Genomic DNA, 72089 nt, shown 5'->3' on the forward strand with positions numbered 1-72089 from the left:
ATTGTTTAAGTGATTTTGACGTCTGTCATTCCTCAGACAACATGTGCTCTGCATTTCAACAAAGACAACATTCTACACAGACTTTAAGACACCTGTGTGGTTCACATGTCTACATGCAATGGAACTTGTTTTTGTTCTCTTGCATGTTTCAGTCAGCCATTCCAATCAGACACATCCGTGTTTTTGTGTTTACTGTTATGATCCTCAAACATAGCTCGTCCCCAGAAGGCCCAACATAATCAAGTAGACAACCAAGTCACAATAATCAGTCTATTTATTCAACAAGGAAACATTTAGTAACCCAAAAGGCTTGGTGAGCCGGCAAGAAAGAAACAAAAGGAAGGGAAGACACCCACACCAACCCACAAAGGGTGGTAGGACCTGGGCTCTCCCCTCTAACCTAGGACCACGCAAGCTACAACTCAAAACAAAGCCGCAAAAAAACAAGGGCTACCAGGCTCACTAAACGATCCATAAAGTGAAGAGACAAAGCTGACACATTTTAGATCAGATAGCCAAAACTCAAGTTGCAGCTCAAGCTGGCAGCAGGAGAAGTCAGACAGAGGCCACGTCACATTGCTTCCTTTTTATAGGCCCAGCCCTCCATCAAATTAGGGCCACCTGGGAGGAAGCACAAGCAAAGGTAATCAGAAACTCTGGTCATACATCTCCCATCTAGCAAGGGGGGAGCATGTAACATTTACAATAATCAATCAAGGCTCCAGTTTCGCTCTCACCTGTCTGATGTTATCAGTTGGCATCCTGATCAACTGTTGGCAGTTTAGGTAAATAACGAATCGACAAATATCAAGTTTAGATTTTAAAGTTTGATGTGTCTATTGTACCAGATGGGTACAAAGTTATACATTCCATTTTTATAATATCATAATGTTGATACACCACATTTAATTGGGATAACATCCTTTGTAGTTCTTTTTTTATCATACCATAAACATTCACTGAGACCTACACCTAGCAACCAATTTGTCTCTGTGGCCAACTGCAGTACTGCAACAACAACAAAAAACTTCACCTGTAGCCCAGAAGGATTCAGCCCACCTGAGAATACCTCAATGCAAACAAAATACTGCTGGTGAGTAAGAGGGAATTATAGATCTAATGCTAGGTATTCTGTGAGGAAGGTTAGCTGTAACATTTAATCTTGTCTAGATACCTTTTAGGTAAATTGTTGTTAAACTGTTGAAAATGAGTGTTAACAGGCAGTTCCGCCCAAGTCAGCTGTGACCAACAGGATTGATTGCAGGGCGAAGCTAAGCCTGCATGACGTCTAGAACATACGGGCTACTCTCTACAGCATCAGGACAGCTGAACGAAGACTGTCGAACAAAGACTTACGGAGTCTCTCTGCAGGAGTCTATGGAGGAAGTCAAAGTAACTTAAAGTCCACGCGGATATTAGCCATGAATTCTACCTAATCCCAGTCGGGACAGCAAACCGGAGAAGATTTCCCCAGAGACACATTGCTCGAGGCTGTAATGCAGCCAATCTCTGCTATCCAACTTTCTCCACCGGTACTGAACTTGAAGTACTAGGCGAGCTATGGAACTGCCACTCTGCAGTCAAGTAGGAAGACACCATTTCAGCCTATGCCTCCCTGCAGACTGTCCACTTCCTGGCCCTTATGTGGTCCTACCAGGTCCTTTCCCTGGAAAACCTACCCAGATCTTCTTTTGAATTGTGTGCCTCAAGGCTCAGTATTAGGACTGCTTCTGTTTTCACTATACACTAGATCACTAGGCTCTTCAATCACATCACATGGATTCTCTTACCACTGTTATGCTGATGACACCCAACTGTTCCTCTCTTTTCCCCCATCCTCCTCTAACACCCACATTGTGACGCACATCTCGTAATGTTTGGCAGACATCTCTGGTAGGACAGCTGCACATCACTTCAAACTCAACCCTGGTTAAACTGAACTCCTCTTCATCCCGGGGAAATACTGCCCTTGCATGGACCTGGTCAGACCACACGCCCGAGCGAGAGCACTTCGCTCTTCTACATCAACTGGCTGACTGGTACCCTCATCACTAAGAACCCCGCCCCCCTGGTATTGTTAGCCCTTCGATCATAGCACTTAAACACTTTAAGTATATTTGATAAATAGCAGTTGTGATCCTCAAATGAGAGCTTGACAATTGTTTCTATATTTCTTTTCACTCTATCTACACTAAAATGTTGTGGTCTCTCTCTTGTCACATATGTACTTATTGTAAGTCGTTTTGGACTCAACCATCTGCCAAATTCCCTAAATGTAAATGTAAATGTAATGAACCATGCAATCAAGAATCCAATCACAAAGGGAAAAATCCTTCTAGGTATACAGTACGTGCTGGGTGACCTAGTTTGATTGGAAAAAATGGGCTACATCTTGGAACACAGTTAAAGCTTTTTTAAAGTGCACTGATTTGTTTTATTCCAGAGTGACTTTGAGATATTCACTAGTATCTGCTGGTCTTTGTTATACTTCCAGAAAACAGATACTACTTTACACACAGGAACACTAACAACTTGTGCTAATCATTGGCTCTGACATCTCATTTTCCATCTGCCAGGTTCCTCAGAGAACCAAAAACACATCAGATAGCAAGGAGACCTATCCAGAATGTTTTATTTTTCATTTTATGTGCATGCATTATTCATTTTTATACCATCCAACAGAAACAGCTATCGACACATGACTGAAAAATCATGAGAATATAGTGTTTAGTGGAGTGTTAAGCAAAATAATGAGAGATTCAGCTGACAGTTTGAAGACAGTGAAGTTGGTCCTTGTTTCTAGTGTCTCAAAAGTTACTCTGCTCAGGCCTCAGGAGCTGTATACAATCACATGAGATCACATTGTTGTATTTTTGAAATGTAGTGACTAGCACCCAAGGATAATTATTGCAAACACAGTCGACCATCCACCTCCTGTAACTTTCCACGGACCCTGTGGACAGCTCAGTGAAAGACGGGAGGAGAAGTGAAGGAGAACAAAAGAAGAGGCAGCAGAGCAACTTTCCGAATCAATGAAAAAGTGTGAGCCACTCAAGACGGTAATGAGTTAAAAAGACTTTAATTAATCACGGTTGTTGAATCAAAACAATAGTAAAAACATGTCTATGCGTTTCAGCCATCAAGGCCTTCAACAGGGCAGTAGAAAAATAGCTACATTTACAGGCTAGCAGTCACATGATCAATGAAGACAGGTGAGCAGTAACATGACTGGCCTAGATAACCACCTGTGAGACTACACAGGAAGGTGAGTTGTCACATGATCAATATGAGCAGGTTGGTTGTCACATAATTAGGAAGTTAAAATCAAAAGACTAAGCATGTTAAGCAGAAAAATATCATAAACATTGAGCAAGATAATGAAAAAATATACAGATACAAAATTGACCAGTTAGGACTGTTGTTACTGTTACTGTTGTTTGCTCCTGTAACGTTGCTTTGTGGGACATTGTCATGTCTCACTCTGTGTTTATTTTGTAGTATTTACCTTTCCTGTCGTTTCAGATCCCCTACAGCAATTGTCTGCATCCTCCTCTGTGTGAAAGTTTGTGGATTCGCCCTCCACTGTGATTGTCTTCCCCCGCCCTGATAACGTTCACCTGTTCCCTGTGTGTGTGTATATGTAGTCCCTGTGTTTCCCCTATTCATTGCCAGTTCGCCTTCTGTCTCTGTACTTAGCATCCCAACCTCATCTCTGCCTAACCCCTGCAGATTTGATAGCCTTCGCTGATTGACCTCCTGTGTACCATACCTGATTGAAGTAAAATACTTTTACTTTACCTAAAATCTGTCAAGACGTGCTTGTGAGTCCATACAATTGTCGTCGCCTAGTTGTGATAGATATTTGTCTTTATCACACTGTGATCAGATCGACACATCCCTGCTCTGTGAAGCCGGCTTATTCAGGCAGAGATTTGATTCGCCTCCACTGCGGCTCTTATACTTCCTCCCGCGCTGCATCAGAGCCGCAGCAAAATTTCACTTATAGCTGCATCTCAAACTTTCACACAGAGGAGGATGTGGAGAACTGGCGCAGGATCCCTGCACTCAAAGGGCTTTGTGAATGGGGCTAGTGATTTTAATAATAGGAGACGTCTCAAGATCTGTATTTTTTAACAGAAATTGACATAACCAATGAAGTGCCTTGATGTATTTTTTGTTCATATTTCTTTTTGAATTTTAATTTTGTTTGACCCTTTTACCCTGTTCTTTCCTTTTTTATTGTCTCTGTGTGAATGTTTTATGTCTTAGATTTTATGAGTCTTTTTGCCCTAGGATAAATGTGAAACTGTAATTAATTGTTGCCTCACAGATTGTAAATTTTGGTAAGCCTTTCTTTTACAGTCCTCTAATGACCAAGTATTTACCCGTAACAAAGTGTTACCAAGTAATTACCAATGGTAATAAGAAAGTAAATACAGTGAAACTATGGCCAAAATACTGGGCATTTACATGGTAACTATATGTTGAATTATGGTGTGTCATTAGGTAATTAGTGCTGGTAATAAGCAGGTAGCTACAGTCCTAGCTATTTACCCAGTAAATATATGGTAACAAAAATGTGTTACTAGGTATTGTATTTACTTTCTTATCACCATTGGTAATTAGCTAGTAACAGTTTTGTGTTACCATGAAGTTACCAGGTAAATACCTGGTAATTAAGGGACTGTAAAAGAAAGGCTTACCAGAAAAAATTCTTGAGCATTTCTCTTAATCTTGATTACATCTCCACAATTCAATTTCACACACACATTTTATACATTGAATCAGCAGGACATTTTGTGCTGGTTGCAGGCTTGTAATCATGGAAGCAAACAGACTTACATGTATGGCTGTATGCAGTAGGCGATATGAGGGGAGATGCCGTCCCCCTTGTTTGCAAAATTACCAATAAGAGTAAACTTTTAGGTTATAAACGTTACAGAAACAGCATGTTATGCTCATTTAAACAGGAAGACAGATGTTTACAAGTTATAATGTGAATTTGCTTCAGTCACTACTTTATGACTTCAAACTGAAATATTTTATCACATAAGAAAGTGGCTTCCAGCTAGACTGAGCCAGCAATGTTTGCTAAGAAACTGCCAGAAGCTGACTCAGCCAACTGCCCAGTTACACTGACTTAACATAAGCAAATATACTGTACAGTAACTTTAAAGGATACAACATGTAAATACAAATTCTAAAATAATTCAGATGAATTATAAGCAAAGGGATACTGTCTTATAGAAGAGAATATTGCTTCTCCAGGACCCAATAAAACATTACAGAACATCAGAAGGTGCACAATGACACCAGCTGAACCAGCCGATTGAAGCCAGCGTTTTTCACCAGAGGGCATCCTTGTTCCTTTGACCTGGAGGAGACTGTTGTTTTTCCTGTTTCTCCTCTGAAATATCATCCCTCCTTTTATAAATACTCAGCCGGTCTATCACTCAGACACTCAGACATCCTTCAGTGAGGGAACCAGTCAACCAGTCCACCATGGCCATCAACATCCCAGGAGTGATAGCAATGGTGGTTTTCTACCTCCTGGTCCTTGGGACCGGCATCTGGGCTTCTGTTAAGTCCAAAAGGGAACAGAAGAAAAGTGCAGCCACTGGAGTGGAGATGACCCTGCTGGGAAACCGGAACATAAACTGGGTGGTGGGGATGTTCACAATGACAGGTGAGGAGAGCACAGCTGGCAAAACTAGGATGGAAACTGTATGATTGTGTTTCTACAACTCTCAGAATATCATTGAAGCCCTTTAAATTGTAGGTGTTGCAAAATAACACAAACAGTTTCCAGTTCACAATAAGATGTTTGTTTTCTTACACAGAAAGGCTATTAGAGTAGCAAATAAGTGAGCAAAATATACACTGTGTAAAAAGTACACACTATGAATTAACTGAAAACAGAATAAAAACAAAATACACTGAGATACTGCACAGGGCCATGTGCCTGGAGAGACTCTGTATGACAGAGGTGAAGGTTGTCATGTACAGTGAGGGGGGGGTGAGCAGACCCACACATTCTTTTCACACTTCATTGTGAGTCTTTTTCAGCACTTCCATTAATTTCTCAGAAAATAATGCATGGATGGGTATTTCAAACATTAGTTGTATTTTGATGGCTGCGATCTACGACTGTAGTTTTTTTTTCTTTCTGTAGCATATCTGTTAACTTTATTTTAAAAAACAACAAAAATGAGAAATACAAATCAAATAAAGATAGCATAAAATAGACTAAATAAACTAAATAAGATATTTAATGTATGTGTGATACTTCCATTGGACATTATTTCTATGCAAAATGAATCTTTTGCTTTCCATAGAATGGTTATGTTTTTTAAAACGCAGAATCACATCATGAAAGGTAACCTGTTGTGATATGATGTGCTGAGGACAGCCCTCCTGCATCACTATGTCCCCTGATCCACAGCAGTTCCAGCCTACTCTTAGCAAATAAAACCAAAAGGACTGATTGGTGGACATTTGAACTTAATAAGCATTGTGTCATGGAAAACCGAGAGGAGGAGTTTACTTCATTTGAAGTCAATTCCTTGCTACACTTGGAAAACAGTGCTGTCTCCTTGTCTTTTCACTTTATTAGTGATGATGAATTACCACCCTTCCTTTTGTCCTCTCTACAAACAGCTGCTCTTTGTCCTCTAAATTTATTTGCTGTGTTTTCATCCATCTTGTAGCTACGTGGGTCGGAGGAGGAGCCATTGTTGGAACAGTTGAGATGGTGTACACGCCCTCCATGGGACTAACATGGGCAATCTTGATGTATCTGGCATACAGCTCGTCTTTTTTTATTGGTAAGAGTTTAAACTTACATTTGAAAAGATGCTGTATTTCTGTCTGTATAATTGTATAATTACACAAATATAGACTAACTTACTTAAACCTGAAAGTCATATTTTAGGCAGCAGTAAAGTTGACTTACACAAAAGAGATATGACCCAAACGCAGACAGAGTAGGCAGCAGGATGACTTCAGGGATTTATTGATGACATAGATTACATGCAGGTACAAGTCGGCAAACAGGCAGTTTGTTTGCAAAAGTCAACGAAAAAACGTATACTGATACAAATACTGTCAGCTAAAAACACATCATATCCCCTCCACATGGGTGCTGCCATTGTTGTGTGACATCAAGATTTACATGTTGGACTGTTAGTGTGAGTGATGTTCTATTGTTCTTTTTCTAGAAAAAGGTTGAAATGTTTTCCTGAACGCAGCATTATAATGTCATGAATGTGAACCAGCACCAGTGATCATGGAAAAAAATGATGCAACTGAAAAAAAAATGTATACCAACTAAAATATTTTGTGTACAGACTGGTTAAAATTAACATGTCAATGTAATGGCAAGTGTAAACAGTAAAAACAAAGATTTTGTGAATCTGTCATGCTAGAGCACAGAAGGTGGACCCTAATGTATGAGAGCAGGCAGGAAGTGCATTGTATGAAGTTTGTCTGCATAACGACAGTACAAGGAACCAGCAAACATTAAGGAACATCAGAGAAACAGGAACAGCAAGACAACGTAAACTAAGCAGAATCATGGAAACAAGGCAGCAGCTAGATCACAGAAACTAAGCAAATGACTCGACAATGACTGAACAAAAGACTGGACTCAAATACAAACTAAATTAACGATGCAAGGAGGTGCAGGTAGAGTGAGGTGGAGTAACAGGGGAGAACATCACACATTTACACTACACTCAATACTGTTGACTATCCATGTACTAAATTGAATTAAATTAAAAGGCTGACAAGAAATGGATACAAAACATTTCCTCACCCTATTTTAATTCCTATTTGTACTGTGGTCTGTCCTTTCTCAAATCAAGTTGGCTCGGTGTTCGCCAAGCCAATGAGAGAAGCAAACTATGTGACGATGCTGGACCCTTTCCATATCAAGTATGGAAAAGTGCTGGCAGCTGGACTGAGCCTGGCTTCAATTATTCTGGATGTGCTCTGGGTGCCAACAACATTAATTGGTTTAGGTACAGTATATATGTATATACTTTAAATACGTACATTCAGACATGTAGAATTGTAACTGTGTTCTTACATTCATATAATCTGTTAGGTAAAATAAATTTATACATGGATGTAAATTCCCACCTGTATACCTGTGTAGAGATGACCCACTCATATTGATTTGAAGCTGTAATAGTCACTCAGATACTGGTTATAAAATCTCACTGTTAGAATGTGTTTGACAGGAGGAGTTATGAGCGTGGTCCTGGATTTGTCCTTTGCTGTGTGCATCTGGATCTCTGCTGCTGTCGCCATCACCTACACACTGCTGGGAGGTCTCTACTCTGTGGCCTACACAGATGTTATACAGCTGGTCCTCATATTCATCAGCCTGGTTGGTTTGCTATATATGCTTTATATATGCTGTTTTCATTAGGGGTTTTCACACTGCTATCCTAATCCCTGCAAACTCAGGACTAACCTACTCTACAGCAGGGCCAGCAAGCCTCCAGCTAGAGTCACGGTCAGCCTACTATGGAATGAGCCAACATTGTTCGACTGTGAAAGCCTTCTTATGCCAGTTTTGCTGATGAGTTGACTATTGATTGTAGGTGGAGACGGTTGCAGTCACTACTTGGCGTGGCCACAGGTGTCAATGGAAAAACCTCAATAGTCTGGGCCTAACAGCTCCTTGAGCTTGGGGCTAAAAATTGTTGAAAAATTTTAGATTCAGCGTGATGAATCAGATCTCTTAAATACAGCATGGAGAGAATACCTGAAGTGTCCTCTCCTGTCTTCCAAATTCTTTGGACTTAAATACAACAGAGTAGGGTGATTTACTTTTACGACAGTTCTTCCCAAAACAATGACCCCCTGATTTTTGTGTTGATCATGCCTTTCCCAGGACAGTGACCCTTAGATGTTTTATTGGACTGTCAATGTCATCCTATCTACCTCCCTGTAAAGAACCAGGCAAAGACAATTGCCCCTTATATGACTTTCTGACCTCCACATCTTAGGTGAAGGGGAATCTCCCCTCCTCTCACATGCTGATATGTTCTCTACCATACATTGATAACAATATTCAAAACTATTTGATTTCCCACAAAAGGTTTCTAAGAATGCTCTATCACTGGGCTTAGTACAGTGTGAAAATCTTGATAAAATGTCAGGCCTTTTGATTTAAGAAAACATTTACAAGCAATGTATGAAAAACTCGGAAGGACCCTTGAAAATATGTGTTAATCATTTACATTTGTATAATTGTCTCTGCAGTGGCTCTGCGTTCCCTTTGTTTTGATGAATCCTTCTGTCTCGGATATCAGCCAGACGCTGATGAACAACACCTTACACTCTCCCTGGATTGGTAAACCAGAGCTGAAAAAGACCTGGATCATGATTGATGATTTCTTATTCTTTGTAAGTAAACAGCAAATATTACTGTGAACAAACTGCAACTGTACTCACTGTTACTAACAGTAAAAAAACTGCTTTTGGCCAGAGGATAATACCAAAAACAGCATAACTGTAAGTGTCCAAGAGGAATAACTATCATTTGACTGATTTATGGAGATGCCACACTGGTAATTATTAACCATCTAACTGTTTTACTTTGAAGGCACTGGGATCTGTGGGATTTCAGTGCTCCCACCAGAGGATCTTGTCAGCTGCTTCCACAGCCACAGCAAAGCGCTCATGCTTTCTTGCTGCTTTCATGTATCTTGTACTTATGATACCTCCGGTACTGCTTGGGGCTGCCACCGCGTCTACAGGTATTAAAAGCTTTTACATACTGATACAAACTATCAAAGCTAATGTCATTGTTCTGATTATTGTAACTGTAAACTGTGTTATTATTTGAGAATTCTTTTATCTGAATTTGTTGATGATGTTTTCTATTCTGTCTGTTTCCATTTTGTTATTCTGAACTCATTTTTGGCATCTTGAAAGCTTTTATGGAACTATTTGTTCTGTTTGGTTTTTAAATGTTTTCAAAACAAAAATCTATCCATTTATTAATCAATAATATAAGAAACACAAATGATTTATGATTTACTTTAACAGTCTTGAAAGACTGTCCAACCCCATGGTTGTCAACTTTATGTAGCCAGCTTTTCCCCAGCTTAACTGCACTTGAAAATCGCCTTAAATTAAGATAAAGTGGAAAAGTGAGGCCAGATGCCAAGATACATGGAAGTCTGGGCCCTAATGTTGCTGGTGGAAACCCACAGATGGCTGGACTCTGGGAGAGAAGGCAGCAAAGGCCAGTTTCCAGCTCCTGGTCAAGCCATTTGGTTCTGGCCATTGGTATGGGGAAGGTAGGCGGAATAGAGTCTGACCTTGGCTCCAAGCAGAGAACAAAATACCGTCCAAAACACTTACACAAATGGGGGTCCAAGATCAGACACTGTATCACTTGCAAAACCATGCAGGCAAAACCAATGAGACAACCTCACCTACACAGTTTCTGTGGTGGGCAGCTTGGATAGAGGGATGAAATTAGCCATTTTGGAGAATTAGTTTTACCATTAAATGGAGGTAGACCTCTGCTGAAGTCCAGAGGGACTGACCAGGGACGATACAGAGTCCCAGAGGAGGACATCAGGAGGCTTTGTTCTGGTCAAATACTGAGCAACAAGCTTTATACTCCCCCAAATCCTTTTTCATAAACCAAAACCAGTTTTACTCTCTTTTGATGAAGATAGTCTGCTGGACTCAAGGATGAGAAGAGAAGCAGAAAGTGTGGGTCTAACGGATGACCTGGGATTGAGAGGACTCTGTACGATTCTCTTTTTAACAACCCAACTCCAACAATGCAGAAAAGAGGTCGATTGTAGGTTGGAGACTTGCAAAATGAGTCATAGTCAAACAGATGAGACAGGATGTCAGGTTTAGTGTTTTTAGAAGAGTAATGTTGAATAAAATGGAGCCCACCTGGCCTGTCTGGTGTTGAGTGGCTTGGCTGCAAATGCACTTTAAGTTCTTGTGGTCGATCCAAACAAGCTAAGGATACTTGCTCCCTCAAACCAGTTCAGATTCCCCTCTGTAGGGGAAAGTTTCCAAGATATGAAGGCACAGGGATTGAGTTTCTCATCCTTAGTGGAGTTATGAGAGAGCATTTCCCCAACGCCAACATCCGAGGCAACCACCACCACAAACTGAAGGCTTGGGTTAAACTTCCTAAAGAACTTTCTATAGAATGACGCAAACGTGAGAAAACATGGCACGAGCTTTTGACTGGTAGGCGTAGGCCAGCGAGCTACAATGCTAACATTAGCGTGGTCCATCTGAATGTTTTTGGATGACAAGACAAAACACAGGAATGAAACTGAGGCAACATGAAACTCAAACTCTGCTTTCATGGAGAGCTGGTGGTCAGTCAGGTGCTGCAGACCCTGGTGAACATGCTGTATGTGAGTCTCTTCACCAGGGGAAAAGATGAGGATATCATACAGCTAGACTAAGACAAACTTGTTCAGCAGGTCCAGAGGAATATCATTGCAGATAGACACTTGAGACATTTGGGTGGTGTGAATAGCAGGTCAGCCCTCTCTGATTTGTCTGTCTGATCACACAGAGCTCACCTCTTGGTATATACAGTAGACTAGGACAGATAATGTGACAATTTTTCAGTCTTTCCTTTTTTTGTGTCCATGCTCCAGACTGGAACCTGACTACCTATGGTTCACCTTCTCCATTTGAACGTGGGGAAGCAGCTCTAGTTCTGCCCATCGCCCTGCAACACCTCACACCATCTGTCATCTCCATTATCGGTATTGGATGTGTGGCCGCCGCTGTGATGTCATCAGCTGACTCTGCTTTGCTTTCTGCAGCTTCTGTCTTCAGCTCCAACATCTACAAGAACATCCTGAGGCCTCAGGTGAGAACAATCAATATTTATATTTCAAGTTGCTTCATCACAACCAAAATAAACTGACTAAAGCACTGTTTGCTATTGTGAAGGTGTCACATTTATTTTAAAATGGAAGCAATGGAATGCAGAATAGAATGAATGAAATAAAGTAGCATGATGGAAAACAAGCTAAGAAAGCAGGGATAGAGGTATCTGAAAGCAGGACAGTCTCATTCATGTATTGTTTACCTGTTTTTCTCCCTCTTCTTTTTCCTCTTCAGGCATCAGACAGAGAGATTCAGTGGGTGATCCGTGCGTCTGTGTTGGTAGTGGGCTTGGTTGGTACATCACTCACCAGCCTGAAAACCAGCATCCTTTTGTTCTGGTTTGTGGCTGCTGAAGTGGCCTACATCGTAATTTTCCCTCAACTCCTCTGCATCCTGTTCTTCAACATCTCCAATGGTTACGGGGCTATTATGGGCTCTCTGGTGGGAATACCATTAAGACTGCTCAGTGGAGACCCATCACTAAGGTTAGCACCAGTCATACACTTCCCAGGATGCACTCTTGAGGACGATGTTCATGTTCAGTACTCTCCAGTTAAGACCATCTCCATGCTGTCTGCCATTGCTGCCATCTTGTTGTTCTCCTATCTGGCTTCTGTGCTCTTCAACAAAGGCATGCTTCCTGAGAAGTGGGATGTGTTCAAAGTGAAAGTCCAGCACTCACCACAACCTCTGACACCAATAGGTGACACCACAGAACATGATGAGAATGAGAAATTGAACAGAAACAACTCTCAGAATGAGGCATCAGAGCCAATGATTAGCACAAGTTGTTGATGTTCCTTCGTGTACAGTAGTATCTGTTCTCTGAGAGTATAATGTAGACCAGGAGATAATAGTAAGTATCTCAAAGTCATTCTGGAGAAACATGAAAAACATAAATGTACTATAATAAATTAATACTGTGTTCAAAGATGTTGCTTATGCACTCCAATAAAAGTGAGTCACCCATCAAATACTCTATCCCTGAATGAATTTTGTCTTTGTGGTTGGTGTTTTCAAGGTTTTTCTTGACAACAGAGACAAACTGGTTGCAAGGTGTGATAAAGGTCTTGGTCAATTATGATTTTATCAAATATCAAATGAAAAAAATAATTGTATCCTAATTCAGTGTGGTGTGTCTCAACATGATGTTGTAATAATGGTATGATATGATAAAAATGACAAAATAGACACATCAAATTCAAGGAAGTATCTTGAATTAAGTTTTTGTATTTGTGTTTTCCTTTACAGTCTGACAGAGATGGTGGTCATTGTAATCAGAATTTCCAACTTACAACAGATATGAGACTGATTCATTCAATAAGATTCATTTTCCTGATGATCAATCAATAAATTATTAATTTATCAGTGGATGTGGCGCCCCTTCTGAAGAGCGCTTAATATTATCTTATATACCATAAATTCTGGACTATTGAGCGCACCTGAATAAGCCGAACCAACTAATTTTAAAAAGAAAAAAAAATTTGCACATATATAGGCCGCACTTGTCTATAAGCCGCAGGTCGTGTCTTTGCTTTGAGTTAGTTCATCACACTGCCGTTTCCAACGTCTCTCACCATCGATTCCTTGATGCCAAGCTTACGTGCAGCAGCTCTATTTCCTTCTTCGACAGCCAGATCGATTGCCTTTAACTCAATAGCTGCATCATATGCATTCCTTCGTGTGTTTTCCATGATGAGGGTGTATGCATGATGCACAAAATGACTGTTCAAAACACAGTCAAACTAGCGTCTTCCTCGGTGCATTATCTCTTCCACCTGTCTGTCTCGCTCTTGCGCCCTAGAGCGCCCCCTGGAGGCCGTTAGCCAGTAAAAATCAATAGATTAGCCGCATCATATTATAGGCTGCAGGGTGGAAAAAAAGTAGCGGCTTATAGTCCGGAAATTACGGTATGTGGTGAGAATGCTTCACTTGCTGCCTTTCCCTTTTGTCTGATCTTTCACTGGGCTGTCCACGATGTAAGTGGAAAGTTACAGAGGGGTGGATAGTCGACTCTGTTTTCAATAATTGTCCTTGGGTGCTAGTCACTCCATTTCACAGATATAACAATGTGAACTCATGTATACACAGAGTGACTCTTGGAGCAGCAGACACTCAAGGACCAACCATCTTCAAACAGCTTTTTCTCTCATTGTTTTTCGTCTTGCTACACAAAGTTTTCTTCATCGTTTTACAGGCATGTGGTTGCAGCTGTTACGGTTGCATGGTATATAAAAAATTAACAAGTTGTGCATTTCATTTCCAAACAAAAAAGTCTGGATAGGACCCCTCACTCTATCAATATACTTCTGGTTCTCTGTGCAACCCGACAGATGAAAAATTTGGTGGTCAACAAAGTGTGCAGAGTCTTCATTAAATAAGTGCACTTAATTTGTGATAAGACTGGAGTTAGAAATTGGTACAAGTCCCAGTCCTAGCTCATCGATGTTAGGATATTGTGAACATTTGAGTAAAAAGAAAAACACAATTTTAGTGATAAAAGATAAAACAAGATCTCTTGACTTCAGGTGAGTGTTTCTGTTGGCTGTGGGATTAAATGTTTCCTCACTTCCTGTATCCTGTTTGTAAAGAAGGTCAGTTTAGGTTTAGTTTTGTGGTAATGTAACTTTCACTCCGTGGTTGTTTGTCTTAACAGGATAGCATTTGGGGTGATTATTTAGGAGTTCAACAGCAGCATATCACTGGTCTGACATCAATGGGTAATTTGTAGTCTTAGGTGTCCATCTAGTGGCAAAAAATATCATGTTCATCAGGGCTGCAGGAGTCTCAACAGAGATGCCATGGGGGCTGACTTTGGATATTCATCGTGTCTTCAGTGGACCTAAATTTACCTCATTGATTAAAGTTTTTGGATATGCAATAATTTACCACATCTGTTACACAGAATATTAGACAGTGTCTTACTTCGACAGCATAACATTTTTTTTGCTGTTTTGCCCTCAAAGAGGAGCAATCTGGACCTGAATGTTGACAAAATAAAGAAGATCATTGTCGACTTCAGCAAGAAGCAGCCCAGTCACACTCCCTTGTACATAGAGGGCGCTGCTGTGGAGATCGTCCAGAGAACCAAGTTCCTGTGGGTGCACGTCACCACTGACCTCACCTGGTCCCGGTTCTGTGGTATGAGAACTGTAATGTCTCAGACCAGAAAGCCCTGCAGAAAGTGGTGAAGGTTGCCGCAAGGATCCCCCCACAGTGAATGACAAAAAGCAATAAATCAAATAATTATATTTAAACAGCCCAAAATCATGATCACATTGCCTCAATGGGTTTTACAATCTGTACAATGGATGACATCCTCTCTCTTTAGACCCCCTATTCGAGTGAGGAAAAACTTGCCACGTTGATGGAAAAAAAGACCCTTTTAACAGGGTATAAAAAAAATGATGGAAGAAACCTTCGGATGAGCCACAGAGAAGAGATCCCTCTTCCAGGATGGACAGACATGCAACAGATGTCACATGTACAGAAGCGAACAAAAAAATCATAGGTTACATGTTGCATTGACAGAATATCTGATACAAATCAGAATATTTGTAAAGTGCGATGCAGAAGGTGACTGAGCAGCACGAGGCGTGGCCCAGTGGTGCCCGAGCCACACGACTTCCTGTCCACCCTGGTGACCTGGAAGAGGGCAGGAAACACAGGATAACTAGTAACAGACAGAGAGATCTGAGTGAATAGGCGTCAAAATGTACAGAAATACAGATATATGGAGATAGTGAAGCAGAGGAGAGCAATGATTCAGTGGAGCCAAGGGTTTGAGGATCCAGATCCAATAGTAGCAGGAGCCAGGAGAGGTAGATGGTCCCAGGGGCCAGTGTTCCATCAGAAGAGAGCATGAATGAAAAGAGAGGAGGAGGAGGAGGAGAAAGCTATCAAGGGTGCGATCTCAATGGGGATTTTTTCAAAAGTGTTTAGTGCTGAGACTGAGAATCCACAGAAGGATGTTTTATAAAAAACTTTGACAAGGATGCCTAAGATGATGAGTTAATTTTTATTCTAATCTCATTAGTTTTATTGCAAAAGAAAGCTGAGAAATCATTTGCATTAAAGGGTGCACAGCTCATGGACTGTGGTTTTGAGAATGTTTAGCTGCGGTGTTTAAGAGAAATCTAGGGTTGTGTTTATCATTGTTGTTTATTGGCGGGGGAAATAAGCTGTTCTAGCAGTATTAAGAGCACACTTGTAATTACAGTGGTGGAAAAAAGTTTGCGGACACCGAACGCATTTGTGAAATATTGGATTAAGAATCACTTTTAGGTCTTCAAGTGCAATTTCTTTCAGTACAGTCACAACTAAAATACTAAACAAATCCTAAAAAAGCCATTGGAAACTTAAAATTGATTGGTTCCATAAAAATACATAAGAAATTTTGAGTATTGGGTAATTTTGGTACCAGTGATCCACTAATGAAAGTCATGCTTTTTATTAAAAGACACAATTTTTTTTGCCGTGCATAGTGTCTATATAAAGCCAGCACATTTGAAAGTTCTCCAGAGACAAAAATGGCTAAGACAAGGAACCTAACGCAGGAAACACGCCTGAAGATTCAGATTCTCAGCTAGGAAGGGTACAGCTGCCGCCAGATAGCCAGGAGTGCAGATGCAGTCCTTCAGCAGTTGGATACACTCTGCAAAAATACAGACAAACCAACAGCTTGGAAGACAGACCAAGATCTGGGCGTCTAAGGGTTTCTTCAGCAAGAAATGACCGCATCCTGAATCGCATGTGCAGGGAAAACCGCCGAATGACATCACAGGAACTTAAGCAGCAGTGGTCGAACCAAACCGGTGTCCAGTGTTCCACCCGCACTGTACGTGGCCGACTTTTAGATCATGGCTTAAGGTCCTACAAGGCTGTCAAGAAGGCCCCTGATCAATGAGAGACAAAGGTTAGCCCGGCGTCGTTGGGCCCAAGCACACAAGAACTGGACAGCCAGGAATTGGAAGAAGATTCTGTGCTCAGATGAGTCCAGTTTCCAGCTTTATCTTCCTCCTGCTAATGTGAGGGAACGCAGAAGGCCAGGCGAAGCATTATCTCAAGCATGTACAGTACCTACTGTCAAGCATGGTGGGGGCAGTATCATGGTTTGGGGATGCATGAGTGCTGCTGGTGTTGGTCATCTCACTGTCTGTGATGACACACTGAACTCTGCCAAGTATTGTGCCATTCTCGAAACCCACATGCTCCCATCTGCACGCGCACTGTTCCGTCGAGGTCAAAACTGGATATTTCAACAAGATAATGCCCCTTGCCACACATCCAGGACCAGTAGAACTTGGCTGCAGGAGCACAGTATCCAGGTCTTAGACTGGCCAGCTCAATCCCTGGACATGAGCCCCATTGAAAATCTGTGGCGGATTATCAAAAGGTCCGTTTCAAAGCGTAAATCAAAGAGTTTAGATGAATTAAAAGCACTAATTCAAGAAGAATGGGACAAGATTACCCCTCAACAGTGTGAAAGGCTCATGGGGAACATGTCAGCCAGGATTAGAGCTCTACTGCGTGCTAATGGCAGGGCTACTAAATATTAATTTGATAATGTGATGTTTTATTTATTTTTTGTTCAGTTTTGAACACATTCTCTGTTATTTGACTTTGATACCGACAATGTTGAGGAACTGACATATTAAAACTGTCAAGAATTTAGTTTTGTTAGTTTTTCTTGTAAATAAACAGTAAAAATATAATTTGTATTTGTTTGTGTGTCTAATGCAGCTGCACCTTTTGAAACACAAAAAAGATTTTTCCACAAATATTTCATGATAATATTTGAGATTGTGTAAAATTTTAAGGGTGTCCGAAAAACTTTTTCCACCACTGTAAGTACACTATAATGCCATGCACGATAAAACAAATCCAATTTAGATTTTTGCCATGCACGTTCCATTTTCCTGCAGGCCTGCTTGAGATCTCATGTCTCATCAAGCTGAATAAAGCTAGACATATCATTAAGTCCCAAAAAAGCGTTACTTAGAGGGTCAGAGGGCTTATTTAAGTGGATATTGGCATCCCCAATTAAGAGGATCTTAACAAGTCACAAGATATGCAATAAATTCACTGAATTCCTTTAGTAATAGGAAGTAAGGCCCTGGAGGTCTGTAGATTACCACCAGGTGAAAGCCAGTTCCCTGGACAAAGCCATTACTGTCAGACCTGGGCTAGAAAGAGGACTCGGATGCAGAGCAAGTATAGATTCACAGGTTTTTATTCTGGAAATCCCAGCGTCAAAAAGGGGTGACAAAGAAATAGGCTGTGAAACAAGATAACCTGATAATTTTCTATCTAAGGAAGGAAACAAACCACACAAAAGAAAAACACACCAACGGCGGGAACTCCAAGACTGGAGAAAACAAAATCACTCTCTACGAGGCAAAATAAAAGACTGCAATAAACTACACTGATAAATACTAGGTAAAAAAAGTACAACAGAAAATCACTCAAAAATGAGGATGGCACAAGGCTATGAAACAAACTACTCTAGCATACTAAGCTATACAATTTAAACAGATCAAAATCACTCTTAACAGAGGAAACAAAAGGCTACAAAAACTGCGAGACTAAACTACGCTTGAAAAAGTTAACAAACAAAATTCACTCTTCTTGAGGCTATGAATAAACAGAAAAAAACCAACATGAATTCAAATACTTAGACTGTGGCAAGGACGAAGGGCTTGGGTGCACGGCAGAACGAAACACTTAGGCACAAGACAAGGGGAGACGCAGACTTAAATACACAGAAGGGTAATGGGGAACAGGTGGAAACAATCAGGGATCAGGCTGACGTCAGACCAGGGACACATGAGGAAGGGCAAGTGACCTGAAACGAGAGGGTAGTTAGAATTTTCAAAATAAAACAGGAAGTACACAAGACAAAACACCTAAGACGAGACAACTTCACCGCTGTGTGACAATTACTACTTGATGAAGATGGTTTTCAGGCATTTTTCACATAAGCCAATCGTGTCCAGTTTATGCTCAGTAATCAAATCATTAATCAGTAAGGCTTTGGTTGATAGTGATCTAATATTAATAAAGCCAAATTTGAGGGTTTTAAGCTCATTGGAGCAGTTTCCAGTGACAGGCCATTCAGTGGAGCCCATGGTAGATCATGTAGGAATTGTAACAAGGTAGCTTTTAGTAGTGGTATGTTTTGGCTGCACATGCATGTAGGGATGCCGCTTTGGTATTTTATTATGTAAGACTGTGTGCTTGCTGAGACATTTCCCCACTGTCAGACATGGAGATCAAAATTAAATGATTGTGATTTACACATTTAGAGGATGATTCAATGAGAGAGTGGTGAGGGAAGGTGTCAGTCTCAATGCTATAAACTTAGCTATCAGTCTGGTACTCTGCACTACGTCCCTGACAAACCATATTAGCTAAGCTAGTAGATTCCATATCAGCACTGACTGTGTCACCAGCAGGCTCTCTAGTCACCTGCGACCTGCCGAGTGCTACATCCCTTGTGTCAAACATGCATTCTACATTCTATATTGATAGACAAACAGCAGCGCTGACTCCAGTAGGATGAAGGCCGTCTGCTCTCAGGGGGTTGGGGCGACCCCAGAAAGAGGGCCAGTTATGCTTGAACCTGTATCCCTGTGAGGTGTCTGCACAGCTACACATTCAGAGCTAAGCTTTAATAGTGATAGTTGTTTTCCCTTACTGTGAGGTAAGAGAGAAGACCGATGTGATGTTTACATATCAAGGGGCCCCGGAGTCATTAAACAGCTCTCTGTGTGTGTGCGTTAAAGTTTAGCTGGAGGACAGGCCCATATGGAGCAATAAAGCTGAATCTATCTCCCATAATAGTTGTTCAGAGCTGACTTAAGAAATACATTTCCATATAAGCATGAAGAGACAATCCAGTCCATTTTAGGCTGTAACTTCCAAGAAGTGACCTCGGCGGAAGTTAGATAATGTACAGGAGGAGGCAGACTAACTTCTCTTTCTATTATTGGATAGATGGACCCTCAATCCACCAAAGTGACTAATTGGAAGAAGTGGGACAATGCGAGGAATTAGACTTTAAAAAAGGCCCGCACAAGTGGAGAAGGGGGGTGGCACATTGTAGATTTTCCTAGATCGAAGGCGATAGGATTTTTCTAATAGGGCAGATGGCAGAACCAATGCCCGCGCCTGATCGGATGCGGGCATTGAGATTTGTTTTCGATAAAGATTGTTCTATCATTCCACTCAGCCTTTCCTACGCAGAATTCTTTTATCAACATACTACACGCCAACATCTTTGACGAAGAGAGCCCAGAAACTACACCTGCTCCCTACAGTGACGCACCAGCCAGCGGTTAATAGCTGTAAGCCTACCATACGCCTCATTATTACCCCTGTTGTGGGCTGCTGTAGCTCCCCACAGCTGCATGTCGAGGTGTCCTTGTGTAAGATACTGAACCCCAAATTGGTCCTAATAAGCAGTTAGTGCCTTGCACGGCAGCCTCTGTCATCAGTGTATGAATGTGCGTGTTAATGGGTGAATGAATGTGGCAAGTCTTGTAAAGCCCTTTGTGCGGTCAGTAGACTGGAAAAGGGCTATAGAAATGTAAGACCATTTGCCATGTGTGAGTGCATATAATCTTCGTGTTCCCTAGTCTTTGTCAGTTCGGGTTTGGACCGAATTGCAAGACACACCGGGAAGAGTTAGTAATGAGTTTTATTTCACGAGACCAGCAGACTGGAAACACATGAGATACGCAGCTGAACGAGCAGATATTCTGGAGCAGACCCGGTGACCAGGGAAGGAGTAACACTCAGAGTCTTAGGGGAGATGAAACCCACTGGAGTTAAAGCTGGAGACTCCTTTAGCTCAGCCGAGGCGGAAACAGATAATCAGGAAACAGACGAGATTTGTGGTCTGAAACAGAGGGCAAAGATCTTTACCAGGCAAAGAATGATCTGGCAATGATAGGATAGGATTTTTCTAATAGAGCAGAGGGCAGAACTTTGTCATAAATTTGAGAAACTCGGGTAGCGGCCGCGCCTGATCGGATGCAGGAATTTGAGATCTGTTTCAATAAAGATTGCTCTATCATTCCACCCAGCCTTGCCTCCGCAGAATTCTTTTATCAACATATTACAAGCCGACACCTTTGAGGACGAGAGCCCAGAGACGACACATGTTTTTGTCTGTATTTGAGGATTATGTAATGGTGAAGCACATCTCAAATAAGAATTGATAACAGACATGTAATTTTATGTAAAGTATAATGGTTAACATCAGACACCCACATGTGATAAAGCACTTTTTCTTTTCTTACATGCTCAAGTCTCTAGTTTCACTCTGAGCTGTCTGATGTTGTTAATTGCCATTCCAATCAACTGTCAGCTGTTTTGATATTGTCAACATTGACAGAATGTCACAATGTCTAATATTGTCATTTTTATAATATCATACCATTAATACAACATGATGTTGAGACACACCACACTGTATTGGCATAAAATTATTTTTTATTTTATCTTTAATATAAATCACAATTGACCAAGACCTTTATCAAAAGAAAATTCTGAAAACCCAATGTGCAATGAACCCTGCAACTGAGACGCGAATCACAAAGACAAAATTCATTCAGGGATACAGTATGTGATGATTGACTCACTTTTATTGGAGTGAATAAGCAACATCTTGGTATACAGTATTAACTTATCACATTGATGTTTTTCGGAATTCTCCAGAATGACTTTGAGATATTTACTGTTATCTAGTGGTCTATATTACACCTCGAGAAAACAGATACTGCTGTACACGCAGGAACATCAACAACTTGTGCTAATCATTGGCTCTGATGCCTCATTCTGAGAGTTGTTTCTGTTCAATTTCTCATTCTCATCGTGTTCTGTGGTGTCACCTATTGGTGTCAGAGGTTGTGGTGAGTGCTGGACTTTCACTTTGAACACATCCCACTTCTCAGGAAGCATGCCTTTGTTGAAGAGCACAGAAGCCAGATAGGAGAACAACAAGATGGCAGCAATGGCAGACAGCATGGAGATGGTCTTAACTGGAGAGTACTGAACATAAACATCGTCCTCAAGAGTGCATCCTGGGAAGTGTATGACTGGTGCTAATCCTAGTGATGGGTCTCCACTGAGCAGTCTTAATGGTATTCCCACAAGACAGCCCATAATAGCCCCGTAACCATTGGAGATGTTGAAGAACAGGACGCAGAGAAGTTGAGGGAAAATTACGATGTAGGCCACTTCAGCAGCCACAAACCAGAACAAAAGGATGCTGGTTTTGAGGCTGGTGAGTGATGTACCAACCAAGCCCACTACCAACACAGACGCACGGATCACCCACTGAATCTCTCTGTCTGATGCCTGAAGAGGAAAAAGAAGAGGGAGAAGAACAGATAAACAATAAATGAATGAGACTGTCCTGCTTTCAGATACCTCTATCCCTGCTTTCTTAGCTTGTTTTCCATCATGCTATTGTATTTCATTCATTCTATTCTGCATTCCATTGCTTCCTTTTTAAAATAAATGTGTCACCTAAACAACAGCAAACAGTGGTTTAGTCAGGATATTTTTGCTGTGATGAAGCAAATTCAAGATCAAATAGTGATTGTTCTCACCTGAGGCCTCAGGATGTTCTTGTAGATGTTAGAGCTGAAGACAGAAGCTGCAGAAAGCAAAGCAGAGTCAGCTGATGACATCACAGCGGCGGCCACACATCCAATACCGATAATGGAGATGACAGATGGTGCGAGGTGTTGCAGGGCGATGGGCAGAACTAGAGCTGCTTCCCCGCGTTCAAATGGAGATGGTGAACCATAGTTAGTCAGGTTCCAGTCTGGAGCATGGACACAAAAGAAGGAAAGACTGAAAAATTGTCACATTATCTGTCCTAGTCTACTGTATATACCAAGAGGTGAGCGCTGTGTGATCAGACAGACATATCAGAGTGGGCTGACCTGCTATTCACACCACCCAAATGCCTTAAGTGTCTATCTGCAATGATATTCCTCTGGACATGCTGAACAAGTTTGTCTTAGTCTAGCTGCATGATATCCTCATCTTCTCCCTGAATGAAGAGACTCACATACAGCATGTTCACCAGGGTCTGCAGCACCCTCCTTGACCACCAGATATTCATGAAAGCAGAGTTTAAGTTTCATGTTTCCTCAGTTTCATTCCTGTGTTTTGTCTTGTCATCCAACAACATTCAGATGGACCATGCTAATGTTAGCACTGTAGCTCGCTGGCCTATGCCTACCAGTCAAAAGCTAGTGCCATGTTTTCTCACGTTTGCATCATTCTATAGAAAGTTCTTTAGGAAGTTCAACCTCAACACCCAAGCCTGCAGTTTGTGGTGGTGGTGGTTGCCTCAGATGTTGGCGTTGGGGAAATGCTCCCTCATAACTCCACTGAGGATGGGAAACTCAATCCCTGTGCCTTCATATCTTGGAAACTTTCCCCTACAGAGAGGAATCTGAGCTGGTTTGAGGGAGCAAGTATCCTTAGCTTGTTTTGGTAAATCATAAGAACTTGAAGTACACCTGCAGCCAAGCCACTCAACACCAGGCAGGCCAGGTGGGCTCCATTTTATTCAACTTTACTCTTCTAAAAAAACTAAACCTGACATCGTGTCTCATCTTTTTGACTATGACTCCTTTGCCAAGACTCAAACCTACAATAGACCTCCTTCCTGCATTGTTGGAGTTGGGTTGTTAAAAAGAGTCATACAGAGTCCTCTCAATCCCAGGTCATCCGTTAGGCTCACACCATCTGCTTTACTTCTCATCCTTGAGTTCAGCAGACTGTCTTCATCATAAGACAGCACAACTAGTGTTGGTATATGAAAAGGGAGGCAGAGGAGTATGCACCTGCTTGCTCAGTATTTGACCAGAACAAAGCCTCCTGACGTCCTCATCTGGGACTCCTATACTCACTCATGATGTTGCATTGTCGCTGGTCAGTCCCTCTGGACTTCAGCAGAGGTCTAGTTCCCTGTAATGGTAACACTGTTGTTGACATATTCCCAAAAAATGGTTCCTTTTATCCCTCTATCCAAGCTGCCACCACAGAAATGGTGTAGGTGAGGTTGTCCCATGTGTTTTGGCTGTATGGTTTTGCAGGTGATGTGGTATCTGATCTTGAACCCCATTTATGTCAATGTTTTGGACGGTACTTTGCTCTCTGCTTACAGCCAGGGTCAGACTCTATTTCGCCTACCCTCCCCATACCAATGCCCAGGACCAAACGGCAACATTGAGGACCCAGACTACCATGTATCTAGGCATCTGGCCTCACCTTTCCACTTTTATGTGTTCACATTCAAGTTCAAGTGCAGTTAAGCTGAGGGAAAGGTGGCTTAAATTAAGTTGACAACCTTGTGGTTGGACAATCTTTCATGGCTTTTAAGGTAAATCATAAATCATTCGTGTTTTTACATTTTTGATTGGTAAATTGGTAGATTCTTGTTTTGGAAACAATGAAAAAAACACAAATAGCTTCATAAGAGCTTTCAAGATGCAAAAAATAAGTTACAGAAACAGAAAGAATAGAAAACATTAAGGACAAATTCTGATTAAACCACACAGTTTACAATATTATTGTATAGTTCACAATAATCAGAATATAGACATTAGCTTTGACAGTTTCCGTCATTATGTAAAAGCTTTTTATACCTGTAGACGCAGTGGCAGCCCCAAGCAGTATGGGAGGTATCATAAGTACAAGATAGATGAAAGCAGCAAGAAAGCATGAACGCTTTGCTGTGGCTGAGGAAGCAGCTGACAAGATCCTTTGGTGGATGCACTGATATCCCAGAGACCCCAGTGCCTTCAAAGTAAAACAGTCAGATGGTTAATAATTACCAGTGTGGCATCTCCATAAATCAGTCAAATAATAGTTATTTCTCTTGGACACTTACAGTCATGCTGTTTTTGGTATCATGCTCTGGCCACAAGCTGTTTTGTATCTTTAGTTACAATGATATAGTTAAAGTTTGTTCACAGTAATATTTTCTTGTTTACTTACAAAGAATAAGAACTCATCAATCATGATCCAGGTCTTTTTCAGCTCTGGTTTACCAATCCAGGGAGCGTGTAAGGTGTTGTTCATCAGCGTCTGGCTGATATCCGAGACAGAAGGATTCACCAAAACAAAGGGAACGCAGAGCCACTGCAGAGACAATTATACAAATGTAAATGATTAACACATATTTTCAAGGGTCCTTCCGAGTTTTTGATACATTGCTTGTAAATGTTTTCTTAAAACAAAAGGCCTGACATTTTATCAAGATTTTCACACTGCACTAAGCCCAGTGATAGAGCATTCTATCATTCTAGAGAACATAACAGGATGTGAGAGGAGGGTACATTCCCCTTCACCTAATGTGTGGGGATCAGAAAGTCATACGGGGGGCAATTGTCTTTGCCTGGTTCTTTACAGGGAGGTAGATAGGATGACATTGACAGTCCACTAAATCATCAAAGAGTCACTGTCCTGTGAAAGGCATGATCATCATAAAAATCAGGGGGTCATTGTTATGGGAAGAACTGTCGTAAAAGTAAATCACCCTACTCTGTTGTATTTAAGTCGAAAGCATTTGGAAGACGGGAGAGAACACTTTGAATCTGCTCTCTGCTCTTCGTGGAATTAGCAGCTCTCCACCTCAACAAGGAGAATTTCCCTTACGCTTTTTAGCAACAGGCTCAGGGAGCTGTTAGCCCCAGACTAATGAAGTTTTTCTCCTAAATCCAACCGTCTCCCCCTAAAATCAATACTCAACTCAACAGCAAAACCTCGGCTATGCCGAGTCAAACCGGTAACGCTAGCAGATGTACTCGAAAACCTGCATAAAAAGGCTTTCACAGTGGGACAATGTTGGCACATTCCATAGTAGGCTGACCGTGACACCAGCTGGAGGCTTGCTGGCCCTGCTGTAGAGTAGGTTAGCATTGAGTTTGCAGGGATTAGGATAGCAGTGTCAAAACCCCTATGAAAATAGCAGATATATAAAGCATATATAGCAAACCAACCAGGCTGATGAAAATGAGGGCCAGCTGTATAACATCTGTGTAGGCCACAGAGTAGAGACCTCCCAGCAGTGTGTAGGTAATCGCGACAGCAGCAGAGATCCAGATGCACACAGCAAAGGACAAATCCAGGACCACGCTCATAACTCCTCCTGTCAAACACATTCTAGCAGTGAGATTTCATAGCCAGTCTCTGAGTGACTATTACCTATTCAAATTAATCTCTACACAGGTATACAGGTAGTAATTGACGTCCATGTATACATTAATTTTACTAACAGATTACACAAATGTAAGAACACAGTTACAATTATACATATGTGAATGTACCTAAACCAATTAATGTTGTTGGCACCCAGAGCACATCCAGAATAACTGAAGCCAGGCTCAGTCCAGCTGCCAGTACTTTTCCATACTTGATATGGAAAGGGTCCAGCATCGTCACATAGTTTGCTTCTCTCATTGGCTTGGCGAACACCGAGCCAACTTGATTTGAGAAAGGACAGACCACAGTACAAATACAAATTAAAATAGGGTGAGGAAAATTTCTTGTATCCATTTGTTGTCAGCCTTTTAAACTGTAAAAAAGCATTAAAATGAAATAAATGAAGTTGCAAGAATAAAACTCTGTCGTATCTTCTGATGTTTGATTTGAAAGACAAGTTGCTCTAATTCTAACAAATCTAATTTAAAGGATTCTGTCTCATTCCTGTCATTTTTAATTCTTGGTATGTGTATTTTATGTGTTTTCTAGGTCTTTGAGGTATATTTTGACAGGAAGGAAACAGGAAGCCCCCATGAGCCCCTGAGGGTCTGTGTAAAATTTTGGCTCTTTACCACCAAGTGGCGCTCTTTAAATTGAAGTATTTTATATCTCCACATTGGTAGGTCGGATTAACACAAAGCTTGGTGGAATCATTGCCAATGCCCTCCTGAGGATAGCTGACGAAAGGCGTTACCAAGGGACTCTATAGCGCTCCCTGGGATATTAAAAATCCAAGCCCCGCCTCCTACATGCACATACATGAACGACACTCAGTTTATATTTGTATCATGACCAGACACACAAAAAACATCGGGGTACCAAACTGTCACTCCAATAGGAAGTTGGCCATTTTGATTCAACTTTCCCATTTGCCCCCATTTCATCTATTTCCATCAGTGTTTCTTTCATCAATGAAAATTATGGCTAAATATCGTCGTCAGCAAATCTTTACCACGTAAAAGTAAACGAGATGAGACGCAACGTAAATGGTGGTCATGCGACGTAACTATGATCAATATATAATGCAATATTGTTGACAAATAAAAACGGGAATAGATGTGGTTTACAAAATAAAAACTCTACTAAAATATCTCTTCATTTTCGTTGACCAAAACGACACAAGAAGAAATGTTATAACGTTATTTTAGTCTTGCAATTATTATTATTTTGCAATATTTCTGTTTCCGGATAAGCGGAAGAAAATGGATGGATGGATGGATGGAATAGTTCTGCTTCCATCCATCCATCCATCCATTTTCTTGCGCTTGTCCAGGGCCGGATCACGGGGGCAGCTCCCGAGGAAGGCATCCAGGGGGCATCCGATACAGATGCCTGAGCCACCTCAGCTGGCTCCTCTCGATGTGGAGGAGCTGCGGCCCTACTCAGAGCTCCTCCCAGGTGACAGAGCTACTCACCCTATCTCAATGGGAGCGCCCAGCCACCCTGTGGAGGAAACTCATTTCAGCCGATTGTATCTAGGATCTTATTCATCCTTCCAATCTTCCCTCACTCGTGAACACACCCCAAGATACTTGAACTCTTCCACTTGAGGTAGGAACTCTCCCCCAACCTGGAGGGAGCAAGCCACCTTCTCCAGTCGAGAACCATGGTCTGAGACTTGGAGGTGCTGATTCTCATCCTGGCTGCTTCACACTCGGCTGCAAACCGCCCCAGGACATGCTGGAGATCTTGTCTCGAAGGAGCCAACAAGACAACATCATCTGCGAAAAGCAGAGATGAAATCCAGTGGCTCCCGAAAAAGACCCCCTCTGGCCCCTGACTGCGCCTAGAAATTCTGTGAACAGAACCGGTGACAAAGGACAGCCCTGCCGGAGTCCAACATGCACCGGGAACAGGTCTGACTTACTGCCGGCAATGCAAACCAGGCTCCTGTTCCAGTCATGCAGGGACCGTACAGCCCTTAGCAGAGTGCCTCCGACCCGGTACTCCCGAAGCAACTCCCACAGAATGCCACGAGGGACACACTCGATTGCCTTCTCCAAGTCCACAAAACACATGTGGACTGGTTGGGCAAACTCCCATGAACCTTCGAGCACCCTGCGGGTGGGGTATAGAGCTGGTACAGTGTTCCACGGCCAGGACGTCCTGAGTCCGAGGTTCGACTATTGGCCGAATTCTCCTCTCCAGTACCCTGGAAAAGACTTTTCCAGGGAGGCTGAGGAAATTCTGCCCCCGATAGTGTTCCATCTATCGGGGGATAGTACCCATACTATTGGGTCTTGCCAGAATTTCCTTGAGGTTGACCAGTAGTCCTCCTCCATGGCCTCCCTGACCTTTTTCCAGACCCGAGGCTTCGCTTCTGAGACCGCCCGTGCTGCCACACGCTTGGCCTGCCGATACCCGTCAGCTGCCTCAGGAGTCCCCCGAGCCAACCAGGCTCAATAAGACTCCTTCTTCAGCTTGACAACATCCCTTACTTCCGGTGTCTACCACTGGGTTTGGGGATTGCCGCCACGACAGGCACCGGATACCTTACGGTCACAGCTTCCACCAGCCGCGTCAACAATGAAAGTGGAGAACATGGTCCATTCAGACTCAATGTCCCTAGCTTCCCTCGGGATCTGGTCAAAGCTCTCCCGGACGTGAGAGTTGAAGACCTCCCTGACAGAGGGTTCCACCAGACATTCCCAGCAGACCCTCACAATACATTTGGGTCTGCCAAGTCTGTCCAGCTTCCTCCCCTGCTAGTGGATCCAACTCGTCACCAGGTGGTGATCAGTTGGCAGCTCAGCCCTTCTCTTCAACCGAATGTCAAAGACAAACGGCCGGAGGTCAGATGACACGACCACAAAGTTAATCATTGACCTCTGGCCTAGGGTGTCCTGGTGCCACATGCATTGATGGACACCCTTATGCTTGAACATGGTGTTCGTTATAGACAAACTGTGACCAGCACAGAAGTCCAGCAACAGAACACCACTCGTGTTCAGATCATACCCCTCCAGGTAACACTGTCGCTGCCCACATGAGCGTTGAAGTCCCCCAGCTTCCGCCTCTCACGGTGGGCAACTCCAGAGTGGAAGAGTGTTTCCTGAATCTCAATTCAGGGGCTGCATCAGGTCGCACTGTGCAGACGCAGGTTACGTCACTTCCTCAATCCCCACTCACATGGCATTATTTAGAAGATGCAGCTGCCTCGCCTTAAGGTTGACAAAAACTCAAGACACAAAGTTAAGTCTGACACAACGAAAGGGACCGATGGCTGGCCATCAGGGGTTTGTCTTTGGGAGTAAAAGAAGAAACAACATTTGGACACACTTTCATTACATAGTAGTGGAAAAGAAAACCAAATGTGTTGTGGGAAAAGATGGGGAGAAATATGGCCGCAGGAAAAAACACCACAAATCTTAAGAGACATCTCAAGGCATTCCATAATGAAATCAAGATTAGTCAAGACATTAACGTAACGTTACTTTCTATTTTAGAAAGCTCATGCCAACGCATGAGGCTGTGGTTAATGTGTCACATTTTTAAAGTTAGCCTTAGCTTAAGACGTTAGCTACTGGAGCAGAAACGACTGAGACATGGAAAGAAGGATAATGAATAATAACATGAGGTGTGTGTGTGTGTGTGTGCTGCTGTCACCAAATTACATAAGCCACCTATAGGCCTATGTAATTTGGTAACAGCAGCAGAAGGGAGGAGGGTACAACATAGCAAATGCAATACAAGTACACATATATACAGATAACATACAGAATCATACACAAATAGTGTGTGTGTGTGTGTGTGTGTGTGTGTGTGTGTGTGTGTGTGTGTGTGTGTGAGAGTGAGAGTGTGTGTGAGAGAGTGTAAAGTAGGTTTCTCCAAAATACTTGCCAGTCAAGACACTCATTCAGAGGTTGATTTATTAAGGTAAAAATAATAACAAGGATTCATGCTACTTAATTAAATTTTCCAGAGGCTGCATCTGTCCTGAGTGACATTGTAACCATTCTTATGCTAGATTCCAGATAGAGCATCAGTGAAGCAAGTCCCGCCCAAGAAGATGGACAAGCCAGCTACTGCTCAGGATCTCTTTGCCACAAGGAGGTACAACGACAACTCCTCAGAACCATGTACCAAAGGGGAGGCGATAGTGCAGTGGATAGGTTGCACAGGACTCCCAGCCCGAATTGTCAAAGATGAGGAGTTCATCGCCATGATGGCAAAAATGGACAAAAGGTTCAAAGTGCCAAAAAGACATAAAACTTTAAACTTGATTGACAAAATTGACAAAAAAAGAGAAAGTAAAGCTCAAACAAAACCTGGCCACAGCACATAGAATAACTACAGGGTTGGATATTTGGACTAAAAAGGGGCTTACAGCATCCTTCCTGGGAGTAAGCGCCTGTTACTTCGACCCTGAGGACAACAAGGCTTAACACAAACTCCTGAACCTGAAGGAGATGGTTCTACCTCACAACGCAGAGTCGATTAGTACATTTTTGGAGGAGTCAATGGAAGAATGGGGGATCCCCAGAGAGGCCCTCACAACGATTACTGACAATGGCAGCAACATGGTCGCTTCGTTCCACACACGCAGAACTTGCCACAACTTCTGAAAAGGACTCAGAGGCGGAGCACGACGATGACCATCAGGAAGGGGAGGATGGCAGGTCAGTCTGAGTATGAAACTATGCTGTTAAGTCATTCAACATTTATGTATCTGGTCATATTTTATTTTTCTTTTCATAAAAAATAATTCCATAGAAAGATTAAAAAGTATGCTATTCATTCATTCAGCATTTATGAAACTGGTCATGATTTAATTCCATATACATAAAAACTAAGTAAGTTCTTAGGAAGTTAACTACTACAACTATTTCATTTGGTTCAACAATGTAAGGACTAAAATGGTTTTATATGTACATTTGTTTTTTTAATGTTTCCATGTAGATACAACCACGGAGCCATAGAGAGGACCCCATGCATGGTTCTCTCCCTACAGCTTGTAGTGAATACGCTGCAGAAGGAACCCCCAATCTAAAGGCTGATGGAGGAAGTGAGGTACTTGGTGAACAACTTCATAAAGTGATCTGTCACCACAGAGCGGCTGCTGCAGAAGTGTGCTGTAGTTCTGGTTAAAGACTGTCCCACCAGGTGGTCAAGTTGCTTTGCTATGATGTCAACCTTCTTCTGCCATTTGTGGAGCACAACAATTTTTTTGAAAGTGACACTAAATCACTTTCCCTTTTTGTGCCAGCACTCCGTGGAAGTACAGGATCTTGTCAGAAAGGCAGACGACTACATTGCTCATCTTGTGCAAGAAGTACGAGAAGAGCAGTTGACCAATGATGAGCAAGTCGCAAATAATTAGGGTACAGAGGCTCCAGAGTCAACCCCCCCAAAACGGCGCAGATTTAAGTTCTTCGGTGCCAATCGTCCATCAGCGTTTACAGAGAGGGTCTTTAGTGTAACTGGTTACCTCCCTTGTGGCATTTTTGGAAAGAAGTGCTTTTCAAAGTAAACAAGCTTAAGTAGTAGTCAATGGCTGGCCTGTACAGACATGCAACAACCATGTATGTACTGCACGCACACACACACACGCCTGCACTGTCCAAAACATGGACAGCTAAGCGATGCACATGCAAAAATCAGGCAATGGGGCCGGTACGCAGCATGCCCCAACATACGTGGACTGCGAGGGCCTGTTCGTCGCTGCTTGCAGCTTTAATTTAGTTTGTATTTGAGTCCAGTCTTTTGTTCAGTCATTGTCGAGTCATTTGCTTAGTTTCTGATATTTTGCTTCTTTTCTGTGATTTTGCTTAGTTTCTGTGATCTAGCTGCTATCCTTGTTTCCATGATTCTTCTTAGTTTACATTGTCTTGCTGTTCCTGTTTCTCTGATGTTCCTTTATGTTTGCTGGTTTCTTGTATTGTTGTTATCCAAATAAAAACTTCATTAAATGCACTTCCTACCTGCTCCCATACATTTGGGTCCACCTTCGGTGTTCCAGCGTGACAGATTCACAAAATCTTTGATACACCAATCTTTATTCTGGGTGTTAAATATTTTGGCATTTCATTTGCCTCCTGTTTTTACCGTTTACAGTTGCCATTACATTGACATGTTAATTTGAACCTGTTTGTAAACTAAAACCTTTAGTTGGTGTACTTTTTTCTTTCAGTTGCATATTTTGTTTGCATAATCAATGATGCTGGTTCACATTCATGACATTATAATGCTGCATTCAGGAAAACATTTCAACCTTATTCTAGAAAAGGGACTGAGGTGTCTGGATGGCAACACATTCTGATTTTTGAATTTACTTAGTGTAGATTAAATGATGACTAATTGCTTCTCCTCATATGAGTTAAAGAGTGCAGACAGAGTGAGGCTCACAGCTCCAGGGGTCCTAAAGTAGTTTTTCAACTGGTGAAGGCTAAAGGTTAACACACGGCCGGCCATCATAAAGTACTAAAACCTGAGGTTGGCCACTGCCAAATGGTGGGAGATGCCCAAACATTTATATTCCCGTAGAGGGATGGGGAACCCATTTGGGTCGTTTTGGGGACAAGACCTACAGTTGACCGCAGCCAGGTCAGATGAGTTAGGGGAGAAGAGTAGAGAAACAGGTCAACTCCTCTTTTAGGCTATTGGATAATATGCCAAAATGACCAATTAGAAGAAGTGGGTGTCTACTGGGAAAGGGGCTCTAAAGGCCGGTGCAGGGAAAGAAACAGGAGGGTGGCACTTGGAAAAACCTCCTAAGAAGCAAAGGCTGGGGTTTTTTGAGGGAGCAGAGGGCAGAGCATTTTTGGCATTGTTTTGTCCACAGATTTGGTGATATCAGAAAGCGGCCACTTTCTGACCCGGATTCAAGGCGCTAGATTCTGTTTTGATAAAGATTGCTTCTTCATTCCACCCGCCTTGCCTCCGCAGACTCCTTTTATGATCAAACTACACGCCGACACCTTAAAGAAGAAAAGCCCAGAAACCACAGGACATCACTCACACTAAAAGTCAAACGTGTAAATCTTGATGTCACATAACAATGAGATAGGGTGTGTTTTTAGCTGACAGGGTCAGTGTAAGTTTTTTGTTGACTTTTGCAAATGAACTTCCTGATTGCCGACTTGTACCTGCATGTAATCTATGTCATCAATAAATCCCTGAAGTCATCCTGCTGCCTACTCTGTCTGCGTTTGGGTCATATCTCTTTTGTGCACATCAAACTTTACTGTTGCCTACAAAATGACTTTCAGGTTTAAGTAAGTAGTCTATATGTGTGTAATTATACAGACGGAAATACAGTATCTTTTCAAATGTTATTTTAAACTCTTACCAATGAAAAACGATACGCTGTATGCCAGATGCATCACGATTGCCCATGTTAGTCCCATGGAGGGCGTGTACACCATCTCAACTGTTCCAACAATGGTTCCTCCTCCGACCCACGTAGCTACAGGATGGATGAAAACACAGTAAATACATTTAGAGGACAAAGAGCAGCTATTTGGAACAAAAGGAAGGGTGGTAATTCATCAATATTAGGAGAAAGCACTGATTTCTAAGTGTAACAAGGAATTAATTTCAAATGAATTAAACTCCTCTCCTAATTTTCAATTACACATTTTCTCTTAAAATGTGTCCTTGGTTCTGATGATTTAGTTTACCATGATTCTGAAATGAAAAGAATCATTCAGCAAGCTTTCAAGCTGCTTAGTCTTGGACACAATGTCCACCAATCAGTCCTTTTGGTTTTATTTGCTAAGAGTAGGCTGGAACTGCTGTGGATCAGGTTACATAGTTGTGCAGGAGGGTTGTCCTCAGCACATCATATCACAACAGGCTACCTTTCATGATGTGATTCTGTGTTTTAAAAAAAACTTAACCATACTATGGAAAGCAGAATATTCATTTTGCATTGAAATAATCTGGATGATAAACACCTGGATACTCCTTTCTGTAGGATAGAAGTGTTGCACATGCTTTAAATGTGTTTTTATCCTATTTAGTGTATTTTATTCTATCTTTATTTGAATCATATTTTTCATTTTAGTTGTTTTTTAAACTAAAGTTAAAAGATATTCTACAAAAAAAAACAAAAAAAACAATGGCACTCAGTAGAGCACATTCCTCTGTCAATGCCCAACAGTCCCATTTCATACTCAGTCGTAGATCGCAGCCATCAAAATACAACTGATGTGTGAAATACACATCCATGCATTATTTTCTGAGAATTTAATGAAAGTGTTGAAAAACGCTCACAGTGAAGTGTGAAAAGAATGTGTGGGTCTGCTCACCCCCCCTCACTGTACATTACAGCCTTCACCTCTGTCATACAGAGTCTCTCCAGGCACATGGCCCTGTGCAGTAATTCAGTGTATTGTTATTGTTATTCTATTTTTAGTTTATTCATAGTGTGTACTTTTTTATACAGTGTATATTTTGCTCTCTTTTTATTTCTTTGCTACTCTAATAGCCTTTCTGTTTAAAAATGATGTTTTCTTTTCCAGTATTGTGAACTGGAAACTGTCTGTGTCTTTTTGCAAAACCTACAATTTAAAGGGCATTAATGATATTCTGAGAGATTTAGAAACACAATCATACAGTTTCCATCCTAGTTTAGCCAGCTGTGCTCTCCTCACCTGTCATTGTGAACATCCCCACCACCCAGTTTATGTTCCGGTTTCCCAGCAGGGTCATCTCCACTCCAGTGGCTGCACTTTTCTTCTGTTCCCTTTTGGACTTAACAGAAGCCCAGATGCCGGTTCCAAGGACCAGGAGGTAGAAAACCACCATTGCTATCACTCCTGGGATGTTGACAGCCATGGTGGACTGGTTGACTGGTTCCCTCACTGAAGGATGTCTGAGTGTCTGAGTGATAGACCAGCTGAGTATTTATAAAAGGAGGGATGATATTTCAGAGGTGCAACAGGAAAAACAACAGTCTCCTCCAGCTGAAAGGAACATGGATGCCCTCAGGTGAAAAATGTTCCATCAGTTGCCTGGTTCAGCTGGTTTCATTGTGTATCTTATGATATCAGTGACTAGATAGTTGAAGTTATGATACTCTTTTATATATATATATATATATATATATATATATATATATTTATATAAATATATTTGCCATTTGCCTTGTATTAATGAGAAACTTACACTCAACACTCTGTATTCTGTGAGGATTTTTCTATCACGACAGTTTCTCGTTGCCAGATCATTTCATCAGTCTGCGTGGTTGCATGCATCCTGGCTCCTCTGTATTTTTGCCTTTGTGTCCTCTTGATTAGCTTGTGTAGCTAATACCCCTGTGTCTCTTCCACCTTGCCTCAGATTGCCGCACTCGCCTTGTAGTCTCATGTTTTCTACTTTCCTGTCTGCCTGTGGGCCTGTTCGAGAGACGGACCTCCCTGCGCTGTGCCGCAGCTTTGCCATTACCCTGCAGCAGACACCACGTCACGATACCCTCACCCTCGATCTCACTGGTGACCTCACAAGCCTCGTTTTGGATCCCGGGACAACACACCACCCCTCCCCCTTGAACTTGTTTGCACTTTTGAACATTAAAGACCTGTTCTTCACTGTTAACCTGCTGTTGAGTCATGCATTTGGGTCCAGATTCAGTACAAACCATAAGTTTCCTTTTGCCTTTTATCCATCAAAGTTGTTTTACAATTTGTGTTTAAATTATGTATCCTTGAAAGGTGCTGTACAAATAACCTTAACTCATACTTACTGATTTGATAGCATTCTGCTTGTGGTGCTCAAATTGTCAACTAAATACATAAAAAAACACACAAAAAAGAAGAACACCATTGCTATCACTCCTGGGATGTTGACAGACATGACGGACTGGACTTACGATACATTGATGCCCTCTGGTGAAAGTACCTGTTTACTTACTTCCTCACGGAATGTGTCAAATGAGGTGACACATTCCGATGTAGGAACATGTTTAAAAAAACATTGTAACCCTTGGGTGACACAGTTGGTTTTCAGGTCTAGTCACTTGGAAAGCATATAAACAGCACAGTGCTCACATCTTGAGAATCTTAATTATAGAGCTGACTGACTGCCTTTACTGGGACTGACTTTTGCAACTGACCTGCTACTGTCACTCTTGGCGAGCAATGCATGCAGTAGTTGATGTCCTGTAAGGGGTAACTTTCTTACCAACTACTATGCTCACTGATCTTTCTACAAAGTCATCCACATTTGATTTGTACAGTCACTCCACCGAGACCTTTCACAGCGATGTTGGCGATAGATATCTGATGATACCACCTGGATTTGGTGCTAATTGAATCATGCATTAACGTGATATGCCTGCATTTTTTACAGGCCGCAAAGTGGTGCCGCTCATTGAATTTGTCACACACAAGCTTCTTAAAGGCCACAGAATTGCAGGAATATCTTGTCATATTGTTACTGTAGCGCCCCCTGCGTGTAGAATTGACGTTTAATCAAGACTGACTTAAAACAATATTTTGGCACAAAGACCTTCATCAGGTGATCTGAATGGTATCACCCACAATGTGTGCTGATGTTGAAGAGCTACAGCAGCTTGTTATAAATGACCTCACTGTTTATGATATTTTTTCTACTTAACATGCTTAGTATGTGATTTTAACTGCCTAATTATGTTATATTATTACTGCTCACCTGCCTTCATTGATCATGAGATTGTCTAGACCAATCATGTAACTACTTACTTGTCTATAATGATCATGTGACTGTCTTCTAACCTGTAAATGTAGCCATTTTCTGAAGCATGTAAGAGAACAAAAATGTTTTGTATTTCAAAGTGCCATTGCATGTCTTCCAGTCTGTGTGGAATGTGGTATTTGATGAAATGTAGTACATGTTTTAAGTGAGCTGAAGAAGTGACAAACATCAACATACCTTGAACAATCACTGCAGGTGTTGGTATTTATATTTTTATACAATATCCAGAAACTGAGTGAACAGCAATCCCGAATGTTTTCCTTATCAACCAGGATGATTTTTTTAAATCATGTTTTTTGCCACTAGATTGACACCCAAGACTACAAATTACTCATTGATGTCAGACCAGTGTTTTGATGCTGTTGAACTCCTAAAGTATTCAAACTCACTTACTTTACAAACAGGATGTTGGAAGTGAGGACACATGTCACCCCATATCTAACAGATACTCTCATCTCAAGTCAAGAGATCTTGTTTTACCTTTTATCATTAAAATTGTGTTTCTGTTTTTACTAAATTTTCACAATGTCCTAAACATCAATGAGCTAGGACTGGGACTTGTATCAATTTCTAACTCCAGTCTTATCACAAATTTTGTGTACTTTAGTGAAGAATATGCACATTTTGTTGACCACCATCTTTTTAATCTATGAGATTGCACAGAGAACCAGGAGTATATTGATTAATGTGAGGTGACCTATCCAAACTTTTTGGGTTTGATCTTAAATGCACACCTAATTAATTTTTTATTTTCCACCCAACCACAACAGCTGCCTCAACATGACTGAAAAATATGTAGAAAATATAGTGTAGTAAGACGAAAAACAATGTGTGAAAAAGATGATGGTTTGAAGATAGTTGGTCCTTGAGTGTCTGCTGCTCCAAGAGTCACTCTGTTTACACATAAGGTCACATTGTTATATCTGTGAAATGGAGTGACTAGCACCCAAGGACAATTATTGAAAACAGAGTCGACCGTCCACCCCTCTGTAACTTTCCACTTAAATCGTGGACGGCCCAATGACAGATCAGACAAAAGGGAAAGGCAGCAAGTGAAGCGTTCTCACCACATATATTTATTGATTGATGGATTAATTGATTGATTGATTGAGAGGAAGATAAATCACATTGAAGGATTCAGTCTTAGATGGAAAGATGGAAATTCTGATTACATCGACCACCATCTCTGCCATATTGTAAGAGAAAACACAGATAAGACAACTTAATTCAAGATACTTATTGAATTACTAAGGGACATGGATGATGAATGAGGACCACTAAACATATTTACATACATATGTACAACTAGAGTGGATGAGACATGAATTCATAATAAATGTCGTTATTACATGTTTGCTGACAGAATTAATAAAGTAATGAATGAAGGAATGAATGCAATTGAAAAGCATTAGAGAATGCAAAAAGGGGAATACTTCACTCAGATCAATAAAAGTAAAAAATCATTTAAGAATTAGCTCTGCCTCAACTCTCAGACAGGACACAGCCAGACAGCTCAGACAAGGTTTACCTGAGCCCACAGAGGAGACACACAGCTCCCATCTTGTTGTGTTTAGTCACAGGCTGCAGAATTAGGATGCAACTAGCCAAAAAGTCTTCAAAAGTCAAAAAGTCGATTACATAAGAAAGGAGGATTACAATATTGATGATTATTTACATAGCCAATGGCGGGCTCTCCTTGTGGCTTTTAGGAATCTTTGCAGTCGTTTTATTCAGTTCAGAGTTCATTCTTGACCTTTCCTTCACTCTCAGTAAAATGTCTATCAATTTATCCATTTCCTTCCGCTTTTCCGGGGCCAGGTCGCTGGGGCAGCTGTCTGAGCAGGGATAGCCATACTTTCCTCTCCCCAGACACTTCATCTAGCTCTTCTGGGAGGATCCCAAGGCGTTCCCAGGCCAGCCGGGTGACATAGGATCCGCCTGTCAATCTCACGCTCCATCCTTCCTTCACTCACTTGTGAAGAAGACTCCAAGATACTTGAACTCCTCCACATGAGGCAGGAGCTATCCCCCAACCCGGAGGGAGCAAGCAACCTCTTTCCGGTCAAGAACCATGGCCTCAGATTTGGAGGTGCTGATACTCGACTGCAAACCGCCCCAGGACATGCTGGACGTCCTGGCTCGAAGGAGCCAACAAGACAACATCATGTGCGAAAAGCAGAGATGAAATCCAGTCCATTAAAATAATAAACAAAACAGATGATAAAGGGCAGCCCTGCCGGAGTCCAACATGCACTGGGGACAGGTCTGAGTTACTGCCGGCAATGCGAACCAGGCTCCTGCTCTGGTCCGACAGGGACCATACAGCCCTTAGCAGAGGGCCTCTGACCCTGTACTCCCGAAACATCTCCCACAGAATGCCACAAGTGACGCAGTCGAACAGCTTTCACCAAGTCCACAAATAACATGTGGACTGGTTGGGCAAATTCCCATGAACCCTTGAACACCCTGCAGCGGGTATAGAGCTGGTGCAGTCTTCCACAGAAAGGATGAAAACCGCATTGTTCCTCCTGAATCCTCCTCCTCGCCAGTACCCTGGAGTAGACTTTCCCAGGGAGGCTGAGAGTATGAACCCCTGATAGTTGAGACACACCCTCTGGTCTCCCTTTTTGAATAGAGGGACCACCACTCTGCACACAATAGCGTCAATATCGGGTTAGTCTGTGAAAACAAAATGCTCACAGCGATAAACCTTCCTGTCCCTCTGCGTGTCACTCTCAGTGTGGCCGGCAGAGCTCCACCCGTCAGTGCAGGCCTCCTCTTGACAATGACCATGCCAGTTACAAATACTGCGACTGTGATGGAGAGTCTCGCTCCAGCTAACCCAGAAGTGTAAAATCTCTTAAAGGTCATGAACTCTCACACGTAATAAGAATTACTTTTCAACCTCTTTTAAACCATTCAAAACCCATGAAAATAGATTTTAAAGTCAAACACACACACTTACTTATCTCAAAATAATTCATGCAATTTTTAACTTCTTAACAACTGACGTTTTGTTTTTAACTTGTTCCCAGGAGAAAAAAAAATCTTTTTTTAACATTGGCCATTGGTAATGACATACACAGTAATTAAACTAGCATATGTTCATTAAATAAATCAATTCAAGCTAAAATTCTATAGAGTCTATAATACAGCTATACTGAGCCTGATCTATTTATGCCAGAGAATTCTTAAAATAAAGTTAATACCTTTTAGTAAAAAAGTCACCTGGGGTAAAACTCCCCCTGCTACCCTATTTTGTATTTGTACAGCTCACAGCATTTTCATTTACATGTTAAAGCCTCCCCTAGAATCATGGGGAGGGAGGTCAAGGGGGGACAACTGCCAAGCAAGGCCCACGTCAATTTCTGACAACTCACGGCAGTTTTCAGTGTTGCCTGCAAATTGTCATGTGCAGTTGCAAACCTGAACTTCCACGACAATCTACAGTGGTGTTTACTGATGAAAATCCCACCTTTCATGCAGATTCAGATCGGGGACGCCGTTCATCCCAATCACACCCCTCCAGGTTACACTGTCCCTGTTGTCCCCAGTTGGAGCACTTTCCACTACCCCTCCCAGGGCCTCCAAGAAGGCTGGTTACTTTACACTGCTGTTCGGCCTGTAAGCTGAAACAACAGTGAGAGACCTATCCCTGATGTGAAGGCACAGGGAGACGACCCTCTTGTTCACCGGGGAAAACTCCAACACATGGCGGCAGAGTTGGGGATCTATGAGCAAGCCCACACCAGCTCGCCGCCTCTCACCGTGTCAACTCCAGAGTGGAAGAGAGTCCAGCCTCTCTCAAGGAGTTGGGTTCCAGAGCACAGACTGTGCATGGAGGTGAGCCCAACTATCTCTTGCCAGTACGGCTCAACCTCCCGCACTAGCTCAGACTGTTTCCCCCCCAGCGAGGTGACATTCCATGTCTTCATGGCCAGAGTCACCGTCCGGGGATTAGGTTGCTGGGGCCCCTGCCCTTGACCACTACGCAAATCGCAAAGTACTGGCCCCTTCTGAACCCTCCTGTGGCTGGGCCTGTGGGCAAAGACCCGGCCACCAGGTGCTCGCCCACGAGCCCCAACCCCAGGCCTGGCTACAGGGTGGGGCCCCAGTAACGCCATTCCGGCCAACGTGAACGTCCTTGTTGAAGTCTTTATCATCAGGGCATTGGAACCGCTCTTAGTCTGACCCGTCACCTAGGAGCAGTTTGGCTTGGGAGGCCCTACCAGGGGCATTAAGCCCCAGACAACATAGCTCCTAGGATCGTTCAGGTTCTCAAACCCCTCCACCACAGTAAGGTGACGGTTCAAAGGAGTTCATGCCATTTGCCGCAGGGCAAGTAGGGGGTCTTCACCATGGAGAGCCCAAAAAGGGTGAAGAGCAAAAGCCAAGAGTCAAGAAGAGAGGAGGGGCTGAAATTCACAAGAGAGGCAGGCTGGCATGTGCACCAGCAGCAGGAGAGCCCGGAGGACATGCCTGCAGCAACTGGCAGAGTAGCTGAAGGCAGAATACATGGAGGGTAAAGGGGCCGTGGCAGTCTGCACAATGTGGGCAACAGTGGAAGCAACCACCACAGTAGCAGCAGACACGGATACGGAGGCAGTGCCGTTCCGAAAGAGCTGCAAACGGATCAAAACGTCAGACACTTGAAATGCCACAAGCCCGTGTGTGGCAACTGTGCAATAGCACTAAGGGCTGCAGCATCTCTCCCGCTAGCAGTATCGTCTCCACAGTTAGCTTCGGCTTCGTCAGCACTCTACCTGCTGCTAGTGACCACAAGTCTTCCTCCTAATGTTCTCACTGCTTTGGGGACCAACTCAACTGGGACTCAATTGGGAAGGGGGAGTGATGGGGTCATGTAATCGTGATTTATTATTGTTGTCGTTATTTTGGTACACACATTATGTATGCTCTTTCAACAATTTCCAGGGAATAATATAAACATTTACCTAAAAGATTTTTAAAGCTTGTATCAGGAGGTGCCCCCCCACTAGTTTTCAAAGGTGGTGACAATCCAGTCTATAGATCATCCGGCCTTGCTACTGTACACACAGGAACATCAACAACTTGTGCTAATCATTGGCTCCGAAGCCTCATTCTGAGAGTTGTTTCTGTTCAATTTCTCATTCTCATCATGTTCTGTGGTGTCACCTATTGGTGTCAGAGGTTGTGGTGAGTGCTGGACTTTCACTTTAAACACATCCCACTTCTCAGGAAGCATGCCTTTGTTGAAGAGCACAGACGCCAGATAGGAGAACAACAAGATGGCAGCAATGGCAGACAGCATGGAGATGGTCTTAACTGGAGAGTACTGGACATAAACATCGTCCTCAAGAGTACATCCTGGGAAGTGTATGACTGGTGCTAACCCTAGTGATGGGTCTCCACTGAGCAGTCTTAATGGTATTCCCACAAGACAGCCCATAATAGCCCCGTAACCATTGGAGATGTCGAAGAAGAGGACGCAGAGAAGTTGAGGGAAAATTACAATGTAGGCCACCTCAGCAGCCACAAACCAGAATAAAAGGACGCTGGTTTTCAGGCTGGTGAGTGATGTACTAACCAAGCCCACTACCAACACAGAAGCACGGATCACCCACTGAATCTCTCTGTCTGATGCCTGAAGAGGAAAAAGAAGAGGGAGAAGAACAGGTAAACAATAAATGAATGAGACTGTCCTGCTTTCAGATACCTCTATCCCTGCTTTCTTATTCTTCTTGTTTTCCATCATGCTATTTGATTTCATTCATTCTATTCTGTATTCCATTGCTTCCTTTTTTTAAATAAATGTGTCAACTAAACGGCAAACAGTGGTTTAGTCAGAATATTTTTGCTGTGATGAAGCAAATTCAAGATCAAATAGTGATTGTTCTCACCTGAGGCTTCAGGATGTTCTTGTAGATGTTGGAGCTGAAGACAGAAGCTGCAGAAAGCAAAGCAGAGTCAGCTGATGACATCACAGCGGCGGCCACACATCCAATACCGATAATGGAGATGACAGATGGTGTGAGGTGTTGCAGGGCGATGGGCAGAACTAGAGCTGCTTCCCCGCGTTCAAATGGAGAAGGTGAACCATAGGTAGTCTGGTTCCAGTCTGAAACATGGACACAAAAGAAGAAAAAAACTGAAAAATTGTCACATTATCTGTCCTAGTCTACTGTATATACCAAGAGGTAAGCGCCTTGTGATAAGACAGACAAAGCAGACAGGGCTGTGTTGATCATTTAACCCTGACCTGCTATACAAATCACAATGCCCCAATTGTCTACCTACAATGACATCCCTCTGGACATGCTGAAAAGGTTTGTCTTAGTCTAGCTGCATGATATCCTCATCTTTTCCCCAGATGAAGAGACTCACATACAGCATGTTCACCAGGGTCTGCAGCACCTCCCTGACCACCAGCTCTTCATCAAAGCAGAGTTTGAGTCTTATGTTTCCTCAGTTTCATTCCTGTATTTTGTCTTGTCATCCAACAACATTCAGATGGACCATGCTAATGTTAGCACTGTAGCTGGCTGGCCTATGCCCACCAGTCAAAAGCTAGTGCCATTGTTTTCTCAGGCTTGCATCATTCTATAGAAAGTCCTTTAGGAAGTTTAACTTCAACACCCAAGCCTGCAGTTTGTGGTGGTGGTGGTTGCCTCGGATGTTGACGTTGTGGAATCGCTCCCTCATAACTCCACTGAGGATGAGAAACTCAATCCCTGTGCCTTCATATCTTGGAAACTTTCCCCTACAGAGAGGAATCTGAACTGGTTTGAGGGAGCAAGCATATTTAGCTTGTTTGGATCAACCACAATAACTTAAAATACATCTGCAGCCATCAACTCAACAACAGCCCAGGTGGGCTCCATTTTATTCAACTTTACTCTTCTAAAAACAATAAACCTGACATCCTGTCTCATCTGTTTGACTATGACTCTTTTTCCAAGTCTCAAACCTACAATTGGCCTCCTTCCTGCTTTGTTGGAGGTGGGTTGTTAAAAAGAGAGTCAAACAGAGTCCTCTCACTCCCAGGTCATTCGTTAGGCTCACACCTTCTGCTTCTCTTGTCATCCTTGAGTTCAGCAGACTGTCTTCATCATAAGACAGTACAACAAGTTTTAGTTTATGAAAAGGGAGGCAGAGGAGTTTGCTGCTGCTTGCTCAGTATTTGACCAGAACATACCAATGCCCAGGACCGAACGGCAACATTAAGGACCCAGACGACCATGTTCCTTGGCACCTGGCCTCGCTTTTCCACTTTTATGTTAATTTCAGGAGAACTTCAAGTGCAGTTAAGCTGAGGTAAAGGTGGCTTAAATTAAGTTGACAACTTTGTGGTTGGACAGTCTTTGGATGGATGGATGGATGGATGGATGGATGGATGGATGGATGGATGGATGATTGATAAATTGGTAGATTCTTGGTTTGAAAACATTAAAAAACAAACAAAACAAATAATTTCATAAAAGCTTTCAAGATGCAAAAAATAAGTTAAGCATAACAAAATGGAAACAGAAAGAATAGAAACCATTAAGGACAAATTCTGATTAAACCACACAGTTTACAGGTCACAATAATCAGAATATAGACATTAGCTTTGACAGTTTACATCAGTATCTAAAAGCTTTTAATACCTGTGGATGCAGTGGCAGCCCCAAGCAGTATGGGAGGTATCATAAGTACAAGATAGATGAAAGCAGCAAGAAAGCATGAGCGCTTTGCTGTGGCTGTGGAAGCAGCTGACAAGGTCCTCTGGTGGATGCACTGATATCCCAGAGACCCCAGTGCCTTCAAAGTAAAAGAGTTAGATGGTTAATACTTTCAAGGGTGGCATCTCCATAAATCAGTTAAGTGATAGTTATTTCTCTTGGACATTTACAGTCATGCTGATTTTGGTATTATGCTCTGACCATAAGCTGTTTTTTTAACTTTAGTTACAGCGAGTACAGTTACAGTTTGTTTACAGTAGTATTTGGTGTTTACTTACAAAGAATAAGAAATCATCAATCATGATCCAGGTTTTTTTCAGCTCTGGTTTACCAATCCAGGGAGCGTGTAAGGTGTTGTTCATCAGCGTCTGGCTGATATCCGAGACAGAAGGATTCATCACAACAAAGGGAACGCAGAGCCACTGCAAAGGCAATTATACAAATGTAAATGATCAACACACATTTTCAAGGTGTCCTTTGGACTTTTTGATGCCTTGCCTGTAAATGTTCTCTTAAAACAAAAGGCCTGACATTTAATCTAGCTTTTGAGACTGCACTAAGCCCAGTGATAGAACATTCTTAAAAACCTTTTGTGGGATATTAAATAGTTTTGAATTCTGTAATCAATGTATGGTAGAGAACAGATCAGGATGTGAGAGGAGGGGAGATTCCCCTTCACCTAATGTGTGGGGATCAGGAAGTCATATAAGGGGCAATTCTCTTTGCCTGGTTCTTTACAGGGAGGTAGATAGGATGACATTTACAGTCCAATAAAACATCCAAGGGTCATTGTCCTGGGAAATGTAGGATCATCACAAAAATTAGGGGATTATTGTTTTGGGAAGAACTGTCATGAAAGTATATCATCCTACTCTGTTGTATTTAAGTCAAAAGGGGGGAGAGAACACTTTGGATCTGCTCTCTGCTCTTTGGAGAATTAGCAGCTCTCTACCTCAACAAGGAGAATTTCCCTAATCCTTTTTAGCACCAAGCTCAGGGTGCTGTTAGCCCCAGACTAATGAAGTTTTTTTTCCTAAATCCAACGGTCTCCCCCTAAAATCTATACTCAACTCAATAGCAAAATCTTGGCTGTGTCGAGTCAAACCGGTTAGGCTAGCAGATGTACTCGAAAACCTGCATAAAAAGGCTGGAACAATGTTGGCACATTCCATAGAAGGCTGACCGTGAGTCTAGCTGGAGGCTTGCTGGCCCTGCTGTAGAGTAGGTTAGTCCTGAGTTTGCAGGGATTAGGATAGCAGTGTGAAAACCCCTAATGATGACAGCATATATATATAAAGCATATATAGCAAACCAACCAGGCTGATGAATATGAGGACCAGCTGTATAACATCTGTGTAGGCCACAGAGTAGAGACCTCCCAGCAGTGTGTAGGTGATGGCGACAGCAGCAGAGATCCAGATGCACACAGTGAAGGACAAATCCAGGACCACGCTCATAACTCCTCCTGTCGAACACATTCTAGCAGTGAGATTTTATAACCAGTCTCTGAAGACTATTACCACTTTAAATCAATCTGAGTGGGTCATCTCTACACAGGTATACAGGTAGGAATTTACATCCATGTATACATTTATTTTACTTAACAGATTACACAAATGTAAGAACACAGTTACAATTATACATATCTGAACATATGTTTTTGAAATACATACATATATACTGTACCTAAACCAATTAAAGTTGCTGGCACCCAGATCACATCCAGAATAATAGATGCCAGGCTCAGTCCAGCTGCCAGTACTTTTCCATACTTGATATGGAAAGGGTCCAGCATCGTCACATAGTTTGCTTCTCTCATTGGCTTGGCGAACACCGAGCCAACTTGATTTGAGAAAGGACAGACCACAGTACAAATAGAAATTAAAATAGGGTGAGGAAAATTTCTTGTATCCATTTCTTGTCAGCCTTTCAAACTGTAAAAAAGCTGAAAATAATACAGCATCTTGAGCTTCAGTAAGGAAGTTGTATATTCTTATGAACATCACTTTATCTCAGGTCACTGGATTTGGCCCCAATAACCCCCGCTCCACCGTGAAAAAAGGTGGTTTAAAGCGGTAACATCACCCGCGACCCATGGAGAAAGCAGAAGAAAACGAAAATCACTTTATCTCAATACAGGCTGAGTTGAAACACAGTATATGTTTGGACTATGTAATATCAATGTGCTTTATTGTGGCTAGTGTTGAGTGAAGTGTAAATTTGCTGATGTGGAAGTGTTGTTGTCACTTTATGATGACATGGTGAGGGTGTAAGACAAGTTGCTCTAATTCTAACAAATCTAATTTAAAGGATTCTGTCTTATTCCTGTCATTTTTAACTCTTGCTATCTGTATTTTATGTGTTTTCTAGGTCTTTGAGGTATATTTTGACAGGAAGGAAGCCACCCGGTGGCGCTCTTTAAATTGAAGTATTTTATACCTCCACATTGGTAGGTCGAATTAATATAAAGCTTGGTAGAATCATTGTCAATGCCCTCCTGAGGATGGCTGATGAAAGGCGTTACCAAGGGACTCTATAGCACCCTCTGGAATATTAAAAATCCAGCCCCGCCTCCTACATGCACATACATGAACGACACAACAAGTATGCATTTGTATCATGACCAGACACACAAAAACATTGGGGTACCAAACTGTCACTCCAATAGGAAGTTGTCTATTTTGATTCAAATTTCTCATTTGACCCCATTTTCATCTATTTCCATTAGTGTTGCTTTCATCAATGAAAATTATGGCTAAATATCGTTGTCAACAAACCTTTATCACGTGATGAGATGCAACTTAAATGGTGGTTATGTGACAAAACTATGATCAATATATAATGCAATATTGTTGACTAAAAAAATGGGACTAACTGTGGTTCACAAAATAAAAACTCTGCTAAAATATCTCTTCATTTTCCTTGACCAAAACAAGACGAAAAGAAATGTTAGAACACTATTTTAGTCTCGCTATTATTATTATTTTGCAATATTTCTGTTTCCATCCATCCATCCATCCATCCATCCATTTTCTTCCGCTTATCCGGGGCCGGGTTACGGGGCAGCTGCAAGACCAGGGACACCCAGACTTCCCTCTCCCCGTATAATTCCTCTAGATCCTCCGAGAGGATCCCATGGTGTTCCCAGGCCAGCCGAGTGGCATAGTCACTACAGCGTGTCCTGGGTCTTCCTCAGGGTCTCCTCCTAGTGGGGCATGCCAGGAACATCACCCGAGGAAGGAGTCCAGGAGGCATCTGATACAGATGCCTGAGCCACCTCAACTGGCTCCTCTCAATGTGGAGGAGCTGCGGCTCTACTCACGATCCTCCCGGGTGACAGAGCTCCTCACCCTATCTCTAAGGGAGCGCCCCACCACCCTGTGGAGGAAACTCATTTCAGCCGATTGTATCTAGGATCTTATTCATCCTTCCATCCTTCCCTCACTGGTGAACACACCCCAAGATACTTGAACTCTTCCACTTGAGGTAGGAACTCTCCCCCAACCTGGAGGGAGCAAGCCACCTTCTCCAGTCGAGAACCATGGCCTCAAACTTGGAGGTGCTGATTCTCATCCCGGCTGCTTCACATTTGGCTGCAAACCGCCCCAGGACATGCTGGAGATCTTGTCTCGAAGGAAACAACAAAACAACATCTTTTGCAAAAAGCAGAGATGAAATCCAGTGGCTCCCGAAAAGGACCCCCTCTGGCCCCTGACTGCGCCTAGAAATTCTGTGAATTGAACCGGTGACAAAGGGAAGCCCTGCCGGAGTCCAACATGCACCAGGAACAGGTCTGACTTACTGCCGGCAATGCAAACCAGGCTCCTGCTCCGGTCGTACAGGGACCGTACAGCCCTTAGCAGAGTGCCTCCGACCCGGTACTCCCAAAGCAACTCCCACAGAATGCCACGAGGGACACGCTCGAATGCCTTCTCCAAGTCCACAAAACACATGTGGACTGGTTGGGCAAACTCCCATGAACCTTTGAGCACCCTGAAGGTGGGGTATAGAGCTGGTCCAATGTTCCACGGCCTGGACGAAAACCGCATTGTTCGTCCTGAGTCCGAGGTTCGACTATCGGCCGAATTCTCCTCTCCAGTACCCTGGAATAGACTTTCCCAGGGAGGCTGAGGAAATTCTGCCCCCGATAGTGTTCCATCTATCGGGGGATAGTACCCATACTATTGGGTCTTGCCAGAATTTCCTTGAGGTTGACCAGTAGTCCTCCTCCATGGCCTCCCTGACCTTTTTCCAGACCCGAGGCTTCGCTTCTGAGACCGCCCGTGCTGCCACACGCTTGGCCTGCCGATACCCGTCAGCTGCCTCAGGAGTCCCCCGAGCCAACCAGGCTCAATAAGACTCCTTCTTCAGCTTGACAACATCCCTTACTTCCGGTGTCTACCACTGGGTTTGGGGATTGCCGCCACGACAGGCACCGGATACCTTACGGTCACAGCTTCCACCAGCCGCGTCAACAATGAAAGTGGAGAACATGGTCCATTCAGACTCAATGTCCCTAGCTTCCCTCGGGATCTGGTCAAAGCTCTCCCGGACGTGAGAGTTGAAGACCTCCCTGACAGAGGGTTCCACCAGACATTCCCAGCAGACCCTCACAATACATTTGGGTCTGCCAAGTCTGTCCAGCTTCCTCCCCTGCTAGTGGATCCAACTCACCATCAGGTGGTGATCAGCTGGCAGCTCAGCCTCTCTCTTCAACCGACTGTCAAAGACATACAGCCGGAGGTCAGCATGACCACAAAGTCAATCATTAACCTCCGGCCTAGGGTGTCCTGGTGCCAGGTGCATTGATGGACATGCTTGAACATGGTGTTCGTTATAGACAAACTGTGACTAGCACAGAAGTCCAGCAACAGAACACTACTCGGGTTCAGATCATACCCCTCCAGGTAACACTGTCGCTGCCCACATGAGCGTTGAAGTCCCCCAGCAGAACGACAGAGTCGCCGGTAGGTGCACTCTCCAGTACCCCTCCCAGGACCTCCAGGAAGGCCGGGTACTCTACACTGCTGTTCGGCCCGTAAGGCAAAACAACAGTGAGAGACATATCCCCAACCCGAAGGTGCAGAGAGACGACCCTCTAGTTCACCGGGGAAAACATGGCGGCTGAGCTGAGGAGCTATAAGCAAGCACACACCAGCTTTCCGCCTCTCACGGTGGGCAACTCCAGAGTGGAAGAGTGTTTCCTGAATCTCAATTCAGGGGCTGCATCAGGTCGCACTGTGCAGACGCAGGTTACGTCACTTCCTCAATCCCCACTCACATGGCATTATTTAGAAGATGCAGCTGCCTCGCCTTAAGGTTGACAAAAACTCAAGACACAAAGTTAAGTCTGACACAACGAAAGGGACCGATGGCTGGCCATCAGGGGTTTGTCTTTGGGAGTAAAAGAAGAAACAACATTTGGACACACTTTCATTACATAGTAGTGGAAAAGAAAACCAAATGTGTTGTGGGAAAAGATGGGGAGAAATATGGCCGCAGGAAAAAACACCACAAATCTTAAGAGACATCTCAAGGCATTCCATAATGAAATCAAGATTAGTCAAGACATTAACGTAACGTTACTTTCTATTTTAGAAAGCTCATGCCAACGCATGAGGCTGTGGTTAATGTGTCACATTTTTAAAGTTAGCCTTAGCTTAAGACGTTAGCTACTGGAGCAGAAACGACTGAGACATGGAAAGAAGGATAATGAATAATGACATGAGGTGTGTGTGTGTGTGTGTGCTGCTGTCACCAAATTACATAAGCCACCTATAGGCCTATGTAATTTGGTAACAGCAGCAGAAGGGAGGAGGGTACAACATAGCAAATGCAATACAAGTACACATATATACAGATAACATACAGAATCATACACAAATAGTGTGTGTGTGTGTGTGTGTGTGTGTGTGTGTGTGTGTGTGAGAGAGTGAGAGTGTGTGTGAGAGAGTGTAAAGTAGGTTTCTCCAAAATACTTGCCAGTCAAGACACTCATTCAGAGGTTGATTTATTAAGGTAAAAATAATAACAAGGATTCATGCTACTTAATTAAATTTTCCAGAGGCTGCATCTGTCCTGAGTGACATTGTAACCATTCTTATGCTAGATTCCAGATAGAGCATCAGTGAAGCAAGTCCCGCCCAAGAAGATGGACAAGCCAGCTACTGCTCAGGATCTCTTTGCCACAAGGAGGTACAACGACAACTCCTCAGAACCATGTACCAAAGGGGAGGTGATAGTGCAGTGGATAGGTTGCACAGGACTCCCAGCACGAATTGTCAAAGATGAGGAATTCATCGCCATGATGGCAAAAATGGACAAAATATTCAAAGTGCCAAAAAGACATAAAACTTTAAACTTGATTGGCAAAATTGACAAAAAAAGAGAAAGTAAAGCTCAAACAAAACCTGGCCACAGCACATGGAATAACTACAGGGTTGGATATTTGGACTAAAAAGGGGCTTACAGCATCCTTCCTGGGAGTTAGTGCCTGTTACGTCGACCCTGAGGACAACAAGGCTTAACATAAACTCCTGAACCTGAAGGAGATGGTTCTACCTCACAACGCAGAGTCGATTAGTACATTTTTGGAGGAGTCAATGGAAGAATGGGGGATTCCCAGAGAGAAGGCACTCACAACGATTATTGACAATGGCAGCAATATGGTCGCTTCGTTCCATACACGTAGAAGTTGCCACAACTTCTGAAAAGGACTCAGAGGCGGAGCACGACGATGACCATATCGAAGTAAGTTCGTAGGAAGTTAGCCACTACAACTATTTCATTTGGTTCAACAATGTAAGGAATAAAAAAGTTGAATATGTACATTTGTTTTTTTTCTATGTTTCCATGTAGATACAACCATGGAGCCATAGAGAGGACCCCAAGCGTGGTTCTCACCCTACAGCTTGTAGTGAATACGCTTCAGAAGGAACCCCCAATCCAAAGGCTGTTGGAGAAAGTGAGGTACTTGGTGAACGTCATAAAGTGATCTGTCACCACAGAGCGGCTGCTGCAGAAGTGTGCTGTGGTTCTGGTTAAAGACTGTCCCACCAGGTGGTCAAGTTGCTTTGCCATGATGTCACGCTGTCTTGAAGTCAAGGAGCACCTCACAGCTGAGGCTGAGTCCATGGGATGGGACAGCCTACACAGTGAGTGGCAGAAGATTGGGATGCTGGGAGACCTTCTTCTGCCATTTGTGCAGCACAATAAGTTGCTTGAAAGTGACATTCAATCACTTTCCCTTTTTGTGCCAGCACTCCTGGATCTCAAAAACCATATGTCAGAGTTCTCGCCTGCACATGGAAGAACCTACAAAGATGCAGCTATTCTTGCTCAGAAGATGCTGTCCAGCATGGATATGCGCTTTAGTGTATTTCTTGACTAACAGCTGACAACTTCTCACCACTTCCTGCTGCAGCATGCTTTGTGGACCTTTGTGTAGCTGAAACCCTTCTGGAAAATTATGACATGGAAGTACAGGATCTTGTCAGAAAGGCAGATGACTACATTGCTCATTTTGTGCCACAAAGACTGCAAGTACGAGAAGAGCAGTTGACCGATGATGAGCAAGTCGCAAATAATTAGGGTACAGAGGCTCCAGAGTCAACCCCCCCAAAACGGCGTAGATTTAAGTTCGTCAGTGCCAATCGTCCATCGAGGCCAAAGACAACAAACATGAGACAGGAGATTTTGAAATATGAAGAGGGGCTGTCCAAGTTCCACCACACTGCTGCTGAGGTTAAGGAATCTGGCATTGAGTTTTGGTTAATTCAGTGTTCTTCCACTGCGTTTCCTACACTGAAACCTCTTGCCTTGGACCTCCTGTCGATGCCAGCCTCTCAGGCATTTACAGAGAAGGTCTTCAGTGTGACTGGTTACCTCTCGTGTGACTGCAGAAACAGGGCTAGGACCATTTTCGAAAGAAGTGCTTTCCTCAAAGTAAACAAACCTAAGTAGTAGTTATTGGCCTGAACAGACATGCAACAACCATGCATGTACTGCACACACACACACACACACACACACACACACACACACACACTCACCTGCACTGTCCAAAACATGGACAGGTAACCGATGCACACGAAATAATCAGGCAATGGGGCAGGGTACGCAGCATTCCCCGTCGTGCGTGGACTGCGAGGGCCTGTTCGTCGCTGCTTGCACCTTTAATTAGGGGGGCAAGCCCCAGGGGCTGAGGGAATGCGTATGCAAGCATAAGCATTTCCTAGGACCAGCGGTGCTAGGAACCCTATTGTAATTGTAAAGATTTTTAGGGGGCCAAGCCCGAGGGGCCGAGGGAACACGTATGCAAGAAAACGCATTTCCTAGGACCAGCGGTGCTAGGAACCCTATTGTAATTGTAAAGATTTTTAGGGGGCCAAGCCCGGGGGGCCAAGGGAATGCGTATGCAAGCATACAATTACAATTACAATTACAACCCTATTGTAATTGTAAAGATTTTTAGGGCCTGAGCAGGTAGACCTGTGAGGTCCCTATTGTAATTGGAAGCAAAGAAATTTTCTTCTCCAAGTTTGACTGCAGTTTTGGATGCCTGAACATACCCCAAAACTCACCAAATTTGGAATATATGTCAAATCCGGCGAAAATTACGATCCTGCATTGTCACTGGACATGGTCGTGACCTGCGGGCTCTGTAGCCCCCTAATGTTCTTCCCTGCCTTCCACATGCGCGTAGACAAACGAAATTTGGTACGCAGATTCATCATGAGCGGACGCACAAAAAAGTCTGGGGGCCCATACTCTCAGTCCAACAGGAAGTCAGCCATTTTGATGTGTAGCGGCATTTTCGTCCAATTCATGCCTACTTTGAAAACTATCTTGTCCTCTCCGCATCAATATTTAGTTGGCCATTTTGATTTTGGCCGCCATTTGGAAATATTGCCAATCTTCGTACTTAAATTATCTCCTCCTACAGATGTAACACCACCGACTTCATAGTCACTCAGTATCATCCTCTGACCTTGAAGATGAAAAGTTATTGAAATCTTAATCCTACGTCATACCTGCTGGCCGCGGTGGAGCGGTCAGTTCAAATCCTTGCCGTAAAGCATCAAGTCCTCATAACTTCTTCATACAATTTCCTATCTCGGCCAAATCTCTCAGGAATGCAGAGGGAGTCGCCCTGAAAAGATCTGTGTTGTCATGGGGCGTGGTCATGACCTGCAGGCTCTGTAGCATGCCCTATTGTGATGCCCCGCCTCCTACATGCACATAAAAGGACGAAAATTGGTACACACAGTCATCATGACCAGACGCATAAAAAACCCATTTGGACCCATACTCTCAGTCCAACAGGAAGTCAGCCATTTTGGTGTGTGGCAGCATTTTTGACAAATTCATGCCTGCTTTGAAAACTATCTTGTCCTAGAACTTAAACACCACAGTATTCACATTCACTCAGTATCATCTTCATGCCTTGAAGAACAAAAGTTATGGAAATCAATCTGCTGTGTCATACCTGGTGGGCGTGACAGCAGACGCCATTTTTCCGCTTTGCTGTCAAGCATCAAATCCTTATAACTTCCACATACAATGCCCCAGCTCCTCAAAATTCCTCATAAATGTAGACAGCGTTGCCCTGAATACATCTACACATCCTTTCAAAGTCGGACATTTTGAATTTGGCGGCCTTTATGAAATACTGCCCGACATCATACTTTCACATCTTCCTACTACAGATTGGACAGCACAGACTTCACAGTCAGTCAGTATACTCCTCGGACCATGCCAAAGACACGCTAGGAAAATCTTTATCCTACGTCATACTTTCTGGCCGGGTCGGTGCCCGCCATTAAAATCCTCGTCATGAAACACCAAGTCCAACTTTTTCATACAATTTCCTATCTCAGCCACTCATCACTCAGGAATGTAGAGGGAGTCGCCCTGAATAGATCTGGCATCAATACTGTGTCATATCCATAGCGCCACCCACTGGACACAGGAAGCTTTAAGCTTTATCTCAGTCAATTTAGGCTTCCTACATGCACGTACATGAATTAAATTTGGCACACGTGTGTTATGACAAGACGCACAAATAACTCATTTAGACCCATACTCTAAGTCCAACAGGAAGTGGTCAATTGTGATTAGAAGCACATGAATGTATGGTGCAAGTAATACAAGACGTCCACTAGATGGCGTTGTTGTCTTTCAAGTCACATGTGTTCTGTTTGTTTAGGAACCTCTGATTAACCTCTGAATAAATCCATTCCATTACAGGAAGTCAGCCTCATATTTATCCGATCTTATTAGGGGGCCAAGCCCTAGGGAACACGTATGCAAGCATACGCGTTTCCTAGGACCAGCGGTGCTAGGAACCCTATTGTAATCGTTAAGATTTTTATTTTTATTTTTCTCCAGCTAAAAGTAGTGCTGCAGGCTAAACTGTGCAAGGGAGGGCGGTGTAATTTGGAGGGTTGGTCCAGACTCCTGCGAATATCTCAGACACAAAAAACTACAGATATCCGCCTGCAGGGGGCTCTATAAGCGAGGAAAACACGTTTTTGCCTATAACTCAACAGCACATTCAAAAACCTTGTATCCCCAGATCCCCTGAATGGAGCTGAATCACTTTGCGATTGGCCACGCCCCCTTCCGATTAGAAAGTTTTTTCGCAAAATCGCAAAAACTGGAAAACCTACTTTTTTGAACTCCTCCTTGGGATTTTGGCCGATCTGCGTGAAACTTGGCACAAACACTCTTCAGCTGGACCTGATCCAAAGTCATCAAAAGAATTTTGCTCTGTCAAAAAATGCGCAAATTACTCACAAACAAATTTCTGTAGCTAGTTATAAAAATGCAAACTGTTTGATATCTCGGTCAAACTAAATGCTGTGAACACCAAATTTGAGATCCTTGGTTGCCATGAGACTGGGAAGGGATGAGCCCAATTTGGCGAAGTTTGGCCATTAGGGGGCCCTAAGAAAATGGGAAGTTTATATCTCTTGAACAGCTACAGCGATTTTTACGAAATTTGGTCCGTATGATGTTGGGCCAATCCTGAGCCCATATCTTGAAGGTGGTCATGAGTGTTCAATGTGGGCGTGGCTTATTACAAGATAAACAACAAACATTAATTTCAGCCAAACTATTATGCTGAGAGTTTTGAAATGTATGTGGTACAGATAGAATAGGACACAGTTCTTCCATACCAAAGATTGCACATGTACTCCAGTAGGTGGCGCTATAATAGATGCAATCGTGTTTTTGCCTGTTACTTCCACATTTTAAATAACACATTCGCAAACCTTATATCCATATGTTCCCTGAATAGAGCTGGGTTTTCTGATATAGGACACGCCCACTTCTGCTGCACATTTCTTTTGCTAAATCGCCACATATGCAAAACCTACTTTTTCGAACTCCTCTTTGGGATTTTGTCCGATCTGCATGAAACTTGGCACGTACACTCTTCAGCTGGACCTGATCTAAAGTAATCCAAAGAATTTTGCTCAGTCAAAAAATGTGCAACTTATTAACGACAAATTTCTGTAGCTAGCTATAAAAATGTAAACTGTTTGATATCTTGGTCAAACTAAATGCTATTAACACCAAATTTGAGATCCTTGGTTGCCATGACACTGGGAAGGGATGAGCCGAATTTGGCGAATTTTGGCCACTAGCGAGGCTAAAAAGATGGGAAGTTTATATCTCTTGAACGGCTGCACCGATTTTTGCGAAATTTGGTCGTTATGATGTAGGGCCAATCCTGAGGCCATATCTTGAAAGTGGTCATTACTGGTCAATGTGGGCATGGCATATTAAAACAAAACTAAATCGGCACACATTCAGCCATTTGGACTTCCTGTACACTTCCCATTACAGCGAGTACCACAGCTCAGATGTTGGCCTGTGTCCTCACTTTTGCCCCGAGCCCACCAACCTTTGGGGGACAACTTCCGTGGGCTCTGCGGTGCGCAGGGGGGCTTGGCCCCTTTTATAACTGCTAGCAGTTCTAGTTTAGTTTGCCGTGTCATTTGCTTAGTTTCTGATATTTTGCTTCTTTTCTGGGATTTTGCTTAGTTTCTTAGTTTATGATGTAGCTATTCTTCTTAATTTACGTTGTCTTGCTGTTCCTGTTTCTCTGATATTCCTTTATGTTTGCTGAATCCTTGTATTGTTGTTATCCAAATTAAATCTTCATTCAATGCACTTCCTGCCTGCTCTCATACATTTGAGTCCACCTTTGGTGTTCCAGCATGACAGATTCACAAAATCTTTGTTACACCAATCTTTATTCTGTGTGTTAAATCTTTTGGCATTTCATTTGCCTCCAGTTGTACTGTTTAAAATTGCCAATACATTGACATGTTAATTTGAACCTGTTTGTAAACTAAAACATTTAGTTAGTGTACTTTTTTCTTTCAGTTGCATACATTTTTTTTCATAATCAATGGTGCAGGTTCACATTCATGAAATCATAATGCTGCGTTCAGGAAAACATTTCAACCTTATTCTAGAAAAAGGACATCACTCATACTAAAAGTCCAACGTGTAAATCTTGATGTCACACAAGAATGGGATAGGATGTATTTTTAGCTGACAGGGTCAGTATACGTTTTTTGTTGACTTTTGCAAACAAACTGCCTGTTTGAAGAACTTGTACCTGCATGTCATCTATGTCATCGATAAATCCCTGAAGTCATCCTGCTGCCTACTCTGTCTGCGTTTGGGTCATATTTTGTGTATGTCAACTTTACTGTTGTCTACAATATGACTTTCAGGTTTAAGTAAGTAGTCTGTATATGTGTAATTATACAGACAGAAATACAGAATCTTTTCAAATGATAGTTTAAACTCTTACCAATTAAAAAAGACACGCTGTATGCCAGATGCATCACGGTTGTCCATGTAAGTCCCATGGAGGGCGTGTAAACCATCTCAACTGTTCCAACAATGGTTGCTCCTCCGACCCACGTAGCTACAGGATGGATGAAAACACAGCAAATACATTTAGAGGACAAAGAGAAGCTTTTTGTACAGAGGACAAAGGGAAGGGTGATAATTCATCAATATTAGGAGAAAGCACTGATTTCTAAGTGTAACAAGGAATTAATTTCAAATGAATTAAACTCCTATCCTAATTTTCAATTACACATTTTCTCTGAAACGTCTCTGAAAATGTGTCCTTGGTTCTTATGAATTAGTTTACCATGATTCTGAAATGAAAAGAATCAGTCAGCAAGCTTTCAAGCTGCTTAGTCTTGGACACAATACTTTTTATGTTCAAATGTCCACCAATCAGTCCTTTTGGTTTTATTTGCTAGAGTTAGCTGGAACTGCTATGCAGGTTACATAGTTGTGCAGGAGGGCTGTCCTCAGCACATCATGTCACAACAGGCTACCTTTCTTGATGTGATTCTGTGTTTTAAACTTAACCATGCTATGTAAAGCAGAATATTCATTTTGCATTTAAATAATCTGGATGATAAACACCTGGATATTCTTTTCTGTGGCATAGAAGTGTTGCACATGCTTCAAATATCTTATTTTGTCATTTCAGTTGTTTTTAAACTAAAGTTAAAAGACTGCTCACACCCCCACCCCCAAGTCGTTTCAGTATTTCAGTGTTGAAATACTGTGCAATATTTCAGTGTGTATTTTGATTTTATTTTCACCTTAAGTTAAGTCATACTGTGTACTTATACAGTGTATATTTTATTCCCTTTGTATTTATTTGCTCCTCTCATAGCCTTTCTCTGCCTTTCTTCTAGCTAACTTTGAGAGACACACCCAAGAGTTCCAGTCTACATGTGCTACCCTGTGCCTGTGTAAAAGAACATCTTATTATTAACTGGAAACTGTTATTTTGCAACACCTACAATATAAAGGGCATTAATGATATTCCAAGAGTTTTAAAAACACAATCATACAGTTTCCGTCCTAGTTTTGCCAGCTGTGCTCTCCTCACCTGTCATTGTGAACATCCCCACCACCCAGTTTATGTTCCGGTTTCCCAGCAGAGTCATGTCCATTCCTGTTGCTGCACTTCTCTTCTGTTCCCTTTTGGACTTAACAGAAGCCCAGATGCCGGTCCCAAGGACCAAGAGGTAGAAAACCACCATTGCTATCACTCCTGGGATGTTAACGGCCATGGTGGACTGCTTGACTGGCTTCCCCACTGAGCATGTGGAGACCAACTGATATCTGAGTAATTTCCTAAGAAGACAGGGAAGGCGTTCAGACAGTGAAAACAGGAAAAACAAGAACCTCATTAATCACCACAGTTACAGTTTCCTGTGGCTTGGGTTGGCAAGCACAGAGATGCTACAGAGCTGACAGATGAACTTGAATTTACTTGCTTCACTGGAGGTGATGAAATAATTACATTGCACTAGTTCAAAGAGCTGCAGGTTAGTGAAAGATAACATGAACATCCCCCTGAAGTCAAGCGAGGTTTTTGTTGTGACAAGCAAACTTTTTTCTATATCAGAGTTGCAGGAGGCAGTCAGGAGTAAAGCTAACTGTTTAACAGTCTGATGTGGTTCCACACATCTCTGTATGCAAACACAACGTTCACACTGGTAACATGAACTTTACCATAACTTGCGCTGGTGTTCACAAGTATGCTGATCAACAACACCACTTACAAATTAACTATTTTAAGTCAATCAGTACTAGTAATAGAATCCTAGCATGAACATTTTTGTCAATAATGTATAATATATATTGTGATTTATATTATTAGAAAATGGTCTGATTAGAGCACAGGCCTCCATCAGGTCTGGGTCCTTTGTGTTGTACTTTAGTGCACTAATGTAGTTTGCAGGCTGATAATCCAGGGTTTGAATTTTATCAACATAAAATGCAAATTGCAAATTTCCCCTTTGTAGGATGAATAAAGTATTATCTTATTTTATGAACTGTCAGACTTACAGTTAATGTCATTTATGTTCATTATATTTATGCTGAATAAAATTGTAGTTAATGTGCTGTTAATTTTATTTTTTACTACAAGCACTGAGCTTTTAATGGAAAATCAGGTTATTTAATAATCTCTGAGAGCAAACAAGACAAAGGAACAAACGACACTTGTCTTCTTGGATGCAGAGATGATTGTAACCACATTGGCAGCTAAGTTAAACAGCTGCATAATCATTTCATTGTTGTTCTGACAAGTTAAGGAGATTTAAAGCTCAGCAACTTTTACAAAAAAATGTTTTTTTTTAATTTTGACTTTTGAAGTTTAAGTGTTTTAATAAAAAGAAACAAATCATTTCAAGATCCACATTCTGTCATCTAATATTTTATTCCATTACTTTTGATCATGTTTTAGTTTTCGGCCATGGTATCGTTTCAGTATCGGTATCAAGATATTTTAGGCAGGTATCGTACCGAAATCATAATTTTGGTGTCGTGACAACACTACATTGTACAATGTCATACTGTTATGTTACTGTACTTTGTATAACTAATACAGAATAATCTTTATGTTCATATCATATATCATGCTGTCATTCCTATCTACAGTAATGCTTAGTAATTTGAGTGAAAAGTTGAATCTCATTGAAAATTGCCCATGATTTCATCTTAGTATTCGTTATGTCCCACTTTTGCGTTGAACCTACAACTTGCAACTTCTGTGCACTTGCAGGTGCTGGTGGTCCTGGTTTTACCAAGTCACTTATTCCTGTGAGGATTCCTGTTAGGATGGGGTCTCTCCCGAAACCACCCACACTGATTCACTCCCGCCCCCTAAATTCACTCTCTGTTCCTCACTTCTGCCAATCATTATGTCCTCAAGCATGGTTGTAATAGTGAAACTCTCGCCAAAAAGCAACCGAGGCTTTATTTGTGATTGAATATGAGTCCAACCTTCGTGTAAATGCAAAATTATGACAAAAGAGGCACAAGATTTACCGCAGTTTCATTTTCGGGCAAGCTAATTTCAATTTTGTCGCCGTCAAGGCAGACAAAAAGTGTCGATCCCCGAGTACGACCTAACAGGCAGGACAGTAATGGTTGACCTCCTACCTGTTAGGTCGCACACGGGGCCATGACGGCGGCGCGCCGGAGATGCTACTGCTAACGTGAGTTGTTCAAAAACCTTCTTTTTAGTAAACTCTGTGTACACAAACAATGTTCTCAATGCTCTTGTTCATGTGTAGAGACCCTGGTGATACTACAAGCAAAGTTTCATGTTGTGTCGAGCCTTCTTAATGTTTTAAAAGTAGTGATTTTGATGCTAGCGTCTGCACCCTATTAAAAATTAGATGCCCGAAAACGAAACTGCGGTAAATCTTAAAATTGCCTCTTTCATCGTAATTATGCTCTCACACGAAGGTTTGACTCATATTCAATCACAAATAAAGCCTTGGTTGCTTTTTGGCGAGAGTTTCACTTTAAAGGGATAGTTCGAGTTTTCTGAAGGGGGTCATATAAAGTACATATCTATAGTCGATCTGTTTCCTACTGTAATCACCAATCAGCGCAGTCTCAGTTTGGAGAAGTAGAGAGCCGCTCCAGCACAGATGCTCAGCTTTGTACTGCAGTGAACGGGGTCCAGAGAAAGAGTGAAATTTAACCACCTAAAACAAGCTCACCTAAAAAAATCTATAACAGTTCAACTGTACATTGTATAGAGAAAATTCACACCGCTTTACATTGCCGTCAGACCGCCCTTTCTTTTGACACTACATTTTCTTAACCGTAGAACCTCCGTATCCCTACGCATGAGGTTCTACGGTTGAGAAAATGTAGTGCCCAACCCTACTAATAATCCCTTGATGATGGTTATTGATTTCATAACACTTCTCTCGGACAGTGGCACGGTTTAATGTCCTTATTAGGACATTTCCCACCCTCTCTCCGTTCAATGACTAATAGTCTCTTGATGATGGCTAACAAGTTCATAATGATCTAACACTTTTTCATGACCTCAGCTCAACACTGTTTCCTTACCAATTTTCATAAGATCTCTAAACTTCAATACATCATGGTTACACCTTACACCTCCTTTAACTTTGCAAAGTTAATACTTAGTCAAAAATGATCATCAGAGACAGAATGACAGATAGAGCCTTGAGTGTAACATTTCCTCTTTTTCACATACACATCGTGTCGCCATTTCCTCTTTACTTCCTATTTCAACACACCTTTAATGTAATGGCTTTCCAATGAATTTATGGCAAACACAATGCAGCAGGCAAAGTTTTAATATATTTCAGAATCATTTCAGAACTAAGTGTAATGTCCCTTTCTTGTATTTGTGTCTGGCAGGAGTGTATGAATCTCAACTTTTCTGACACTGCCTCTGTGTGTGTGTACATACTGGCATTTTTTTCTTATTTTAAACAAACACGAGACACTAATATGAATGTCAAGATTAACAAATCTCGCTATTGTGCTGGAAACAGCATTTTACCTCCTCCCCAACCCAAGGGCAGACTGGCGTACAGGGACACCGGGGATTTTCCCAGTGGGCCGGTGGGCTGGTGGGCTGGTGGGCCGGTGGCAGGGGCGGGCTGGCCATCGGGAGGTTCGGGAGTATTCCCGAACTGCCGGTCCGTTCCAGGCCCAACTGGCCGGTGGTCGTAACATTTTTTTTACCCCATAAAACGACCGCAGGTGGCACAGAGTGAAACGTCAGACTGGGTCAATCTAATATTTTGCATTAAGGGGGGATACGAGTGGCCCCTCCCAACTTGAGCTGATCCTTGTTTTTATTGAAATGTGATTGACTCATCCGCTCAGTCAGTTATTAAAAGAAAGTGGAGCAAATTAGCAAACATGCTGAAAAGAAAGAAGGCGGAAAAAGAGATGGGTGGAGCAGAAAAATTAAGGGCAAAAAAGAAAAAATGGTTAAAACAGGATGCAGCCAAATGCGCCATATTAACAGAGCTTTTAGTGGTGGAGGGGTGAAGGTCAGCGCGGCTACAGTCATCCAGACCAGTGAGGACACGGGATCCAGCAGCAGACCCAGTGCCAGTATGTCCGGCTGCGACAGGTCGGGTTGTCATTTCAGGCCCGTTGAGAACTCTAGTTTGTGTTTTTGGATGTGTTCAGGGCACACAGAACTAGGCTGTCCGCCGATCTGATCGGATCGGCCGATATTTTGCATTTTGTGAAATTTGTGAGATCAGCCGTTATGTCTTAATTCACCGATCCGATCAATGACGTCATTGTCGTGTTGAAACTGTTTGCAGATGCTCACGTTGCATAGATTGCAGATGGCTTGTGTTTTATCTGTCTCATTTACTCAGAAGAAGTTCCACAGCACCGACATGTGTGTTTGCTAACTTAGTGATGATGTTGCTAGCTAATGATTCAAGATTCAAAAAACTTTATTGTCCGTCACATAGTAACAGGGCTCAAAAACATAAAGACATAAATCCTGATTGTGTAAAACCTACACAGAACATTAAACGTAGCCTATCAGCAATGTGAGACCATACCTGCGTAAGTCCTTAATCTGTTTGATCAATTAAAAGCAAAATCCATACTGGCTGACCAGAAAAACGTGCAAATGTCCTTGTTGCAAATAAAACATTTCAGGAGGGAGTCTGTGTTCAAAGTTAAAAAGATATCAGAATATATAGGTTATACATCGTGTTTTCCTGTTCTGTTTCTACATTAATATTTAGTCATTTTACCAGCTCAAGAAAAAATACATTAAAGTGAGTAATTAATTTACAGTGTGTGTGTGTGTGTGTGTGTGTGGAGCTTTTGTTGATTTTTGTGAATTCTTTGCAAAAGTGCCATAACATTTATCTTTGTTGCTGTTATTGTTATTATTGGCTGAAAGGCCAGTGTCAGTCATGGAGTTGATGCAGAGCGACAGGATAATGCCAGTAATAGGAGTGAGGAGGAGAAAGAGAGAGATGAGGAGGGACAGGAGAAGGAGGAGGAGGAGATGGAAGAGGAGGAGGAGGAGGAGAAGAAGGAGGAGGAAGAGGAGGGGGAGGAAAGTGGAACCACCTATAAAACAGTGCCAGGTACAGGTGCAGTGTGCAGGACTGGGTTGGCAATAGGTCTTTGCATAGAATTATATTAAGATGTCATGTTGATGTTCCAATTCCAGTCACATTGAAAGAATAAGCCCATCCACTCCTGTAGTTATTATAGTGCAAATAAAGTATTCATGTTAAAATTATGGTTCCACTTGCATCCGTCGTGAGATCGGATAAAAGGCCTCTCCAAACCAAGCTCCCGGGCTGAATTTCAACCCCCGGCCGCCCCTGATTGAAGACACAGGACTCATCTCCTTAGGACAGTGTGTATGTCCAGTACTCTACAGTTAAGTCCATCTCCATGCTGTCTGCCATTGCTGCCATCTTGCAGGGGTGGATTGGCCATCGGGAGTCTCGGGACTTTTCCCGGTGGGCCGGTCACAAATGGGCCGATGGACAGCAGTTTTTTTTTTTAATTATTATTTTATTGATTTATTTTTTTGCCAGGTCTCGCCTTGCCTTGGTAACTATTGTAACTCTCCCGGCCCGGGGAGAGAGACATGCATCAGCTCGGCCCACAGTTCTCAGCTGCAGACACGACAGGTACATTAAACAAATGTACCTGTTGTCTTTTCCAGGCTTGAGAAATAAAGCTAGCAGTTTTAAACACATTGAAATTAAACGACCACTCAAGCTTCTGCTCATCAGAGCACCAAAATATTTCAGGGTTTTGCCCATAGATTTCATGAAATAATACCTCTCTCAAATTGTCATACTTTGTACGGTATAAAAGAAAATGAGACTCACTCTCTACTTCATCCAGCTCACACATTTCACATATTCTATTCTCCTCGGGAATATTTTTAAATCGACCAACCTCAATGGCCAGAGGAAGAATACCAGATCTCAACTGTGCAACTAAAGATATTTGACTTCTCTGTAAACGTAATGTAACATATAATTCAGGTCCGAAATTAGATTTAATCTGCATATATGTCCTTAATTTTGGTTTTAATAGGACATTTTCAAACCATTTCTCTTCAAATTTCAATAGAAGCTTATTTTTAATGAAGTAAACGCTACAGCACACGTTATTCCTATAAATATACACCATATCCACCTCCTCAAAAATAGAGTACATTTCTTTTGACCAGGTAATTTACTCCATATAAATACTTTATTTATTCTATCCTCTGCCATTTTGTTTAGTCGATTCCACAATCGAATCATTTCACATTTTCGTTGTTCACATCCTGGAATCCAGCCCATATCTCCTTCTATTGCTGGAACTGGCGCAAATTTATGGACACCCAAAAAATATCTTATAGCTCTATTCTGTATAGTATCTATAACTTTGGACTCTTTAAATCCCCATACTCCTGCAGCATAATTCAGTGTGGGAGAGAAGCATGCATTATACAGTTGAGTATATGTAAAGTAACCCAAATCATTACAAACTTTCATTTATTAATAACTGATCCCAAAGCTCTCCCAGCTGAATCAGCAAGTCACCCAAAACCAGTTTCAGACATCATAAAATCATCCAGAAGGAAACCGCTGACATATTCCAAGGGAACTGAATCAAAATAGAATTTTTTTTTACTTCTTTCCATGCCAGAACTGTCAGAACTTGAATGGATATTGTTCAGTAATCACTTAAATAATGCATACATCTTTTGTTGTCTGTTTTACAGGGCTCTCTATTTGTGTGTTTTTGAGTGACCTACAGTAACTGGCTGCCAGCCTGCCAATGCCATGATTCACTGCTTGTACCTGTATGAGTGAGTGACAAATAAACACTCTTGAATCTTAAATCCTTTCTCCAGTATCCTTCTTAAGAGCAAGTGAGCAACACACTGTGTAGTTATCATTTATTTTATTCAAGGCTTCAAAATATAAAGGGATATTGTTTAGTATAGTGGTGTTATTAAGAGCTTGTGTGTTTGTATGTACATCAACGGCGCGAGTTGGCACAATATCTGCGCGTGGATTGTTGTGGGCCAGTCTGGACCAAAAAGTCTAGGGCCAAATTTTTGTCCCAGTCCACCCCTGCCATCTTGTTATTCTCCTATCTGGCTTCTGTGCTCTTCAATAAAGGCATGATTCCTGAGAAGTGGGAAGTGTTCAATTTCTCATTCTCATCACGTTCTGTGGTTTCACCTTTTGCTATAATGGATTATAACTTTTAATATATAACCTGGGAATTTACATCAGAAGCATTATATTTGATATTTATTGTTTCATTTATTTCATTGAACCTGCCCACATTAGCTTATAATGCCCATTAATGACACCAGACAGCTGAGAAGGATTCCGGAGCCTTAATTGATTATTATAAACACAAAACACACTGATTTGTCTGATTGGAATGGCTGACTGAAGCATGTACGAGAACAAAAATGTTTTGTATTTCAAAGTGCCATTGCATGTCTTCAAGTCTGTGTGGAATGTTGTATTTGATGAAATGTAGTACATGTTTTAAGTGAGCTGAAGAAGTGACAAACATCAACATACCTTGAACAATCACTGCAGGTGTTGGTATTTATATTTTTATACAATATCCAGAAACTGAGTGAACAGCAATCCCCAATGTTTTCCTTATCAACCAGGATGAATTTTTTCAATTATGTTTTTGCCACTAGATGGACACCCAAGACTACAAATTACTCATTGATGTCAGACCAGTGTTTTGATGCTGTTGAACTCCTAAAGTATTCAAACTCACTTACTTTACAAACAGGATGTTGGAAGTGAGGACACATGTCACCCCACATCTAACAGATACTCTCATCTCAAGTCAAGAGATCTTGTTTTACCTTTTATCATTATAATTGTGTTTCTGTTTTTACTAAATTTTCACAATGTCCTAAACATCAATGAGCTAGGACTGGGACTTGTATCAATTTCTAACTCCAGTCTTATCACAAATTTTGTGTACTTTAGTGAAAAATATGCACATTTTGTTGACCACCATCTTTTTAATCTATGAGATTGCACAGAGAACCAGGAGTATATTGAGTAATGTGAGGTGACCTATCCAAACTTTTTGGGTTTGATCTTAAATGCACACCTAATTAATTTTTTATATACCACCCAACCGCAACAGCTGCCTCAACATGACTGAAAAATATGTAGAAAATATAGTGTAGTAAGACGAAAAACAATGAGTGAAAAAGCTGATAGTTTGAAGATAGTTGGTCCTTGAGTGTCTGCTGCTCCAAGAGTCACTCTGTTTACACATAAGGTCACATTGTTATATCTGTGAAATGGAGTGACTAGCACCCAAGGACAATTATTGAAAACAGAGTCGACCGTCCACCCCTCTGTAACTTTCCACTTAAATCGTGGACGGCCCAATGACAGATCAGACAAAAGGGAAAGGCAGCAAGTGAAGCGTTCTCACCACATATATTTATTGATTGATGGATTAATTGATTGATTGATTGAGAGGAAGATAAATCACATTGAAGGAATCAGTCTTATATCTGAAAGATGGAAATTCTGATTACATCGACCACCATCTCTGCCATATTGTAAGAGAAAACACAGATAAGACAACTTCATTCAAGATACTTATTGAACTACTAAGGGACATGGATGATGAATGAGGACCACTAAACATATTTACATACATATGTACAACTAGAGTGGATGAGACATGAATTCATAATAAATGTCGTTATTACATGTTTGCTGACATAATTAATAAAGTAATGAATGAAGGAATGAATGCAATTGAAAAGCAGTCAAGAATGCAAATACTTCACTCAGATCAATAAAAGTAAAAAATCATTTAAGAATTAGCTCTGCCTCAACTCTCAGACAGGACACAGCCAGACAGCTCAGACAAGGTTTACCTGAGCCCACAGAGGAGACACACAGCTCCCATCTTGTTGTGTTTAGTCACAGGCTGCAGAGTTAGGATGCAACTAGCCAAAAAGTCTTCAAAAGTCAAAAAGTCGGTTACATAAGAAAGGCGGATTACAATATTAATGATTATTCATATATCCCATGGCGGGCTCTCATTGTGGCTTTTAGGAATCTTTGCAGTCTTTTTATTCAGTTCCAAGTTCATTCTTGACCTTTCCTCCACTCGCAGTAAAATGTCCATCCATTTATCCATTTTCTTCCGCTTTTCTGGGGCGGGTCACGGGGGCAGCTGTCTGAGCAGGGATATCCAGACTTGCCTCTTCCCAGACACTTCCTCTAGCTCTTCTGGGAGGATCCCAAGGCGTTCCCAGGCCAGCCGGGTGACATAGGATCCACCTGTCAATCTCACGCTCCATCCTTCCCTCACTTGCGAAGAAGACTCCAAGATACTTGAACTCCTCTACATGAGGCAGGAGCTATCCCCCAACCAGTAAGCCACCTCTTTCCGGTCAAGAACCATGGCCTCAGATTTGGAGGTGCTGATTCTCATCCCATCTGCTTCACACTCGACTGCTGGATGTCCTGGCTCGAAGGAGCCAACAAGACAACATTGTCTGCGAAAAGCAGAGATGAAATCCAGTGGCTCCCGAACCAGACCCCCTCCAGCCCCTGGCTGTGCCTAGAAATTCTGTCCATAAAAATAATAAACAGAACCGATGACAAAGGGCAGCCCTGTTGGAGTCCAACATGCACCGGGGACAGGTCTGAGTTACTGAGTAACTCAGACCTGAGTTTTTTTCACACCTGTATCTGCTTGGGTGCAGACGCTTTTCTGCTTGCTCTCGCTTCTGCTTGCTATCTTTTCCACTGTTATTATTTTTCTTCACTGAAAGATTACAGGCAGCAACTCCTGGATATTTACAAACCACTGGGACAACAATTAACTGACTGCTGCTGCCTTATTTCACTTTTTTAAAAAATGTTCTTCCGAACTCCGTACTTTCAGAACGAGGCCTTCGAAGTAGCACAAGCCTATTAGCAGCTAAAGCCTATTAGCAGCTAAAGCTAACTAGCACCAAAATGCCTCTTGTTAACCTGAACCTTCAAAGCATCCTACAGAAAATTGCTGAGCTGGAAACCAAGATCCACCGGATAGAAGTAAATGTGGAAGTGAATGGATTATCTGGGAACGAAACTACTCTCCCATGGAATCAAAACAGCAGACAAGAGCCTGCTAACACACGGCTAATTAGCCCCGACAATGACTCGACAAAACAGGAGTTCAGGGGACTGGATAAAAAGCCCAGGAACAATCATCCCTGCTGGAATACTCTTGGAGCAAAGCCTAAAGATAAATCATTTTTGGGAGAACGAGTAACAGGCAGAGCCCAGCGTCCTGAGATCTGTGATGCAACTGGTTGGCCTGCACTTTCTTCTGAAAGGAGTGCCTCCTCAACGCCCGTACCAAAGCGGAAACAACCGTGGACAACGGTGAAAACAAAAAGTCCCCGTACTCCCGAAACATCTCCCACAGAATGCCACGAGCGTCGCAGTCGAACAGCTTTCACCAAGTCCACAAAGAACATGTGGACTGGTTGGGCAAATTCCCATGAACCCTCGAACACCCTGCAGAGGGTATAGAGCTGGTGCAGTGTTCCACGGCCAGGACGAAAACCGCATTGTTCCTCCTGAATCCGAGGTTCGACTATCGGCCGAATTCTCCTCGCCAGTACCCTGGAATAGACTTTCCCAGGGCGGCTGAGAGTATGTCTTCACCATGGAGAGCCCAAAAAGGGTGATGAGCAAAAGCCAAGAGTCAAGACAAGAGGAGGGGCTGAAAGAGACAAGAGAGCCTGGCCGGCATGTGCACCAGCACAAGAGAGCCCGGAGGAAATTTCTGCAGCAACTGGCAGAGTAGCTGAGGGCAGAATACATGGAGGGTAAAGGGGCCGCGGCAGTCTGCACAAGGTGGGCAACAGTGGAAGCAACGGACACGGAGGCAGTGCCGTTCCGAAAGAGCTGCAAACTGAACAAAACATCGGACACTTGAAATGCCAAAAGCCCGTGTGTGGTAACTGTGCAATAGCACTAAGGGCTGCAGCATCTCTCCCGCTAGTGGTACCATCTCCACAGTTAGCTTCGGCTTCGTCAGCACTGCATCTGCTGCTAGTGACGGCAATTCTTCCTCATGTTCTCACTGCTTTGGGGACCAACTCAACTGGGACTCAATTGGAAAGGGGGAGTGATGGGGTCATGTAATCGTGATTTATTATTGTTGTCGTTATTTTGGTACACAAATTATGTATGCTCTTTCAACAATTTCCAGGGAATAATATAAACATTTACCTAAAAGATTTTTAAAGCTTGTATCAGGAGGTGCCCCCCCACTAGTTGTCAAAGGTGGTGACAATCCAGTCTATAGATCATCCGGCCTTGCTACTGTACACACAGGAACATCAACAACTTGTGCTAATCATTGGCTCCGAAGCCTCATTCTGAGAGTTGTTTCTGTTCAATTTCTCATTCTCATCATGTTCTGTGGTGTCACCTATTGGTGCCAGAGGTTGTGGTGAGCGCTTGACTTTCACTTTGAACACATCCCACTTCTCAGGAAGCATGCCTTTGTTGAAGAGCACAGAAGCCAGATAGGAGAACAACACGATGGCAGCAATGGCAGACAGCATGGAGATGGTCTTAACTGGAGAGTACTGGACATAAACATCGTCCTCAAGAGTGCATCCTGGGAAGTGTATGACTGGTGCTAACCCTAGTGATTGGGCTCCACTGAGCAGTCTTAATGGTATTCCCACCAGAAAGCCCATAATAGCCCCGTAACCATTGGAGATGTTGAAGAACAGGATGCAGAGGAGTTGAGGGAAAATTACGATGTAGGCCACTTCAGAAGACACAAACCAGAATAAAAGGATGCTGGTTTTCAGGCTGGTGAGTGATGTACCAACCAAGCCCACTACCAACACAGAAGCACGGATCACCCACTGAATCTCTCTGTCTGATGCCTGAAGAGGGAAAAGAAGAGGGAGAAGAACAGGTAAACAATAAATGGATGAGACTGTCCTTCTTTCAGATACCCCTATTTCTCTGTCTTAGCTTGTTTTCCATCATGCTACTTTATTTCATTCATTCTATTCTGCATTCCATTCCTTACCATTTAAAAATAAATGTGACACCTTCACAATAGCAAACAGTGGTTTACTCAGGATATTTTTGTTGTACAATAAATAGTGATTGTTCTCACCTGAGGCCTCAGGATGTTCTTGTAGATGTTGAAGCTGAAGACAGAAGCTGCAGAGAGCAAAGCAGAGTCAGCTGATGACATCACAGCGGCAGCCACACATCCAATACCGATAATGGAGATAACAGATGGTGTGAGGTGTTGCAGGGCGATGGGCAGAACTAGAGATGCTTCCCCACGTTCAAATGGAGATGGTGAACCATAGGTAGTCAGGTTCCAGTCTGAAACATGGACACAAAATCAAATGGTCACGTTATCTGTCCTAGTCTACTGTATATATCAAGAGGTGAGTGCTGTGTGATAAGACAGACAAGCAGACAGGGCTGTGTTGATCATTTAACCCTGACCTGCTATACAAATCACACTACCCAAATGCCCCAGGTGTCTATCTGCAATAAAATTCCTCGGGACATGCTGAGCAAGTTTGTCTTAGTCGAGCTCACAAAGAGACTCACATACAGCATGTTCACCAGGGTCTGCAGCACCTCCCTGACCACCAGCTCTTCATGAAAGCAGAGTTTGAGTCTCATGTTTCCTCAGTTTCATTCCTGTGTTTTGTCATATCATCTAACAACATTCAGATAGACCACGCTTATGTTAGTCCTGTTGCTGGCTGGCCTATGCCTACCAGTCAAAAGCTCGTGCCATGTTTTCTCACGTTTGCTTCATTCTATAGATAATTCTTCAGGAAGTTTCACCCTGACACCCACGTCTGTCGTTTGTGGTGGAGGTGAAATGCCCCCTCAGAACTCCACTGATTGGATCAACCACAAGAACTTGAAGTACGTCTGCAGCCAAGCAACTCTAATACCAGACAGGCCAGGTGGGCTCCATTTTATTCAACTTTATTCTTCAAAGAACACTAAACCTGACATCCTGTCTCATCTGTTTGACTATGACTCCTTTGCCATGTCTCTAACCGATAATTGGCCTCTTTCCTGCGTTGTTGGAGGTGGGTTGTTAAAAAGAGAGCCATGCAGAGGCATCTCACTTCCAGGTCATCCGTTAGACCCACAACTTCTATTTTTCAGACTCTATTCTGCCTACCTTTCCCATACCAATGGCCTGGACCCAATCTAGGTTCAGTATGCTTGCCATGCTGTCACTCTGGTCAGCCTTCCCTGAGGTGTTGAGGCAGATCACAGTTCTCTCAGCCCAAACATTCATCTGTCTCAGCTTCATGTATTGAATGGGGCTCGCCAGAAAAGGACAGCTGATTGCCGGCAATTATCTGCTCCCTCTTACTTGCCTGGACAAAGGATTTGTCTGTCAACGCTGGTTGTCCTTCATCAAGTGCTTTCTTACATTTGTGACCTTGGTCTTTGGTCGATTGTGGGTCTCCAACAGCAACATTAAGGACCCAGACTACCATGTATCTTGGTATCTGGCCTCACTTTTCCACGTTTATGTTAATTTCAGGAGATTTTCAAGTGCAGTTAAGCTGAGGGAAAGGTGGCTTCCATGGAGTTGACCTTGAGGTTGGACAGTCTT

General features: G+C 42.5%; 4 protein-coding genes across 4 annotated transcripts in view; 1 reads left to right on the plus strand and 3 right to left on the minus strand.

The window, feature by feature from the left end:
- The first annotated feature begins 5476 nt into the window (after positions 1-5476).
- Positions 5477-12825, plus strand: LOC115596101 (high-affinity choline transporter 1-like). The gene is made up of 8 exons (XM_030440898.1): positions 5477-5686; positions 6708-6824; positions 7863-8018; positions 8241-8389; positions 9271-9414; positions 9614-9767; positions 11658-11875; positions 12130-12825. The coding sequence occupies exons 1-8, from the start codon at positions 5503-5505 to the stop codon at positions 12688-12690; spliced, it is 1683 nt and encodes a 560-aa protein (XP_030296758.1). The 5' UTR covers positions 5477-5502; the 3' UTR covers positions 12691-12825.
- Positions 12826-21580: 8755 nt separating this feature from the next.
- On the minus strand, positions 21581-34988 carry LOC115596100 (high-affinity choline transporter 1-like). The gene is made up of 8 exons (XM_030440897.1): positions 34779-34988; positions 33473-33589; positions 26250-26405; positions 25923-26071; positions 24919-25062; positions 24567-24720; positions 22512-22729; positions 21581-22257 (listed from the first exon to the last, which is right to left on the minus strand). Exons 1-8 carry the CDS (start codon positions 34960-34962, stop codon positions 21697-21699), a joined length of 1683 nt encoding a protein of 560 aa, XP_030296757.1. The 5' UTR covers positions 34963-34988; the 3' UTR covers positions 21581-21696.
- A 6641-nt stretch (positions 34989-41629) lies between these two features.
- Positions 41630-58681, minus strand: LOC115596104 (high-affinity choline transporter 1-like). The gene is made up of 8 exons (XM_030440900.1): positions 58498-58681; positions 57391-57507; positions 46245-46400; positions 45875-46023; positions 44837-44980; positions 44484-44637; positions 42738-42955; positions 41630-42481 (listed from the first exon to the last, which is right to left on the minus strand). Exons 1-8 carry the CDS (start codon positions 58679-58681, stop codon positions 41921-41923), a joined length of 1683 nt encoding a protein of 560 aa, XP_030296760.1. The 3' UTR covers positions 41630-41920.
- Positions 58682-69069: 10388 nt separating this feature from the next.
- Positions 69070-72089, minus strand: part of LOC115596102 (high-affinity choline transporter 1-like) — a 10603-nt gene continuing 7583 nt past the window's right edge. The window contains exons 7-8 of the mRNA XM_030440899.1: positions 70602-70819; positions 69070-70362 (exon numbers count right to left, since the gene is read on the minus strand). Of these exons, the coding sequence (XP_030296759.1) occupies positions 69802-70362; positions 70602-70819 (779 nt within the window). The 3' untranslated portion in view covers positions 69070-69801. The remainder of the gene's footprint in view (positions 70363-70601; positions 70820-72089) is intronic.

Source organism: Sparus aurata, chromosome 15, assembly GCF_900880675.1.
Source record: "Sparus aurata chromosome 15, fSpaAur1.1, whole genome shotgun sequence".
In the NCBI taxonomy this organism is placed as follows: domain Eukaryota; kingdom Metazoa; phylum Chordata; class Actinopteri; order Spariformes; family Sparidae; genus Sparus; species Sparus aurata.

Bases quoted from the DNA above. Each gene is read 5' to 3' on its own strand.
- LOC115596101 (XM_030440898.1), top strand. From the start codon at position 5,503: ATGGCCATCAACATCCCAGGAGTGATAGCAATGGTGGTTTTCTACCTC. The intron at 8,390-9,270 runs GTTGGTTTGCTA...TTGTCTCTGCAG, and splicing joins TCCTCATATTCATCAGCCTG to TGGCTCTGCGTTCCCTTTGT. The intron at 11,876-12,129 runs GTGAGAACAATC...TTTCCTCTTCAG, and splicing joins AGAACATCCTGAGGCCTCAG to GCATCAGACAGAGAGATTCA.
- LOC115596100 (XM_030440897.1), bottom strand. From the start codon at position 34,962: ATGGCTGTCAACATCCCAGGAGTGATAGCAATGGTGGTTTTCTACCTC. The intron at 24,721-24,918 runs GTAAGTAAACAA...TTTACTTTGAAG, and splicing joins TTGATGAGTTCTTATTCTTT to GCACTGGGGTCTCTGGGATA. The intron at 22,258-22,511 runs GTGAGAACAATC...TTTCCTCTTCAG, and splicing joins AGAACATCCTGAGGCCTCAG to GCATCAGACAGAGAGATTCA.
- LOC115596104 (XM_030440900.1), bottom strand. From the start codon at position 58,681: ATGGCCGTTAACATCCCAGGAGTGATAGCAATGGTGGTTTTCTACCTC. The intron at 46,401-57,390 runs GTAAGAGTTTAA...TCTCAAATCAAG, and splicing joins CAGCGTGTCTTTTTTAATTG to TTGGCTCGGTGTTCGCCAAG. The intron at 42,482-42,737 runs GTGAGAACAATC...TTTCCTCTTCAG, and splicing joins AGAACATCCTGAAGCCTCAG to GCATCAGACAGAGAGATTCA.